The 69,847-nt window shown below is 36.4% G+C and overlaps 9 protein-coding genes and 1 pseudogene across 16 annotated transcripts in view; 2 read left to right on the top strand and 8 right to left on the bottom strand.

Annotated features, from left to right (window-relative positions):
* Positions 1-895: 895 nt before the first annotated feature.
* On the bottom strand, positions 896-2,837 carry LOC110751816 (NADPH HC-toxin reductase 1-like). Its single transcript, XM_021952339.2, has 5 exons — positions 2,658-2,837; positions 2,249-2,415; positions 1,951-2,163; positions 1,377-1,756; positions 896-1,281 (listed from the first exon to the last, which is right to left on the bottom strand). Exons 1-5 carry the CDS (start codon positions 2,779-2,781, stop codon positions 1,140-1,142), a joined length of 1,026 nt encoding a protein of 341 aa, XP_021808031.1. The 5' UTR covers positions 2,782-2,837; the 3' UTR covers positions 896-1,139.
* Positions 2,838-5,867: 3,030 nt separating this feature from the next.
* LOC110751802 (hydroquinone glucosyltransferase) lies at positions 5,868-7,781 on the bottom strand. The gene has a single exon (XM_021952322.2). The coding sequence runs from the start codon at positions 7,440-7,442 to the stop codon at positions 6,015-6,017; it is 1,428 nt and encodes a 475-aa protein (XP_021808014.1). The 5' UTR covers positions 7,443-7,781; the 3' UTR covers positions 5,868-6,014.
* Positions 7,782-10,804: 3,023 nt separating this feature from the next.
* On the bottom strand, positions 10,805-12,398 carry LOC110751848 (hydroquinone glucosyltransferase pseudogene; annotated as a pseudogene).
* A 2,280-nt stretch (positions 12,399-14,678) lies between these two features.
* TBL26 (TRICHOME BIREFRINGENCE-LIKE 26) lies at positions 14,679-18,216 on the bottom strand. The gene is made up of 3 exons (XM_088249468.1): positions 17,724-18,216; positions 17,006-17,289; positions 14,679-15,788 (listed from the first exon to the last, which is right to left on the bottom strand). Exons 1-3 carry the CDS (start codon positions 17,986-17,988, stop codon positions 15,003-15,005), a joined length of 1,335 nt encoding a protein of 444 aa, XP_088105594.1. The 5' UTR covers positions 17,989-18,216; the 3' UTR covers positions 14,679-15,002.
* Positions 18,217-18,747: 531 nt separating this feature from the next.
* Positions 18,748-20,188, bottom strand: LOC110751856 (uncharacterized). The gene is made up of 5 exons (XM_021952388.1): positions 20,055-20,188; positions 19,798-19,973; positions 19,630-19,686; positions 19,079-19,284; positions 18,748-18,936 (listed from the first exon to the last, which is right to left on the bottom strand). The coding sequence occupies exons 1-5, from the start codon at positions 20,186-20,188 to the stop codon at positions 18,748-18,750; spliced, it is 762 nt and encodes a 253-aa protein (XP_021808080.1).
* Positions 20,189-23,731: 3,543 nt separating this feature from the next.
* On the bottom strand, positions 23,732-28,906 carry LOC110751809 (uncharacterized). The gene is made up of 5 exons (XM_021952330.2): positions 28,262-28,906; positions 25,315-27,649; positions 24,872-24,932; positions 24,555-24,778; positions 23,732-24,101 (listed from the first exon to the last, which is right to left on the bottom strand). The coding sequence occupies exons 1-5, from the start codon at positions 28,374-28,376 to the stop codon at positions 24,047-24,049; spliced, it is 2,790 nt and encodes a 929-aa protein (XP_021808022.1). The 5' UTR covers positions 28,377-28,906; the 3' UTR covers positions 23,732-24,046.
* Positions 28,907-37,173: 8,267 nt separating this feature from the next.
* JAR1 (Auxin-responsive GH3 family protein) lies at positions 37,174-41,853 on the bottom strand. Of its 2 annotated transcripts, none has more exons than XM_021952287.2 (5): positions 41,712-41,853; positions 40,100-40,407; positions 39,909-40,010; positions 39,019-39,818; positions 37,174-37,782 (listed from the first exon to the last, which is right to left on the bottom strand). In XM_021952287.2, the coding sequence occupies exons 2-5, from the start codon at positions 40,390-40,392 to the stop codon at positions 37,238-37,240; spliced, it is 1,740 nt and encodes a 579-aa protein (XP_021807979.1). In that variant the 5' UTR covers positions 40,393-40,407; positions 41,712-41,853; the 3' UTR covers positions 37,174-37,237. The 2 variants fall into 2 exon arrangements, with proteins under 2 accessions (XP_021807979.1, XP_021807981.1); XM_021952289.2 differs by having other exon boundaries at positions 40,100-40,403; positions 41,712-41,846.
* Positions 41,854-59,811: 17,958 nt separating this feature from the next.
* LOC110751789 (mitochondrial adenine nucleotide transporter ADNT1-like) lies at positions 59,812-64,032 on the top strand. The gene is made up of 8 exons (XM_021952304.2): positions 59,812-60,268; positions 60,876-60,924; positions 61,042-61,205; positions 61,431-61,468; positions 61,831-61,943; positions 62,120-62,233; positions 62,526-62,870; positions 63,658-64,032. Exons 1-8 carry the CDS (start codon positions 60,108-60,110, stop codon positions 63,739-63,741), a joined length of 1,068 nt encoding a protein of 355 aa, XP_021807996.1. The 5' UTR covers positions 59,812-60,107; the 3' UTR covers positions 63,742-64,032.
* LOC110751790 (uncharacterized) lies at positions 63,797-65,239 on the bottom strand. The gene is made up of 3 exons (XM_088249175.1): positions 65,003-65,239; positions 64,547-64,893; positions 63,797-64,446 (listed from the first exon to the last, which is right to left on the bottom strand). The coding sequence occupies exons 2-3, from the start codon at positions 64,876-64,878 to the stop codon at positions 64,428-64,430; spliced, it is 351 nt and encodes a 116-aa protein (XP_088105301.1). The 5' UTR covers positions 64,879-64,893; positions 65,003-65,239; the 3' UTR covers positions 63,797-64,427.
* A 1,283-nt stretch (positions 65,240-66,522) lies between these two features.
* Positions 66,523-69,847, top strand: part of LOC110751782 (protein SUPPRESSOR OF PHYA-105 1) — a 9,430-nt gene continuing 6,105 nt past the window's right edge. For 3 of the 7 annotated variants that reach the window (XR_015833674.1, XM_088248390.1, XM_021952294.2), the window contains exons 1-3: positions 66,526-66,942; positions 67,504-68,906; positions 69,308-69,465. Coding sequence is in view for 6 of the 7 variants with exons in the window: in XM_088248390.1 (XP_088104516.1) it covers positions 67,548-68,906; positions 69,308-69,465 (1,517 nt within the window). In the remaining variant the exon portion in view is untranslated. Of the gene's footprint in view, positions 66,943-67,503; positions 68,907-69,307; positions 69,466-69,847 lie in introns of all 7 variants that reach the window. The other 4 variants (XM_088248389.1, XM_088248387.1, XM_088248388.1 and 1 more) reach the window with 4 other exon arrangements.

Here is a 69,847-nt window from a genome sequence, read left to right as displayed (position 1 = left end):
TAAAACAACCCATGAGCCTAGATGAACCCTACCACCACCACCTGAAGAAGTGCCGTCGCGACCACACCCACCACTGCATCCATAACAAATATGGGGAAAATATGATTTCCAACAATCTACATGCGCATAAGAGCGAACATATAAACGAAAACAACTTTGCCAAAGAACAATTGGGTGATTTGTAGCAACCTCCCTAAAAAACAATATAGAATCAAATTTAGAGAACATGAGCGACATCAGGGAGCAGGATTTGATTGAGAACATAGACTAAAATGGGTGATGAGAAACTTCAATCTAACCATGGCTCAAAAGAAACCACCACAAGGGGCTTTTTTTTCAAAACGCCCCAGTGGACTTATTTACTAACCTAAAAGGTAAAGACGAGAAGAGATGAAGGGAAGGAGGGGCAGTGACGCTTCTTCCACCTCCCTCCTCTATTGAGTTTTCCTTTAGGACTCACAGAAGGAGAGAGCAGCTAGGGTTTCTTAATCAAATCAATCTCATGCAAGCAACTTTGGTTAAATTAAAAAACAAACAAACAAACAAATATCGAGTATTAATTGAGTGATATAAGAGTGGGAACCCTATACGTCATGAAAGATAATAATTTTGGGTAACCATCACTGTTTGAGATCGCTTGTCAATGAAGGAATAACTCATTTATAAAGTATTGAAAGACAGGATATCAATCACCATATATGAGCAGACATCCTCTTTGTAGACTAACTCATCTTTGCAAGAAATTTTGGAAAAGAATGGAAATGAAAAGCAAGTCTGGTTTGGTTTATGGCAGGCATTAATCTTAATGAGTGGAGATGAAGACCCAACAAATTCATGTATTTCTCAAGAAAGTTCATGTATTGTTCTTTTGATAATGGATTTATGCATTTATGGAGGCAGATAAATGAACCCATTAATGGGTGGTTGTCCTGTTTTGAAAGGTCATAGATAGCTAAAATAATTTGTACCTACAAATAATGCAAACCACAGGTTCCAACTAGTTGAAAAACACAGCTGAGCAGAGCAGCAAAAACCAGGTAAGTTACAAAAACCAGGTAATTGAAATTTGAGATCCAATTCTAATAGCATACATTAAAAAAAAACTCATAAACTACATGGCCTTCTTGGACCAGTTGGTCTTAGAGGCCAGTGTCACCCCTTGTCCTTGCACACTTGATGCAATCTTCTAATATCATCTTGGTATCATATTTGTACACAAAACCCTTCTCAATAAGCTTTGTAGAACCCAAGCCAATTTCTCTTGTTGGTCCATCCAAATATCTGAAACCCAATTCCAGATTCTTGTTTAAACTTGAAATTTAATCTTAAAAAATTGAAATAGCTTAGAAAAAATGAAGTGAAGATCAGCTACTTACTCTGGCTTCACTTGAAATTTGGGGTAATGTTGCTGGTAGTAACTAGCAATTTCTGCAGATGAAACAAACGAGCTTGCACATAAAAATCTACCATTTATCGAAGGATTCTCGATGCAGAAGATATGAGCATCGCAAACATCATCGATGTGTATGATTGGAATTTTCCCAAGTAATTCCTCTAGAAATCTCAGTGATTGGTACTCAATTGCACTGCTTGTAAGCTGACAAATAAACACAGCAACACTCAAGGGTGTGAATGACAGAAGTGCATCCCCTCCCACAAGGCCGCAGGCCAGAGTCACAACTTCAAGTCCGGCATTTTTGCTGTTCCCATAGCTCAGAATTTCTCTCTCCGCCAATGTCTTTGAATCTACGTAGGCCTTCAATTATATACCACAAAGATTCAATTTATAAAACTTTTAAATAAAAAATTTGAGGGACTACTAGTAGGGAAATAATACTGATAATGATCATACAACTTTACCGATATAAGGAACAATTAAATTATCAGTTGGCATAACTTTTGAATTTAGAGGAGCAAATAGATATGATTAGGGCTAGGAGATTTGTATACCTTGAGATGAACATTAGAACAAGCAAATGAAAGATGGAGAGGGGTCCAGCATGTTTCATCCATGAAGTCTCCAAAACCACTCCCATCCTCTTTCAGTGGAGATGCAGCAACCACAGAAGCTGTGTAGATTAGCCTCTTAACTGTTCCTGATTTCAGACAAGACTCTGCAATGCTCTTTGCCCCAGCTATAGCAGCTTCAGTTGTGTTCTTGTACTGCTTTGTAATTTTGTCAGATATATATATGCGTGTGTGTGTGAGAAACTAAATAACAGTATAAGTGATCATGAAGGGGGCCAACCTGGGAGTTTTCAGTGTGTTGTAAGGGAGTTGCTACATGGAAAACAAACTCACAGCCTTCAATTGCACTCTCAAACTCAATTGGGTTGTAAATGTCAGCTTCAAACAGCACAAGCCTTGCGTCTGCATCAGGAAGGCTCTTCAGAAGGCTCACCTTGGACACATCATCTGTGAACATTTCACAAATATATTCAAAGCAATTTGGTTTTATGAGACACAGAAAAACAGAGAGAAAATAGAGAGGAAACACATATTGTGTTGTCAAACAGCGAATCAAGACCGCATCGTGATTGCACTTAATCAATAGTTCTAATTCACAGTCTGACAACCTAAAATACTCGCAGTCAAATCAGTTTAATCAACAACTGACAAAATATATATTTTTTTTCTGTGTAGCAATACAGACATACCCAAGTTTCTGAGTGTTGCATGGACAGTGTAGCCTTTCTGTAAAAGCTTCTTGACAAGCCAAGAACCAATGTAGCCTGCACCTCCTGTAACACATACCTTGCAGCCAAAACTACTCATCCCCATGGCAAAACCTGTGCGTTTACCAATTGCTGGTTTCTCTCATTCTCCGTCAAACACCACATTATATAATAACATACAAGGCCCCTCGCCGGCCCCGCAAATATATCAGATTACGATTTAAACAGTTTAATTAAATTAAATTGAAGCCCTGTCATGTACAGCCTAAGGTCAAGCATGTGCATACAAGTAAGAAATAAATAAAAAAACATATCTGCAGGAAAAGTCGCGTTTTTTTCAAGAAACTACAAAACATAGATGATGCTGCAACATGATCCTAAATTAATGCCTGAAATTAACATATCACGACAGAATTAAAACATGGGAGTTTCACTAAAATACCCAAAATGGGGGCTGAAATTATAAAAATACCCAACACCCAAAACACTTTATAAACATACCTAAAACTCATCATTACATACACTCAAAACCCATTTATAAACATACCCAAAACCCATCATTACACACATACCCAAAACCCATTTTGGGTATGTTTCTATGTTTAAATAGTGCTTGGGTATTTTTATAAATACATGTCTAGGATTGGGTATTTTTATAAATATCTATTAAAACATTATCTGACTTAAGCCACACTGTGTGCAGCCACTAAGCTTTCCATTGGATTTGCATTTCATTTGAAAATAAATACTTGAATTAATAATACTACAAGATCCATATGCACCTTCTCTCTCTCGCATCCATTAAAATTTAAAATATTGTTCCTGAAAATCTTTGCCAGCATTATAATAACAGAAGATGCAGACCGGTCCGTTGAACGGCTTTTTATAAGTCGAAAACAGGGAAGATCATCCCCCAATCCTTTTCCCTACGTTTTCCTAGGGATATGATTTGAGTTTTCTTTTTCTGAAATAAAATAAAAACAGATTTGGGGAACAGTATTTAACTGCTGCACTCGAACTTTTCCTCATATATTCTTGGAAGTTCCAACTTTATACTAACTATGAGTTAATAACACCTACATAATCTAAACCGCTAAACATTACATTAGTAGCATGTTCCGATTGTTAACTTATATTATAGAATAACTCTAGAAAGGATGCGTGCATTTTTTTCTTTAACCGGAATATCCTTACTATAAAAATACTCGTAAATACGAAACTAAGTTAGCTAGCAAGAATTTGTTAAAATTGCAACCATCCCCACCACCACCACCACCATCAAAGAAAATTAATATTGGAGTGGACTTGGAGATGTGGGGAAAAAATAAGATAAAGTGGAAAGAAGAAGTAGAAAAAAGGATAATGTGTCACCCAATTGGTAAAGAACACGAAGAGATAATTTAAAGTTAGAAAAAAAAATTTAAAAATTTTTGGCAATAAAAAAGGCAAAACCAATTATTCTAAACTTTTGACCCTCCAAAAAGCTTCATCATGATGGCATTTTAGTTACGGCCCTTTAATTCCTACCAATTTTCAATCTAAGGTGATGTGTAAATATCTTCTAGATGAAATCATGGTAACGGGCCTCAGCTATTTTGAATCATTTATCATTATGCTCTCTTTGACGGCTCCTCAATAATGAAGCAACTCATTCCATTTGCTAGAATTTCCACTTTGATGGGCATCTTGAAAGATTGAGAAACCTAAAAGTCAACATCATAACCTTTCGAAGGACTATTAGATTTGCAATACTATCTGCTTTTTTTTTATAAATATACAATTATTATAAGTTACCGATACGAGAATTGATCATCCATCCATGTGCGCTCAAGTGATTAACAAACATTATAGAATGATAGAATAGACCAATATCAATTTCAAAAATACACGTGAGTTGAAAAGCTGAATGCCGACGTCGGCATTTGAAGAATTTTGCAAATCAATAATCTTCAAAATAAGTAAAGAAGAGAAGCAATTGAAGTTGACCTTAATGAAATACGGGCGAGTGCAATACAAACAAAAAGGAGATGCATTGTACATAACGCAATCATGTATTTTCTATTACATGTGTGACGTGTCTTTCTAAGGTGAACCATATATCATCATCGTCACTTAATCGTCAGCCTGCACAAATCATAATTACTTTTTTTCGTATAATTACTTGATTGTACAATGGCTTGGCATTTTTCTAGGAGGTCATTTTCCTCTTTATACAATTACAATAATGCCATTGCTCTTGCCTTTCTCCTTCTCATTGCCTTTAAGCATTGCGTGACATAATGAATAGGAAAGTTATAAGTTAAAAAGCTCATCTTCTAGAATATATCACCTTTGAGTTGGAAGAGATTTAAATATCGTCATTGACTTTTGCTATGTCTCATTTATTTCTCGATATGATCACTCACAAATCGTTCGTATTTGTTTTTATTTATTTATTTTTTTTATGAAAGGAATTTCATTCAATAATCAGATAGCATAATACACTGAAAACAAGACAAAAATATGTGCAAAATCTTTAGAGCATCCACAGTGGGAGGGTGTATTCTCAGAGGTGTAAAACCACTTTTACATTCCTTTTACACCTTTGGGGGTTGTAAATGTGATTTTAACTCCAGTGGGGAAGATGTAAATCTAAAAATGTATAATTGATTTCTTTCACCTTTTCTGTTGTAGGTCCTATTTTTGTCCACTTTTTCTCACATTTTCTCATGTAGGTCCCACTTGCAAAAGATGTAAAAAAGGATATACATGTGCATCTAAATTTACATCTCATGGTAGTGATGCAAATGTACACTCGTTTACACCTCTCCATTGCAGGTGATTCTGATCACAAATGGTGTATATTTAACATACACCTCATTATACACCCTCCCACTGTGGATGCTCTTAGCTCGTGTTTTCAGTTTTTTCTAAGAATTCTTATATATTTAGTAGTAGCTACTAGCTAGACAACCACATGTGATGTGGGGATTCATACCTTTCCTCTTAATTATGTAATTTACCTCCCAAATATTAATTGCAAAGGACTTGCCCTGCCTTCAACGGCAGCCAGCCACCACCAACCCTCATCTCAACTTGAGTGCCATGACTTGATTGTGATGTAACAAATTTCTCCCAAATTGGGTCATCCCCTTGGCCCATTACTCTGTCTACCAATATTAGGGCTGCATTAATCTCACCAAATCCATAGACTAAACATGAAATGCTTGTTCTATATATGCACCATAATATCTCACAGTCAACCAACAAGTATTATACTAACATGAAAGGAAAGAGAAGGAAAAAGAAAAACACAGTGGGTAGGGGAATGCACGAAGAAACTAATTATAGACTAAATTTTCAATTGGAAAATTGGGTTTTCCACTTTGTCACCACATGATCGAGTGCCTTTGTGGAAGCCCCATCCTCACTCAGAGCTTTAGCGGCGGCATCTTTCAGGTCCTTCATTCGGTTTCTGAGCCGCTTACCGTCCTCGCCTTCCATGAGAGCCTGAACCACCAGAGCAATTTCCTCCCTACCCACCAGCCCATTTTCACTGGCTTTGGGCCTCAATGCCACTTTTATGTCCTCAGCGAACATCACAGCGTTCATTTTCTGCTCGGCGTACAGCGGCCAGGCCACAAGAGGCACACCATTTACAACGCTCTCCAAGGCCGAGTTCCAACCACAGTGGGTCAAGAACCCTCCTGTGGACATGTGGCCTAGAATCTGGGCCTGTGGGGCCCAATTGGGGACCACCAGGCCCCTCCCCTGGGTCCTACCCAAAAATCCTTTTGGCAAAAACTCCAACGGGTCGTTTTGGCTGTGGACACTGAAATAGGTGGCGTTGGCAGCCTTGTCGCTTGGGCTCCTCACCACCCACAAGAACCTCTGCTCACTCATTTCCAGCCCAAGAGCCAACTCATTGATCTGATCATACGAGAGGGTCCCGCCACTCCCGAAGGAGACGTATAGCACGGACCCACGTGGCTGCTCATCCAGCCACTTCAGACACTTGGAAGACTGCTCGTCCAAAGCGTTACTGAACACCATTTTCACGAGCGGTCCAACCGGGTAAACCGGCGGCTTACCCGGTTCGCTCTCTTGCAACGCTCTCAAAGCGCCGGGTTCCAACTCCGCGAAGCTATTCACCATGATACCGTCGGCCAAACGGTACCGTTTCGCGTGGTGAAGGGCCCATTTGTAGGCCTCGTCTTTACGATCCTGAACCGGGTCGAGCAAATCGCGACCGTGAATTGGGATGCACCCGGGGATTGTGACCGGGTCCGCAAGCTCCCTGTACTCGCACGACGTCGTTTCGTCGAGCTTCGGCAAGTAGAGGAAGAGAGACAGCGCCATGGCCGTGGAAGGGAAGAAAATGTACTTGGAGAGGTTGAATTCTTTGGCGACGTCGAAGGCGTCGGTGCCGAAGAGATCGACCACGAGCCCGACGAGGTTTGCGCGGGAAATCAAGGACTTGATGGCGTCGCGGAGGGAGGTCAGGGACCGGCTGACGGTGAGGGAAATTAGTGTTTCGATTTTGGAGCCCTGGGGAAGATCGTCGAAGCTGACCGGCGGGAGGAACACGTGGTCAATTGCGATTGGGAGGGCGTCGAGGACGGATTTCTGGGCCTTCGTCGGAGCGCCGTCGCATGGGACGATGAAGGTGACCGTGAAATTGTGGTGGTGGACGACTCGCTTGGCGAACTCGGCGAGTGGGATGAGGTGGCCCATGCCCGGACTGGGAAGAATTGCGATGTGAGGTGGCCGTGGTTGTGCTTGCGCCATGTTTGGCAAAGTGCTTTTTGGTGAAGCGCTTTTGGGAGGGAAAGGGGGTATATACTATATTTTGTGGGAGTGTGATGAGAAAGAATGATGTGGTGCTGCTGCTTTATATAGGTGGGATGAGGTGTTTTTGAAAAGGCTAATGCAATTTAATTATTTTCTTTTTAGTGGGAAAGAGAGAGATAGAGGGATTAATTGTTAATTGGGATTATTAGGGAGGCTGGAGTTTAGTGGTGGTTTGTTGTTGTTTGGTTGTGGCTTGTGGCTTGTGGCTTGTGGCAGTCGTTGTGGAATTCTATTATGGGGATGCTGAGAATATTTGTGTAATGGGTTGAGAGAGTGTGAGTAGGGTACGGCTGTTTCTAGAGAGGTAGAGCTTTCTTGGAATGGTCAGCCATGCACTCAAACACATGTGTGAGTGATGTCAATTCATACGTAAGGCTTATGTTATCAACTTTATTTCCTTTCTTTTAATGCATAATAATATAAGGGTGGTGATTTTCTCACTCCCATTTTATTCACATACATTCCATTTTATTTTTTTAATACTTTTTACTATAAGATAAAATAGAGCGTAAGTGAACAAAATACGAGTGAGAACATACAACTTTTAAAAAATGAAGTGTAAGTGGATAAAAAGAAAGTGAGAAAATCAATACCCTAATATAAAAAAAACTATGATATCCAAAACATAAAATACTTTTCTCTTTATTATGTAAGTTAGAGTTTCTACATTTTTGCAAATAGCAATGTGACGTGTGTGCATAAGTTTTTCTTTTCATATATATCAAATTGTGATTCGGCTCCTTACAAGAAATGAGACAAACAATATCATACTAAAAAATAATATCGAGTTCAGTCGTATGGCACCAATTTAAAGTATCACATACATTGTCAAGTAAAATTTGAACAATAAACCGATAAATATGACCAGATAGACAATCTACCGAATATTGTGGATTGGTCATGTAATTTGTATTGAAAACCGTTGATGCACAAAGCATATAATTTTTAATTTTGTTTCATGAAATTATCATTTATCTAAAGACCACATTTTTAATGTGGTCTTTTGGGGAGACTAATAATTGAGTCATCGTTGATATATTAAAGAAGTTAAGGACCCCATCCGTATTGATCAATGGTCATATTTGGCCTGCCAAATTAATGTTTTCTTTTTCTTTTTGTTTTTTTTCCAAAATGTTTTCTTTTTGATGAACAACCCAAATTAATATGTACCCATCATTTTTATGACATGCGGTTTTAAGAGAAGGCCCTTAGCATTTTAGTGAGCTATTAGTTTAGTCGTATTGTTTTTAACAATATTGAAAGAGATTTCAAATTCAATTCTTTAGTTTAAAAAAATAAAAAAGATTATAACAATAACAATACTTCTTCCACATAAAAACAAAAAAAATTCCGCATCCATGAGAAGGGTTAAATTCGTGCTTAAAATCTTCTCACTCCTCCAAATTATGAAGGCAATATATATATTTTTTTTTTAATGTTGACGTCTGAATGTTATTACTGCGGACAATATGTATTTTCTATTACCTTTTTTTTCCTACTTTTTTTTGACATCTGCACAATAATAACAACATACAAACATCCGAATAAGAAAATAACTATATATATTCATCATCCACTCCATTATCTCCATAAGTTATTAAAACACTTAATTTTCTCCTCTAATAGATATTTTGTTGACAAAGGAAAAGCACAATAATTGCACCACCAAGGAGAGATTCTTTAGTTATTTCGAGAAAAGCTTACAAACATATGATGAGGAAGGTTATGTGCCAATCAAACTTGGATAAGCTCAAATATATATGAGAAAAGTTGGGCCAATGAAAATGGAATAATACGTACCTTTTATCAAACACATGCTTAATGTGTCAAATTCCAGTGGGGTGCGTCTTCACGTTGGCATCAACTTTAATTACTTTTTAACACTACTTCTGGATGGTTTGTGAGGTGATATGGTGTGCGCATGATATGATGATATATAGTGTCACTTTTTTATGTTCTTGATCTATTGGATTTTAATGAGTTTGTGGGTTGTGAGATTCTTGTTGCGTTTGATCACCGAAGAAGATTTATCCATAATTAACACCATAGTGATTTTGTACTTATTTATGTTTCTCTTATCAATAAAATACTATTGCTCTTTATATATATATATAATATTTTATTGATACGAGAAATATAGGATGAAGTTTGGAAAATTGGTCTTTATCAATCAAATTGCGTATAATAGTGAACAAATAACCTAAATTGACAATAATGAAAACAACAACAAAAGGGCAGATTAGCAAAACTCCTTCAAATGTGTGGTAAACTTGATTTAGAGAAACTAAGAAATTTTAAAAGGAGAGTTTTGGAAGAATATGATTGGATTGACAAATTAGCAAAAAGAAGTACTTCTCCTTCCTCCTCCCCTTTCAGTCACCACAAGAGACTTTGTAAACAAAATTGACTTTTCACGATGTTACAGATCATCACATAGCTACATAATACTTTTTTTATTTTTTTTATTTTTTATAATTCAATAGAAATATCTTTTTGTGAGATGAAAAAGGCGAAAAAGAAATATTGAGATACTTCTTGGAAGCTAATCAAGTACACCTAAAAGTTCTACCATGTTTTGGAAGTCACCAAAGAAGACTTCAAATTGAGGAAAATAATTAGACCGCACTTAATAAATTAATATTAGAAATGAAATCGGGTTGACATAATCAAAGCAGTGATGACCTTATGATGATGAAAGTATGACGCTAAAAGAAGTTCCAAATTTGATGTTGGAGTCTTTTGCAGCAGCCCTTGGATCCATTGTTGTGGAGGCTGAGGATAATGATTAAGATATTGCTTACTCACCAACAAAACATTATTAAGATTATTGGATTAAGGTTAATTAGACGTGGGGTCATTATCATCATACATCGATTAGGTTCTAATTGAATGTTTAATGCCACTTTATTAAGAAATTTCTCCATCAGTTTTTTTTTTTTTTGAGTTTGAATGATGGGTACTAACTGCATAGGTGTCAAACAATTGTTGTGAGTTTTTCTTTTGGGTTTTTTTTGGGTGGGGGAAATCCAGAACCATCCCCCTCCTCCATATCTAAACATTATTTTATCCTGGATTGTGATGGATGAATAGGGGAGTTTACAAGTAAGAAGAGCACGAGATTCGAAAGATAACAAAATTGACAAAAAAACGGTACTATTTTGCTCTTACATTTAATAGAAAAGTTAACAAAATTGACGACAAGAATATTTGTCCTAATGAAATTGAAGTTAAAAGACCACGGGAACAATTTTGGAAATTGAAGTTGGAGGACCATTTGTCCAACATTGGGAACTGATAGAAATATCACTCGATCAAGAGTTAGCTAGCTACTAAGATAATTATATTTGAAATACAATCAGGTTGAGAATTACATTAAGCATGAGTACCACATTTCAAGCTCCCCTTAATATAAATTATGAAATGGAGAATGGAAATGGAAAATCAACAGCACCCTAATTACTTCTTGTGTTTCTTCCACTTGGTCACTAACTCAGATAGTGACTTTGTAGAAGAACCCTCTTCACTCTTTGCCTTCATAGCAGCTTCCTTCCAAGCATTCATTTGATCACGAACCCTAAACCCTTCTTCCCCTTCCATTAGTTCCTTCACAACCCTAGCAATCTCCTCCCTTCCCACAATGCCATTTTCATCAGCTTTAGGCCTCAATGCCACTTTTAAAACCTCACTCAACACAACTGCATTCATTTTCTGCTCTGCATACAAAGGCCAAGCAATCAGAGGCACACCATTCACAATGCTCTCAAGGATTGAATTCCATCCACAGTGACTTAAAAACCCACCAACTGAGCCGTGGCCAAGGACCTCAGTTTGTGGGGCCCATGATGGCACCAAAAGACCTTGCCTTTTGGTCCTCTCCACAAACCCATATGGTAGGCACCCCAAAGGGTCTGTTTGGCTATGGACACTAAAAAATGATGCATTTGAAGCTTTGTTATCTGGGCTTCTCACAACCCATAAAAATTTAGTCCCACTCATTTCAAGACCTAATGCCAATTCAGTGAGCTGTTCAGAAGAGAGAGTACCTCCACTCCCAAATGACACAAACAAAACAGACCCAGTTGGCTGATCATCCAACCATCTTAAACACTCTAACCCACCAGCCGGTTCCGCCCAACCACATGAACCGGTCTGTAAAAGCGGTCCAATTGGGTAAACCGGTGGTCTACAAAGCTCAATATCATCTTGCAAAGCCTTTATAGGATCTAGCTCCAATTCCACGAAGCTATTCACTATAATTCCCTCAGCCAAACCAACCCTTTTCCCATGGTGAAGAAACAATTTGTATGCTTCATCTTTTCGGTCCTGAAATGGCTCTGGAAAATCTCTACCACAAATTGGTGTGCACCCAGGTAACTTCACTGGTTCAGCCAAGTCTGTGTATTCAGAAGAGACCAAGCTGTCAAGCTTAGGCATATAAAGTAACAAAATTAACCCCATAGTCATAGAGGGCCAATATAAGTAAGGTGACACATTGAACTGATGTGCAACATCAAAAGCGTCCGTGCCAAAAATATCAACCACCAATGCTACCAAGTTGGCATTTTCAGCCAAGGACTCGAAAAAGTCACGAATCGAAGAAATCGAGCGTGTGACAGCTAGGGTTATTTTTGTTTCTGCTTTGGTTTCTGGTGGTAGGTAATCAAAGGAAATTGGAGGGAGAAAGAAATAGGTTGTGGATTGTGGAGGTAGGGTCTGAAGAATGGAAATTTGGGGTTTGGGTGGAGACGACCCAATTGTTGGGATTAAAAATGTGATGGTGAAGTTGTGGTGGTGGACAAAGAGCTTGGCTAGCTGAACTAGTGGGATAAGGTGACCCATGCCTGGACTTGGTACCATGACTACATGAGGTGTTGTGTATTTGTTTTCTTCCATTGTGGTTGTGAAGAATGATGGGGGAAGGTAGAAAGAACTATTATATAGTCTTTACTCTTTAGTGAAGTTTTCAGTCCTGGAAGTTCTGGAATTACAATGACTCAGGTAGTATTTGCTCAAGGGTTCCAGAGAGATTGACCATTTGGATTTTTTTTAGTTGATCAATCGCCTCTCTAACTTAATTTCTAGTCACTTCGTCTAGAGCCTACTCAAGCATAGGGCTCAATAATGTAGAGCTCATGTGTCAAAAGGCATCCAAATGGAAGAGATTTCGGGCCCTATATCATAAATCCCCATCAGAGCTGTCTCTAAATAAGCGGGTCCCACATTTTTAAAAGTTGAAGCATACATAAGGCTTTGTTTAATGTTTTACTACCCCTTTTGTTTTTTGTTTTCTATTTTCTTCTTTTTTGATTTGATATTCCTTCTCTTTTTTTTTTCTTTCTTTTGCTTTCAATTGTTATAATTTACTTTTAGAATTACCACTTCCATTTTTTTAATTATAAATGGGCTAGAAATGTTGATTTTTTATTTTTTATTTTAAATTATAATTTACCTTTAGAATTACTACTCTAAATTTTGATTTTTTTTTTTGGGTAGAAATGTTCATTAAAAAAAAACTAACATAACATAAACATACAATAAAACAAATTAAGTTAATAACAACAAAAATTAACACGTAAAACAAATTACATCATAAAAAATTCATAGAGAGCCTCGGATGTAGAGCCCCCCATTGTAGGAAAGATACTTTTAGAGCCTAGCATATTCTGATCGACGGAGCTCTAAATGGGTTTCTATCCATCATTTTTAGATCCCCATTTAAAGACTATGATTGGAAATGCCCTTAAAAAGAAGTATGGAAATCATAAGAACAAGAAAAAAGAAAAAGTTGAATGCACCAAGCAGATCATGGTGTTCAAACAAAGCCCCAAAAAATTGGGGCCTTTTTAGACTTTGAGAAGCCCAAGCTGAGCCCAAAAAAGCTGGGGCCTATTTGTACAATGGAACCAAATTAAGGAAGCGAAAACGCACCAGACGCCTGAGCCTCAGCGACAGAAGGGAAGAAGAAGAAAAAGAAGAAGATGATATACCGGAAATGGAGCCTGTTAACTGGACCAGTCGCGATCTTGGGAGGCATAGTAGGCACCGTAGTCGTCGGCCACTACCTTCTCATTGAGAACGTAATTTTCCCTTTTATTCATTTCGTTGTTCGTTTAATTTATTTTCAGATTCAGCAATTCGACTATTTCTTCGTTTAAAATCCGCGATTTTCTGCTAAACTATCAATTGATCCGAATTAGGGTATTGGGTTTCGATTGTTGAGTATAGATCTGGCTTCGTCGAGAAAAAAAAAATTCTAGGGTTTCACTGCTTCACTTTCTTAATTCAAGTTTTATGAATTTAGCTCTTTTTGTATTTTCCATCAATTTGAACTGTGTTTAATATGCCTAAATTCCTGCAAAATGATACTAAATCCAGTGTTTTAGCTTACCAAATTGAGGCTTACTGTGGTTTAATATGTTCAATTGCTGTTTGAAAAAATTGCAATTAAATGTATAAAACAGCTGCCACTTTCTTAGAACAACAGCTTGAATTTTTTGAAGCAAGAGCAGGGTTGTGTTGTATATTTGCTGAATTTGATTTGAGACATGAACATTGTATTTAGCATTATGTTTAATTACGCAGGATTGGATGAAGTCGGAGCCAAGGAAGGCAGAAGCGTCCACTTCAAGCAAATAAGAGGAGAAAGGTGAAGAGTTGCATTTTCAATGCGACCCAAGCTTTTTAGCTTTCTGTCTATATTTCTTGAACATGTTGTTCTGCAAACTTGTGGTGATGTTGCACTTTCAGATGTGACTTGTTAGTTAATAATCCAGAATTGAAATGTGAGTTCTGATTTGAAGGTTGTGGAGCAAGTTCCCTGCATTTGTGTTCTCTGTTGTCCTAACATTGCTTTGATTTTGAATCAAGCTAAGAATCCATGAAATTCGATTTGCTTTCATTATAAGAGCTTTCATTTCAAGAGTTGATGTGATCTGTTTTTACCCTTTGGTTTATTAGTTCATTGGATCCCAGCAATAGTACTTGGAGATAGAACTAGTGAGGCAGGGAGACTGGTAAATGGCTTCCTAAAGATGAACTTTTGGATTTCTACATAATGCTAGTAGTTCTTTTTTTGTGGCAGGACGACTGGTAAATAGTCAGGTAAATAGCTTCTTGAATATAAATATGCGTCCTTTTGCATGCTTTTCTGTTCAGTAAAGACAGATACTAGGCTTTTACAGAAATGAAGGGATTTTTATAGGATTTGTGATTTCATAGATAAGTTAAGTGTAATACAAAGGGTATAAGATTTTGCAGCTTGGCCAAAGAATCTGAAACAGCAAAAAAATAAAAAGTTCACACATCTTTGCGAGCTCGCAAGCCTTCTCTACGTTTCATGGCTTCCCTGTTCTTTAACGCACAGAATTGCTCACAGGATAAACAACCCCTGCAAATGCTTATGAAGTATTTCCGAACCTTAAATCCGAAAACACAAAACTTTGATTCCGGCCAAGAATTCTGAGAGGTCAATAAGCCAAGGTAAATAAAATGGTTTGGTCATCGATATTTGTCACCGTTGACCAACAATTCCATCACCAAATCATTCCAAGTATCTATTGGCCCAGGCAAGCACCAATGTAAGCAATCATTCTGAACTTTGGCATTTTTATCCTTGGCAAATGGCTGGAATTGCCTGTACGGACCTGGGTGCCCATCAGATCTCAACAATGAGAGATGGGTTGTGTCCAGTAGCTTCAAATTCACCCTCTCTTCGGATCCTTTGGCTGCAGCCTTCTCAAATTCTTCCAACTCAATGTTACGCATTACATTATCTTCATCTTTTAAATCAACCTCACCTTCTTTGAACGGCACCGATCTATTACAATGCCCACCACTGAACCACTCTCCATTCTCAAAGTGGTCTGGCGTGGTGGTTCTGAAGAATACAGACGCTTTATGATCCGAATGCGTGATGAAATTGAAAACCACACGGAGAGCACTGCGGTAGCTGTACTCAAATCCTAACTCAGTTAAGTTCTTTCCGGGGCAGGAATGGCAGCCGCTGACTGTGTTGTTCTCATGGTAAATTGATGTCTTAAGGAACCATTTGCCGACGCCAATCACCGCGTAATCAAAGCTGTTGTATTGATCAGTCCATGTCTTGTCGATCTTGTCAAGATAAAGCTGAATTTCGGAAGTAGAAACTCCATTCATGTCTTCGAAAATATCTGCTCCAATGAGGAACGGAGTCCAAATTACCGAAAGGGTGAAGTTGTAAGATGGGAAATGCCATCTTTTAGACCTGTATTCTTTGTCATGGTATACTTCAACAGCTTGCTCCACCTGTGGGGACATAACCACTGAAATGTGATCAACATTTTGGTACCAAATAATCGAAAGCCATCAAAGAATATATGCAACGCTATAAAACAAGTCACAAACAGATAACCAGTTGAGGCAGCAAGTTTAATCTACAACATGTCAGATCATGGTAGGTCCTGTATCTATACAGGAATTATATGGTTAAAAAATTATTATTATTATTATTATTATTTTATACAAGCGATATTGTGAGAGGGGGGTTGTCTCACACACATTATCAAGGTGTCGTGGGGGTTAGAACTTGAATGAAAATATAGATAGGGCTTAAATGAAAATATACCATATAAGGCGGTCCTTAGCTCAAAAATCAGGACCTCAATTATCCCATTTTTTGTGGCTAAAAGTTACTCAATTCATAACCACATCTCTTCTCTACAACTACAAGGCAGGTCCTTGGCTCAAATATCATATCCTCCAATTTCCTAAATGATCACACCCAAAAAGTTCTTCGATTTTTTATGTTTTTAACACAACTCTCAATAACTAAAAGCCATTTCACTATTGGCTTGTCTAAGACTCCCTTACCAACAAAGCTAGGAAAGCTGGGAAATTTTGACATTCTAGTGGGTAATAAGTGACAATTGTAGACTCTTTCGAACTCGGGGCCTTTTCCAACACATTGGAAAAAGAAGTACCACTAAATCAAGAACTAGTCGGTCAACAATTCTATATTCTTTCATGCTGATAATTACATATGAAAACCTATTGGAGCTATGCATACACCAGCAATCATTAAAGGTCCAAAAACGACGTTGAATCTGAACCAATTATGATCCCACATACATGGTAGGTAAACTTGCTATGAAAAAGACTCTATAACCAATTAGAAAGCAGTGGTCACCATGAAAGTGCAGCTGTAGTCCACAACTAAAATCAAAATTAATTGTTGGAATTAGGATCGCTAATTAAAGATCAAGAGTTAAGACAGACGTGCCAGAGAAGCGAAGTAAAAGTTTGAATGATTTTTGGAAGCAAAGCCAGTAAGACCTAAGCCCCGTGACTCATACACATAAACCACATGTCCCCACACAACATAGTTTAATCTAACTAGGTTTCCATTCAATCTCCAAAGAGAAAAAGTGGCTAAGGTTTCAACAATTGCAAGTAAAATGCCATTTTTCAACAAAATCAACAAATTTTAGTTTGATCTAAGCAATCTTGAATGCTTTAAAATGTACCTGAGAGAGGATGCAAATCAATGACTGCACATGGTTACGCGAGATCGAATCGCCGACGAAAGCCCACCATTTGTTCCTCATTAGAGCAAGAAACCTTTGTGGATTGAACTTGGGTAGCTCACAGTCTCTTGGCTTCCACCTCCAGTAAATGTAGCCTGAATCAGGGCGGCCATTCTTCATACAATTTTGATGAGATTCCATAACACGGCAGCTTTCATTAGTGTATCTTGGTCCTGATGAGTCTGGTACCCAATCTCCAGTAAAAATGTCACATTTTACTGCCACTACATTTGTAAAAAGTAAATAAATCAGAGGCTAGCAAAGGTTCAAAGAAGCATTATGAGAAAGGCTTTTTTAACTTTACAGTGCAGCGACCTTATTTTGTCTGAGTTTTTCATCAACAGTTACAGAAAACAGAATTCACTAACAAAATTGCAAAAATCAAGTAGAGAGAGAAATCAGATGAGAAATTTTGGTGAGTTTTCAAATGAAGAAATTGCTAATTCATCATTCATGCATGGAGGATGTGATAGGAAAGGAGATGGGAAAAATAAATTAGTGTCAAAAAGGAAACTTTCTCAAGCCTAGTACATTTACAGACACAGACTCATCCACTCTGTCCCCAGAAAAAAGAATGAACCACCATTTCTGAGATGTTTGGCTCCAACCAAACAAAAACACACACAGACACAGACAGAGGGAACAGAAAAGTACTTACCATTTTGAGATGTTTGGCTGCTGTTTCCAGGAAAATCGACAGGACCAGGAGGAGGAGTTTGAGAATGAAAAGATGGAACAGAGGAAGGCTCTGTTTCTTGGTCTGCAAGAGGAGGTGGCTCAACTGATAATCCAATAGAATCAGAATAGAAGAGTCGAAAAGCGAGACCCAACAAAAGAAAAGAGGCAGCAAACTTCACAAGTAGACGGTTGTGTTTGTGAAATGACAATACTGGCTTTGATTCAAACCTCATCTCCTTCAACATTTGGGGCCGGAGGAGGAGGCCAGAAAACTTTCTGAACCAGAATAAGTTAATTTTTTTGAAAAAAAACAAAAAGTGTTCAAGATGAGCTGTTTTTGGCAACAAACCACCAAACGAGGTTTTTTTATATATTTTAGGTGGCTAGTAATGTCTGAAAAACACTACAGTCTACAGAGACGTATTGTCTGCTGCACACTGCCACCGGCGTGCGTGAGTTTGTGTTCTGTGTTTTGGTTTTGGGATATACAGCTTGCAAGGCTCTGTTTGGTTCATGAAATGGACAATTAAACTTTTTTCTGTTTTTGAGTTGACAAAACAAAGGAGCTATAGCTAATAGGGTCAATAAATTAATTTATTGTCTAATTATGAAGCCAAAATAGTATTTAAATTTGTTATTAGTTGTTTTGGGTGTTAAGCCTTTGGTATGTTTCTGATATTTAATTGGTACAGTTATTTTGGCAATAAGTTTTGTTGTTTAAATTATGTGGACGTTGGGTAGTAATTGAATTGACGTTTATTTAATGGCGGATCCAGGAATTTTTATAGGACTAGGCTAAATAATTTTTTTTTATAGAGGAGATATATTATAAGCTTTTTTTCTCATGAAACAAAAATGTAAATAAAATTTTATAAATCAAATAAAGTCATATTACAAGCAAATATAACACAAAAAAGTACAAAATATAAATAAATATCAAATCAAACATATTGTCCAACTTCAAAAAAATATGTTTGATTGCAAAAAAATTTTAAAGAGCTTACCTAGTGAAGTGGAACCCTTCTCTCTTTGAGTGTATCAAAATCTTTGATTATTGAATCTGAATCAATATCCATATAAAGCTCTTTCTCAATGTAGACAATGAGGGAATCTGCGAGATACTCATCCTCCATTTTGTTGCGAAGTACAGTCTTAACATGTTTCATAGCTGAAAATGCTCGTTCCGTAGTTGCCTTAGAAACCAGAAGAGTTAACACTAAACGAATCAACCTATCAATCAAATAATATGCCTTTGCTTGTCTGTTTTAATTAATACTTGACATAGTTCTAAAAGAGTGGACATTTTTGAAAGATATCAAGATCATGTTGGTGTACTTCAAACTCAAAAAGTTCGAGTTGGCACCTCAATAAACGTAATTCGTTAACAGTGAAATCTTGAGGATAAAATTTCTCTGCAAACTTGCACATATCATCAATCTTAAATGATTTAAAACCATTGCTAGGGTCCAAAGCAGAGCTAAGACTAAGAAGTTCCATTGCTCCTTCTCTAAATCTACTGTTTAACTCTTCCCATTGATAATCTATTGTATTATTGAATAAATCAACCTGGTAATGATGTTCAATTGTAATATCATCATGTTGCTAACAAGAACGACGTGTACCAACTTTATAAGGAGCATTCATATCAGGCATATTGATGTCATGCTTTTTGCCAAATCATTCCACTTCCTCAAAGAAAGTATCCCAACCCTTCAATCTTAATTTCTAAAGAGCATCTTTTGTACTATGAACAAAATTCATAGCAGTCAGAATATCTTGAGATTTATTTTGCAATGCTCGACAAAGGCTATCAGTAAGTCCCATAATTTTTTCTAACAAATTCAAGATAAATATGAACTCATAAGATGTCATCGCTTTGAACGTACTAGTCGCTTCCCCACGTATAGAATTAGAGGCTCCATTCTTAATCAAGGTCTCAACAACTGTGCAAGATGCATTAAACATATTTAATAAATTCGAACAAGAATCATAATGAGAGCCCCAACGAGTAGCTCCAGGCCGATGCAAGGTACCAATTTGATTAAGCCATCTACCTGTCTCACGTTCACCAGTGTCAACCATATGTGCAATATCAATTTCTTGGGTAGATTGTAACTCACCATGGCACTTGGGAGAAGCAGTAATAAGATTGATAATGGAATTCAGTGTTGAAAAGAATAGCCAAATAGGAGCCACATCTTTTGATGCTGCAACTAATGCTAATTGTAGCCTGTGAGCAAAACAATGCACATAATATGCATATGGGCAATCTCTAAGAGATAATGCTTGTAGTCCGTTCCATGCACCTCACATGTTGCTAGCACCATCATATCCTTGACCTCGCATTTTATCAATTTGGAGATCATAATTCATAAGAACCCGAGATATCTCTTTTTTAAGTGTCAATGAACTAGTATATTCAACCCTCACAATCTCAAAAAACATTCTCGTACAAAACCATCCTTATCAACAAATCTTAAAACAATGGCCAGTTGCTCTCTATTAGATGCATCTTTTGCTTCATCAACAAGAATACAATAAGTTGATTCCCAAACTTCATTACGAATTTTGTTTCTCACTTTGTCAGCAAGAATATGTAAAACTTGCTTTTGAATCAATGGTGCAGTATATTTAACATTTCTCGGGGCATTCTATAAAACAACTTTTGCAACTTTATTATTCCATTGTACTGTATATTTTATCAATTCAATGAAATTTCCACGATTCATTGAGTCTATAGATTCATCATGACCTCTAAAAGCACATGCTTGAAATGTAAGCCACCGAACACTCTAAATTGTTGCCTTGAGTCGTAGTCGGTTATTCAAAATTTCATCTTTCGGTTGTTTATGAATAACTTTCTCAATATGCTCAGATCACTTTCTCAATTCTATTTAATTGATAAAAAATAAAACACATTCTATTTAAACCTTTTGAACTAAGTAAGAAGTAGGAGAACATTTTGAGCAATTTTCTCACTTCTCTCTCTCCCACATTGTGCTTTCAATTTTTAGTTTATCTCTCAAGGGAAAATTCAAGTTGTTCACCCAACTCAAGTATTGCGAGTGAAAATCTATAAAAATTGGGTTCTATATTCTAAAAGATAAGTATTTCGCTGTAATTTAATTGTTTTTTTTTAACTTACTAATATTTATATTGTGTGATGTTTTGCATCCACCAACCAAATTTTCCAACATAATGTTGATTAATAAATAAAACTTGGGTGGGTTTTTCTTTCCTTTTTTGGGTTGATAAATTTATACATGGGCATGTAACATGCGCACTAGGGGAAACGAAACAATGTATGTCCTAAGATATGCTCTAAATATAATATTTTTGTATATGAATCAAGGTCTTAAATATCGAGGGTTTCGGAAATATCGGTGGTTCAAAAACACGGAAATATCGATGGAAATATCGGGAAAATATCGATATCGATAAAAATTAGATAAAAACCACGGAAATTGTGATAAAAACATGGAAATTTTTAATGAAACTTTGTAAAAAGTTTATTTAGTCAATTATCTATTATTTTAACACAAAAAATTGGAAGGAAATGCATTGCATAGTAGGTTTGAGTGATTTAAGTTGATTATATTGTGAGCTGACAAACTCTGTGACTTAGAAAATCTAGAGTAATTAATGAAAGAAAATTAAACACCATGTAGTAATTTATTTATCATTTTTACTACAATATTTTACACTTTATAAATTGCATGGTAAGATACATGAGTAACTTTATTTTACATTTTTCACTGGACATCATGACATGGTACACGTTCTTATATTTATTATTTATCAAAAATTGAAAAATAATTAAAGATGTAAACCAACTTGATTTGTCATGAAAATTAAGTACTTTACCATGCTTAAAAAATAATAGTGAAGATTGAAAATTAACTAAGAACATAAATAAAGTTATCCAAGGAAGAATTAAATAGGAAATAAAGAAAATAATTATAGAAATTTAAGTAATTAAGCAACAATTTGAAGGGGAATTTAGTAATGTAAGTACTTATAATGAATAATAAAATAAGCAATAACATTAAATGGATTAAATAGGAAAGAAATAAATTATATTAAGTAATTAAATATTTGGTCAACAATATAGAACAATAAGTAATTATTTTCTATTTTGAGAAACAGCTTGGAAGAGTTATAAATACAAGATTCCAAAGGTACTAATCACAAAGTAAGGAGTAGCGTGGTGGTTAAGTGGCTCAGAACTTGGATAGGGGGAGGGGTTCAAACCCCAGTGTGCATGAATTATCGATATTTTGTTCATTGATCTGAATACATAGATCAATGCACATGCCCTACCCACCTCAAACCTTTTATCTGAATTTTAATAGTGGATAGATTATTAGATTATCTCAAAACAGCTGGCTTGAGCTTCTAGTGGAGCTTTAAAGTCTAATTTACATCAACACTGGACCAGCTTTCTAATTTATGTTTTTATTTTTATTTTCTTGGGAAGAAGAGAGAACTTTATTAGGTGGATCACCTGAACCCCAAACCCAGATTTTGTACACTAATCACTTGATTTTTGCCTTTTATGTATTTGGGATGTTACATGTTTTTTTTGGAAAAATTATGAGGGAGGATGGGGGTTTTCTCACATACATTGTCAATGTGTTATTGGAGTTTGAATTTGAGACCATTGATATACAAGTTAAGACCTTTTCCACAAGCCGTTGCATGTTTGCCAACCTTGATGATACTTTTGTTTTCTTTGCTGGATGATTAGTTCAATTTTTTTTTGGGGGGGTCAAATCACGTGTTTTCAAATTAATAGATACAATTTATGCATTTGAAATGATTAGGTCAATGAATTCATTATGGTTCATGCATTTCTTTGATATCTTTTTATAGAAATAAAAACTTTTGTGTTTTATTAACAAGATTCCGAATCCCTGTATTTAGCTTTCCGGAATCAATTGATAAGAAAGGGAAGAGAGAAAGAAATGAAATGAGACGGAGAAATAAGGAAAAACACATACAATGGTTTAACATAGAACTAAAATAGTTTAAAGTGGCATAGCGTTTATAGTTAAGTTTATTATATTTTATAAGCAAAACCCAAAGAAAAACCAATTTATGTCTGCATTTTTGTGGCAATTAGAAAAAACTTCCGAGGGTTTAATGTGAGGAGGGGGACCAGTTGGGGCTTGGCCCCTAGGGAAAGCGAAAGCTTTAAAGAGCTTTCATTTCAATCACATTTGTCAATTTCCATGAACTGCCTTTACTTTATGGGTTTATCATCTGCACTCTGCAGACTGCAATGTCTTCAGCTCACTTCTCTTGCTTCCACAATTCTCCCTTCTCAAGAAAAAAAAAGTATGAAGACTGAACCAATACAGAAAATGGTACTTAACCAATCCAAAACAAAAGACAAAATTGACAATTTTTTTTTTCTTTGCAACAATGGAAATAAGTCTATTATACAAGAATTCCAATTAGCCATTCTTAATCTTTCCTTCTTTCCTGTCAACGGAATCTAGTTTAGTTGAAAAAACTTTGATTTGTACAAGAGTAGTCTCAAGTTCGAATCCCCATAACACCTTTGTGTATGAGAAAATCTTCCCCGTTAAAAAAAAATAAAAAACTTTCCTTCTTTCTTTGGCATGGCCCTGGTCCTGGGCTCTGAGCACTAGGCTGAGATTGGGGCGAGCCCACTATTTGAGGTCAACTGAACGCCCTAACTCCATGCAGTGCAAGACTGCAAGTTGGGTAGCCATTGTGTCCTGAGGCCGCCATGCAAATTGCATGTCTTTGTGCATTTTTTGCACCAGACAAACCAATCATTGGCTTGGTCTGAATTTCACAACTCCGTTCAGTTTTTTTTTTTTGGTCCCAAGATTGCCTCAGCCCCTTCACAGGTAGTAGTTTATCACACACAAAAAAGAGGGAAATACTGACTAGTAGTAGCTGCTGAGGTCTGTTGCACATTCTTTGAATGGTTAAGCACCAATGGAACAAAAATCATAATAGCAAGATAACAAGAAAAAACCATATACATAATATTTGAAGTCAGCTCAAAGAAGCTTGCATGATCTACATACACAATAAAATATCAAACCAGAAACAGCTATACTAGATTTCAGATAAAACTAGACTACATACCATCCAACAGTTTATCATTCATTTCCAGTGTTCTGCAATGTTGTACAGAACAGTTCAAAGAATTTTCTCGGAGCGGTTTTCTTTCCCCTTGTTAACCCTTATAATTTTACTTTCCAATTCAGGATGGAAGACTTGAGGTTCTCCACATGTCAGATGCACCTAGTGATTTATACAAGTTGATTATGCAGCAGCTCTTGGAAGCTTCATGCCAAATCCCCTTTGTACCTTCTCAACCCTGTTCAAAGGGTCAAAGTACGGAACATTAGAAAATGCCCAAAGATGCTGGTGGGATGTTTAGATTTTAGACAAGTATAATATTCATGGAAAACCAAACAGGAAACAAGAAGATTGCTAAAACATACAATAGCATCAGTACAATTGTAAAGAGATGCTGACAACCAAGTGGCTAAAACATGCAGCATGTGAAGTGAAGTATAATATATGAACGAATGTTCACAGCATATTCTGTTAAAGGTATCTTCCTAGAGTATCTATGTCCAAAATATTCAACATGTCTTTCATTCTAAGTTCCAACCATAACAGAAACCAACATTTCCACGATAAACGACAATATAAAGATTTAAATACGCCTATCTGCTCATCATGATAATAGCAACACTTTACTATCTAGAATAATTGACAAGTAGAACGAACTAAAAGAAGCAGCCATCAAAGAATTAGTGCTTACGTTGGGGCAAGCTTGCCAAGACAATCAAGCTCTTCACCAGTGTCCCCATCTAGGACTCTCCCCGAGATCTCTATGATGTAAGATCTATCTCTGGTTGTGGGAAGTCCTCTACTGGACAGCAAATCTAAATCTTTTTGGTGAAGCTCTCTTCCATTCACAAAGATACCAGTATCTCCACCAGCACAATTCTGAGGCATGGGATAATTGAATTCTTCAATAAATGGCTGCAAAAGAAAAGAATTCTCCATCAACATTAAGCAGAAAACCAATATAACTAATAGCTTATGCATTGATAATAGTGTAAAAATTTCTCTTACAGGAATCATGCCAAGACCAGGCCCACCCATGACACCCCAGAATCCAGCTCGGAAATCATACCTGTTTTAAGAAATTGAAGGCAAAGACATAAGTACAATGGAGGAGGTGAGAGAGATTACAGATGGAACAGTAAGCTATCCTTGAAGTATACTGTTAGCCCTCACATGTGGGCTCTCCCAACTCTAGTGAGCCCAACATATGGAATTCAACATACATTACAGAGATTTTAATTCGGGATCTATTCCGCTGCTACCATGATTAGTAGTATTGGTTATTCACTTTTCCAAAAACCTTAAGCTATTAGAATATAGGCCAACAAATGTTTTATCTTCCAACAACGCACATATCTTCACTCATTATGAGTTCGAAAAGATTATAAAGCATAGTTCCAAAAAGCAAACATGCTAAGAAATTCACTATGTGTTAGTGAGTGCTCACTTACCAATATTGTCCAGGATGGACTGTTCCTGCCATCTTTTCAGCCTTCTTAAGCACACGATCCGGTATTAATTGCCCATTAACTGAAACATTGCTTCTCCCATGCTCATTTGTTTGATTTGATTTGGAAAAATCCCTAAAGCTTTTCTTAATAAAGTTGGTAATAAATGATTCACTCCCTTTGTTGGTTCTTGGCTGATCTTCTTCTTTGTTTGCGTCCCAAGAATCTTGGGAAACCCCAGTGTTAGAGTACTCATTAAATGATACCTCCATCTCAGTTGCTAGTGATGTCTCTTTCAACGAATTTTGTCGCGAGGTAACCTTATTTGGTTTTACCTTCTCTTGATCTGAGCGACTACTTCGGTTTCCCTTCCCAAGTCGGTTTATCACGTGACTGTTAGATGAGAATTCAAAATGCTCCTGTAGAGGTGAACCAGGAGGTGGAGGAGAAAAAGTGGCTTTGGTTGGCTGCTGAATAGAATTTGTGAATTCTTTTGGAGCAATTGGAGCTTCCGGATTGCAGTCATCCTCAGAGGTACTTGGAGATGAAGAATGAAAGCTTTGCATCTCATGAGGCTTGCTTCTTGTTGAACTTGGGGCTGTGGACGGTAAAACAGGTTCTCTATCTATTGAATGAAAATCATAACCAGAATTATCATAATCATCAGAAGAGAAATGAGCATAGACCCCGGTGACACGTCCATGGGAAAGTGAAGTACTATCTTTGACCACCTCATTCAAGCTATTATTAACCTCTGATGGATTCTGCTGTGCTTCTGCATGATGGGAAAGGACAAGTTTCTTATTGGAAACAGAAAAATCAATTACTGTAGAACAAGCCCCACATCGCATTTTCTGTTGATTCTTTTCCCCAATAAGTACTCTCTTGGGCAGCTGCAGAAGTTCAAAGCAATTATTGCATGTTACAAATGGAGCACCACCAGAAAATGGAAGACATCGGCGGCCACCACTGGCTAGCACCACCCTCTCTGGACGGGAATGAGCAAAACTGTCCATGTGGGAGTTAAGGTCACTTGGCCATCTTGTATGGGGTTGGTCACTTGGCCATCTTGTATGGGCTTGTGACACATGAAAGGGTGGAGGAATTGCAGTCCTAGGTTTGTTGTGATCATATGGACCAATCATCCCAGGATTTTCAGGCTGGGCCAACATGGGATTGCTAGGGAAATCAGGGAACCTTTTATTGTGAAAAGCAGTGGATGGAACTGGCACTGAAGCTCTTCTGTGTTTGTCATAGCAATAGAAACAAGGGCAAGTAGGATGGTGAAATGTTGCATTATGTGGGTAAAGCTCATATGGATCAGGATTGTTTTCAGCATACTGTCCAGAAAAGTATGGATGAGATGGTTGCTGGTATTGCCTGGGAAAGGGATGAGGAGGTCCACTGAGCATTTGGGATCCAAAAGGATCCCCATATCCAGGAAAATGGTTCGAATTATGCATGGAAGGACAAAAGCTAGGCATAGGCATTTCACGCCCATTGGTGTAGGGAAATGCCTCAGGAAAGTGATTGAAATGAGAGTGTCCTGTGACATGTTTACCAGGTCCAAAGTACTGCATTGAAGCCCTATTTGCCCCTGAAGAAGCTCCTGGGTATGAAGCGTCAGAACTACCATAAGGATCTGGAGGAACCATCCCCGCTTCAAGGGGAGCTTTCTCTTTCGGCTTATCAACCAAATCACAAGACCGGCTAAGTTGATCCCTCAGCTCATCCAGCTTCTTTAGAAGCTCAGCTCGGTCTTGTTCGAGGTACAGAACTCTGTTTGCCCCATTTGGGTCATTAGTATTCCTCAATGGTTCCCCACCCCTATGAGAAGAACCCAAATGGTAATTTGATGTACCCTCATCTGGATAATTTGAAGTTGAAGACCTCATACCTTCAACATCAATTCTTGGATGTCTTCGATACCGCTCCCTTTCACCATTCTCCCAAGTTTGCCAATCTGCCATCCATCCTGATCTTCGGCTTTCACTCATGGAACTCAATTCCGCATTCAAATCTCCATGCTCTCTTCCCAATGCATTGCTCAATTCATCTCTTTCCACGCTCATACCTACGCCATCCTCGACAGCTCCGTTATCAGTCGTCTCTTTGGCTTGCTTCCTACAGATTTCAGCAGTTTTAACATCTTGCTTCTCTAAATCCCCGAGATCAAACCTCAAAGAGCCATCACTTGACTTAACATCAGTATCAGAGGCATCAGTCAAAACAACTATTCCTTTATCATCTGAATCATCTGATTTAGCAGAAACTCCTCCAACCCTTTCTTCATCCGACTTCATGGACAAAGTATCCCCCTCTTGCCTTTTCTTGTTTGCTGTAAACGAGAGAAATGAATATTTGATCCTCAATTTTAGAGACACACAAAATAAACTCAAACATAAGAAATTTGCTTTATGTAATGACGTTCATATTAGGATCCTTGAGTAGGAAATGTGTTGATGGTAATGCTACTGTTAAGTTCGATATCTGGTTTTCCAGGTTTAAAAAACTTAACCTCTCAAATCCAAATGATTGTGTGTTTGTGTTAGTGTGGAATTTGGTTTTGCATTGGGAATATACCACGCCTAATTTCAAGGCCGGAAATCGTGATTTCATTCCATTTTCCAAGGTTTCTCATACATGAATCAAGCAGAAACTTCAACAGAATTAAAAAACAAGAATCACGACTATAACCATAAAGATTTGAAACAAACAGTAAGGTAGCCGTTGGTTACCAAGAAGTCACAGAAATTGACATTTTGGTCAGAAACTTGGAGGTAAAGAGTTTCCAGCCAACATGAATCATATGATTCAAAACGTAAAGTTTCTCTCTTTTTTCTCAAATTTCTCACTAACCATACCAAATAATCCTCACATTGTGCAAAAACATGAAGCAAAGAATGAAACTAAAAATAAAAAGGCAAAGAAAGAAGAAGAAGAAGCATACCTCTTAGAACAGCACCACAACCACCACACTGATAAACAGAGTAATCAGCAAGCTCGGGGAGAAGATTCTCACATTTTGGGCACCGAACCAACCTCACTTTAGCTGAGTCCCCCATTTGCTCATAACCCAAGTCACCAAACAACCCCAAAGACAAAACGACCAAAAAACACGCGACAAATTAACAACTGTTTCCAGTCAAAGTTTGCCTGCGGAGAAACCAAAAGGAAAACGAAGTAAAGAAAATGAGGTGAAAGGAGAAAGCTTTGGTTTGTTGCTAGAATGAGCTGAGCTGGGTTCCTGTTTTAAGGAGCTGAAACTGAGTGAGTGGGGAAGAAAGACAGGAAGTCTCTTTTTCTTTTGGGTTTTCTTTTTCAGTTTTCTGAGGAATCAAACAGAGAAGGGATGGCGTTGATGATGATGATGTGGAACTAGAGAAGTAGACGTGAGAGAGAAGAGAGCTTTTGTGGGGACAATTAATTTCTCGGAAAACTATGGGCTGGAAAAAAGAAAAAAAACAAGTGCTTTGAGAAATTCTATTTCCAGTAGATGTATGTGTTTTTGTGTTTCTGAGAAAATCTCTGCATTTATGCTCTGCTTTGTGTTTTTTTGTGTGTTTTTCGTGTGTTTTTTTTCCTGCTAAATTTATATTTTCAGACACAAACCAAATGTGTGAGTCTTGGACCGTTTTCCAACGTTAAAGCAAATTGATATTTCCAAGGAACATGCCCCAAAACGACGACGTTTGGTCTTGAGACGGTGTCGTTTCTTGTGCACAAGCGGAGTGACTTTCGTTGGAATCGCCGTTTGTCTGGTGTCGTTTAACACTGACGCTTTCCTGTTTTTACTATTCGCACCCCAACTTTACCCTTACGAAGGAGTGGAAGAAGCAAAAATGATCTGGGTACGGGGTAGTAGCAAAACCAACTTTTTTTCTCTTTATATTTTTAGCTTTTGCTTTATTCGATTCTTCTTTGATTTTGGGTATTATTTTTCTGTTTTTCTAATAAGCGCTTTTTCTTGGTTGCGACTGGAGAGAGAAAAGCACTGTTTTGGCCGATGTGAAAGGTGAAAGAAGAAAAAAGAGAGAGAGAAAAAACTACGAAGTTGCGTTTTTTTTTTAATAAGTCTGACGACTAGTCTGTATACGAATCTAAATAAACCCCACCGGCCCCACCCCACACCCTGACTATTAGTGGGCCCTACGGACCCAAACCATTTTGTCCATTGTGGCATTGTCGTCCTATCAACTACTACTTATTACCATTCACATCTCTTTCACTGCCAGATTTTGACTTTTAAGAAGATTTTGATGAGAAGACGATGATGAAAAGATGAGTCAAAAAAAACCTAAAAAAAAAAGAAGATGAAGAAGAGAAAAAAGATTGGGTCTTGTTTGTTTTAATGAATTTGAATGATTTTTGGCTCAACTGCAAATCATGTTTGCAAGCTGGAATTTCAATGGCACAACCAAAGCTAGGGGTCCCAATATATAAAGTTGCTGCTTGGACATGTTACATGTATTAGAGCCTATGGGGTTTTGGACCATTTATGAGATGGTCTATCTAATCTAGCTATAAAGATTGTAGCACATTGGTTTTGGGACTGGGAGTTTCATCTTTTGTACCTTTCTCTTTTGCAAGCTTTGGGCTTCTATATTTGTTTTGAAGATGTTGGATGGAACTATATATGGGAGTCACATATTTTTCTGCAGTGTATTTATTATATAATTAGAAATTTGAAGATGTTGGATGAAACTATATATGGGAGTTACATCTTTCTTTACGGTGTACTCCAAATTGGAAATTTTCTTTGTCGTTTGAAAATAGTAGCGATAATGACACTTTCCCTACACTTTCTAATTATGAGTAGAAAAAACTATAAAAATACTCAGTTTGGAAGTGGGTGAAACTAAAATTGGAGTGGTATTATCTCTACCCTTTGAAAATGCACAAATGTATGCAAAAACATTATATGGGTTGTTGATTTTATGTAAGAAAGTAACAAATTGTCAATAAAATTGCATCCATAATTGCGCATGGTAAAGACATGAAGGCACCAACATTTACTCATGAGAGTAAATATTGATGGTGCACTGCCTAGTGTCCAGCAGGGAAGCAAAAACAGGGTTGGTGTTGGTAGCAGAAATGAACAAGATCATTAATTTTGAATGGAAGCTGAGGTGGTTGAACTGTTGGCCACAATTGTTGATTTACAACTGGCTTCGGAGGTTTGCCTTTCATTAGTGATAATTGCTATGAAAATCTGCCACTAGACCCAAAAGAGAGGCAAATGTTATGGCACACTCATTGGCTAAACATGCTTCAGACACAAGCAAAGCTTTAGAGGGAAAAGGCCCCTTCTTGATTTGGTCCTCCTTTTTGCTTGCTGATACAAAACAAACCATATTGATTGCATTTGAATGCATAACAACTACTCTCTACGTTTCAAGCATTCAACACTAATAATTTCCAACTCAAATATATAGTTTATTTCAAATTGGGTTTTTTTTTAAAATTAAAAAAGAGAGGATGTTATCTGGTCCAGTTGCTTACTTGGTAAGAAGGCAAAGAATGGAACAACTTGAGTTGGAGTAAAACCAAAATTGTATTATAATTTGCATTATGTATAAATAAAGCAGCAAGATTCTAGGATACAACTTTTCTATGAAAGGCAATATTTTCTAGTGCTTTTTTGTTTTTTGTTTTTTTTGTTTACATTAGAGTAAAGAAACTCTACTAGAATTCGATTCTGGATGCCATAGAGGTAGGGGGAATCCAACACCACTGTAGATGTTCAATGGTCCTCAGTCAGCAAGTTGTGTAATCTTTAAAACTTAGAGCAGTCAACAGAACTCTCAAATGTATGGAATGTTCTTTTCTTTTTGAAACAAAGATAACAATTACACATAACCCATATCCATGGGAGACTAATACCCAAACCCATATAGTTCAATGGGTAAACTGGCGAAATGCTCCATGAACTTGTACCTAATTATTAATTTACTCTCTGACCCTTTTTAAAAAAAAAATTAAGGACTCGAATTAAATTTTATTCTCAATTTCCCTCATGCCGTCCAAATTCTCAACATTTCATCCAATTTTCAGTTAAATGATTAAAAATAATTTTTTTTTGGGCGAAAAAAAAAACCTCCCTACAACCATCACCTTTCTTCCCCATCATCACCACAACCAGCCCCTCATCTCACCAACCCAAAACAACTCCTCCCCATCCCCCAAGCTTAGCCACTCCAATCCTAGATTGAATTACAGCAGCCAGTGACCCAGCCTCTTCCCCACTCGCAACCCACCTTGCATCCAAAAAACATAAAATAAAACCCTATCCCTACACACAAACCCAAACCTATTTGCGTCCTTTCCCCTATGATTTTTTCCCCCATAGCCTTACGGGTCCAAACCTCTTCACCTCACAAGTTCATTGCCCCTTCATCCAAAATCTCGACCCCAAATCACACAACTCATCAATGGATTCAAGATTTGAATAAAATGGGGCTGTTTGGAGGGTGGGGGCTGATGGGTTTGGTCGCATGGAGAGAGAAAGAGAAAGAGGGCAGAGAGATAGAGAGAGAGGGGCAGAGTCGCAGAGAGAGGGAGTCGTAGAGAGAGAGAGGGAAGAAGGGGTTTGGTCACAGAGAGAGGCAATAGTTGCAGAGAGAGAAGAAAGGGTGGGTGGGTCCCACCCCTCTGTGTATTAAAATGATTTTTTTTTCATTTTATATGTCATACTATTTTATTTTACAATATTTAATTATTTTTAACATATGAAATGACCAATTTGCCCTCATATTTAACGGCAAATTGGATGAAATGTTGAGAATTTGTACGACAGGGGGGAAATTGAGAATAAAATTTAGTTCGAGTCCTTAATTTTGTGAAAAAAAAAAAGTCAAGGAATAAATTGATAATTAGGTACAAGTTCAAGGGGCATTTCGACAATTTACCCTAGTTTAACATGTGAACTTTGGGCAGGATATATGATTTGCCAAGTTGAAGAGGATGAGTTTGGGTATATAGAAGAGTTTGAGCAGATAGAGTCCCTAGGCTATATCATCTCCTCCAATTTATCTTTTTGTTCTTATTCAAAATAATATTAACTTTTCCAAAACCAACTTGGTTACATAGCTTGGTTTTCAATTTAGTTTTCTCTAATATCTCAAATGATTTGCATGTTTAAAATAATCAAATTAAACCCATATGTGGACTTTCTCTCTTGGAACTTTATCAAATTCTTATAGTTTTCTCTTGACATGTCAAGAAAAATACTTTTCCCAATTGTAAAACTATACACTAATTTGTTACTGAAAAGGATAATTTTCATGTCAAAATCATACTGACATTCACAGGAGGAAGATGAAAAATAAATTCACTCAATTTACGTGCACACATGATTCAAGAGTCTGAGTTTGCTCACTTTCCTTTTCTCCTTTCCCCTTTTGATTATGCAACATGTTAAAAAAATTAACCATAGTTAATCTTATTATTTTAATATTTTGTAATGGGAGTCATGCATATAGAGGTTTTTTTTGAGGGCATCTCATCGGCCTCCAAACATAAAACATCAATGAAATAAAATAAAAGTATACCAAGGAAAATAAACTAAACAATCAAATTCATACTTCTTCCTTGAAAGCAGTATATAGAATTCATATTATCATTGCTGATCCTAGATTTGGAGCTTCGACAAGGCCAAGAAAAGTTAGAGAAGAGTTTTGGCTGTGTTTTGGGCCGGCCTAAAACAAATATAGTGCCTCACCAAGCTGCCTAGCAAGTAGCAGAGTCATTCTATAGTGAGGGTTTTATATATGACCCTTAGGTGAGGTTCTATTTCTTAATTGTTGAATCAGGCTAAACAATTTGATTCAATGGTTAAGAGATAAGGCCTCACCTAAGAGTAATATATAAAGTCCTCACTATAGAATTCTTGCGTATTATTTTAAGTCTCACACATCGGGCTTAATTCAAAGCCCATTCCAATTTTGTTCATTTTCATTTTCATTTTCATTTTCTTGGGCCAGTGATAAATAAGGCTCAATGGCTGACCTTAGAGACAAAATAGACCACCATGGTAAAGAATGCACAAAAACACCATAGAGAGGGGCAAAACCAAAATCAAGGAGGGAGAGACATAGAGAAAGGAAGAGGGCGGGGAGGAGGGGCAGACCACCTCCCCCAAGATGAGGCTCAGGCGCTGAAGGGCTTGAGGGGCAAAAAAAATAAATTTATCTGCTAGAGTTTTCGCTTTTTCTTCTTCTTTATAACAAGTTTATCCTTTTTTTGGGTTGCAAACAACGCATTTACATCCCAATCACAAATGTGTCGATGATGGTCGTGAATGCAAGTGGAACGACCAGTGCATCGTTTATCATCATTATAGAAGCTACCTAAAACACTAGTGTGCTATTTATTGAGGTCTTAAAAGAAATGTTCTTCTTGAAGATTTGATTTCCTTTATGAACTTATCTAGTGTGAACTAGGAGTGGTGTAACTTTTAATGCTATCCAACTTTTATTATCCGTCTTCAACACTCTGGTAAAAAAAAAGGAGGAGAAAATTTCAACACTTAGGTTATTTAGAGGTGGTGCAAACCCACTAAGTCCCTGCCGTGTAGGGTATAGTAGTGAGTGCCATCCATTTTGGAAATTCACAAACAATTGCAGCAAAACAGTTCAACAAGTTGTGAGAGCTCGACATGATGGTGATGAAACATGCATTTTTGCTATTTAATCGAATTTCGTTGACTCTCAACCCCACCACTTGAGACTCAAGTGGGGAGAAGAAAAAAGCCAAACACCAATTACACCAGTGTAATTTGCTCAAGGTTTTCGTGGTTGTTTGTATGACCAATTGAACTCAAGATTTCAATTCCATCATACTTCATGCCACTAGAATTTCATCCTATTTTCTACAATATGCGTGATACATTGCAGGCATTGGACTTTAAGAAAGACAAGAAAAAAGATAAGGTTTCCAACTTCTGTATTATGCCCTGCCTAGTTGTTATTGTTAGAGTTTGACGTAATGCGCGGGACAATTGAAAAAGACTGCACGGACTGCCTTGCTTTATTCATATAGAGCTCACGAACAGCTTTATGATCTAGAAATAAGATTGAATCACAAAAGAAAACCAGAAATATACATTTTGTTTTTCTTTTGGTATCTTCATTCATCAACGCAAATGAAGAAAGCAAGAATGAGGAAAATAAAATATACATGTATGTATATATAAACTTGTGCTTTTCAAACACTGGAACTTCATCTGTGATCCTTTTGCCTCCATAGATCAATCAAATTGCAAAAGCCAGACAACCCTGTTTTCATTTTCTTGGCCTTGTCTTTTCTTCCTCCAAACACAACCCTCCTCTTCCAAATCTTCCTAATCCCCATAAATTCACTCAAGCCACCCACCGTGGAAGAAGAAGATGACCCTTTGCCCTCCCTTGATGATATGGTAGTGGCACTCAAGGAGGCCATCTCTGATGATGGATGATGAGAGAGATTAGTGATGAACCGCCTTGATCCTCCTAGAGATGGCAATGCCATTAGATGCCGTTCGATCAGATGACTGACTGTGACCAACTCATAGGAGTCATATAAGGGGCTGCCACAATCCCATATGCCCAATTCTGCCTCTTCTTTCTGATGATCATCTTCTCTGCGTTTCAATGTTTGCTGCATATTTTTTGGTCTGAAATTTTTCTTGGCACCAAGATTGTTTTAATAGACTGATTAAAAGTATATGAGAGTTAGGCTGACAAGTGACAAGCATGCAATATTCTGTGTGTCCCAATTACATAAAGATTCTCTCGTATATATTTTATAATGGGCACACCATGTTTTGCTGGATGCACCCCTGATTCAATACCTTTGGAATTACTGTCGTGCCCTTTATAGGGAGATTTTTTTTCCTTCTTATTCATCAATATCATGGGAAAATTTGATGAGGATAACATTGTCTGTTACCAGAAGCATGACAGATCCTGCTCATTATTCATATTGGGATAAGACAGTAAGCAAAGCAAATCATGTGGTGCTCCAGCTTTTAATCACAGGTGCTCTTCACCAATCTACATTTAGAAGTTTGTATGGTTTTGAACACACTACTGAAAAGAAAGAAATTAACAATGGTATCAAATGTGGTGCTATCTACCACAGAAGGCAACAAAATCCATATTAACTTTCATCAAACAGGTACGAAATCCATATTATATGGCTTGTAAAACTTTTCAATGAATTGATAGAGGAGCTTCTGTATATAGTCCAAGGACCATTCAATTTTTGTTCTTAATTCAATGTACTGCTTTAAATCATGTACTGCTTAAGCACGATTTTGTGATATTTCTCTTCAGAATACTGAATGACGTACTAAGTTCAAATTTTCATCCCCGTTAATACGAAGAAGTATGCTTTAATTAAAAGACCGAAATAAAAGAATATTAAACGTACAATCTTCTTCTTATTTGGGCTAGCTGGACTAATATGTGACAGTCTTTTACCATGTGTAACCTATACAACAACGCAATGCATGTTTCTGATATTTGTCTTCTTCTTTTTTCTTTAGTTTGCCTCGGTTATATGTTTGTGGAAAATGCATGAACTTGATTTTTTATATTATAAAATAATAAACTTACAACTCCTTTTTTTTATTTTTAATACAAGCGATATTGAGCAAGGGGGAATCGAACCTTCAGGTGCAAGGGTAAATGCTCTTAAGAACATCTGCAATGGTGAGAGTCATTTCCATTTTATTTCAATAAATTGAACTTTTGACTTGTAGTGATAAAGAAGTTTTATTTTTAACGGTATTTTTTTTATTACCGTAAAATAGAATCGAAATCCTCGATCAAACCCAATTCCAACCCATTTTTCAACCCACTTTCACTAATTCTAAACGCCAACGAGATCAATTGAAAATTAATAGAACTAATAATTGAAATTTTATTCGATGTTGACAACAATTATTGTTGTAAGAAATGTTTCATAAATCCATCTGGTCGTGGTGGAGTTTGATTAATTAGTGTGAAAATAAGAATACCACAACAGAAGTCGTTTTTAGGTGACATACGTACTCCATTAAAAATACTTTTTCTATAGGGAAAAATATGTGTTAACTTGTAAAGCTCAAGTAGCAATCTAATATCTCACCACAAGTCGTTTTTAGGTGACATATATACTCCATTAAAAATATTTTCTATAGGGCAAAATCTATGTTAACTTGTAAAGGTGAAGTAACTATCTAATATTAGATTGTTTTGGGGCTTTTCATGAAAGAAAACAATCTCCACCCACCTAGTATTTGTTTATGCATGTCAAATTAGACAAGTAAGAATGCTATTATTTTATCAAGGAATGCATTGTCAGATACCTACTTAAATTAGGTTTAAATTTTGTCTGTGGTGGAAGAGACTCATGTGGCCCTGCTTCACCATACCAAATAAACAAAGAACGGAGATGGCGCTTGGCTCAAGTCTGTGTGTTAAGACCAAAAGATACCTAATACCACGACATTACACGTGAATGGGGGTTTCCATTGTCAACATCTTCCATGAAAGTTATACTTTGACCTGTAAAGTTGTTTTTCTTCATCATCGACGCTACATTTATTGCACATGAATAGATGAAAAGTGAGGAAATTATTCGGATTTAATATCAATAAATAAGTATCGCTTGTGAAGTGGATTAGGATAAGTTAAGAGTTCGATTTATGTTCTCTGCCAACGTTACCAAACTGTCACAAAATATTAGAGACTTGAACATATAAGGAAGTCCTCAACTAATTTCATGAGACATGCTTTTGTTTTCAAGACATTCGAACATTTGATCTACCATCTTCCCGCACCATTTGAGCTAAGGCGAGCGATATTTTTACTTTGAAAGGTGAGAGAAACAAAATAATGCTTTAACAAAGCTAAAACAGAATGTATTCATATATCAACACTCAATTTGAACAGTGTGCATACACTTAATTATTATAGGCGGTACTAAAGAAACTCCTAACCACATTGCCACAAAGGATTTGCAAAACCATGTTGTTGTGAGGTCCTACACATCTTGGGGCTTTGAACTGACTAACAGCAGCTCCCTGTGCTAGGTAATGGTTCAGAATCTTCTGGAAGGTTCCCTTCCGAAGAATTCGAAGCTCAAGCGGACCTATGGTATTGACCTTGCGCGAGCTAAGGTACCCTGCATCAAGAAAAGATTTATCCAAACAGTTGCAGCATTCACTAAGAACCTCTTGGCTTGGTTCACCATTCAATTCCCAGAAGATGACATAGTGACCAGGATCTGCGGACAAGTCTACATGGCTTGAGAAGTCAACAACTTCCAATTTTTCTGCAGCTAACAGCTTGGCAGCTTCTTCAACAGCTAGCTGCAGATCATTCTCAGTGTTCTTGTCAATGTTGATGCTAAGGAGAAGATTGCTCCGGCACATGAATTTAATCTCCGGGGTTGAGTTATGGAAGCCCACAACTTTCACTACATCTCCTAGCCTATATCGGTAGAGACCTGCACATTGAATTTGATCAGATTTTAAAGCACAAGTTTGGATAAATTTGCACATAAGATGGCAGCTCATATTTCATATAAAAGAGCAAGACTTGTATGACGACTTGTGGATTCGAGATTCCATGACCAAGAACTAAAATACAAAATCTACCTCTTTTTAAGCATATTTAAATCATGTTAATCTGATTAAGATGTACTTTTAACTTTAGATTACTATTAATTTGACTAACTGACCAAACATATTTCTGCTGCTGCATTATTCATGCATCATATAATATAAAGATAGTAATGGAAAAACTTGAACAGGCCTACCCAGATCAAATGAGAGTTGGAAAACTTTGAGAACAAAAACACGGATACTATAAAATACTTGCAAGTTGACAGAGAATACAAGGCTATATGATAAATTATATAAATTGCCACGCATGCTGAACAAGAAAACAAATCTGTTTCCTCTCAGAAGATTGTGTCTGTATCTGCATAGAGCAAGACTAGCATAGGACCTTGACGTTCAGACCAATGAGATTAACAACGCAGTATTCAAATCGAGCATTTCTGATGTTGATATATTATGGGGGACATCAAATATGCCAACTACAACTATAGAAGGATCATATGCTAGAGGATTGTATAATGCTTTTTCACTGTGTTTAAAGATTATTCTGTGATTGAATCAAAACAATAATGGATGCATATGTCTAAGCCAGCTGGCTGAGTCACGTCAACTAGTGAGACTTCAGAATCTCATTAGGGACAATACAGAGAAACAAAATAATAATTGTAAAGAACAACGTACAGCATGGAGAGGAGGGATATGGCACAAGGATAGAAGCAGTTGCCCTCTGGCTCTAGGGTCACATGGTCAGCATTTAAGGCCAAATCTGGGTTTCTAGAAGCCCATTTAATGGGACTGGCAAGAAAAAGGCAAGTTATACTGTAAAGGATGAATTCATGGATTAATAATAGATTTTTCAGAAGCACAGTTCTTGAGAAAACAAGGCTTGGCACAGTAAGCATATTGAATTTCAAATCACTCTGCATATTGTAGACTCATAGGAAGCAAACCTTATTGCTAATTATAATTTAAATAGAGGAGCAGACATGGGCTTAGCCAAGTTAGCTAGAGCGGATGTGCTCCCCACTCTGCACCTGAGTTGGAATCCCCCTCCCCGTAGTTTAGATTAGATTAAAGTAGATTATCGCTTGTATAAATAAATAAATAAATAGAGGAATTACCTGCAACATTAGTGATAACAACCTCATACTCTTCACCAACCTTGACTTCAGTCAGACCTACTGGCTTGGGCTCCACACAGAGCTCCTGGTCACCAATGTTGTTCCTCAGAGGGATGAATTCAAAATATCCAATATTAGGGAGCACAGCATAAGAGGTGAACTCAGTGGGTACTTTTGGGTTGATATTTGCTCCAATCCACCCTTCAGAAGCGCCATAATCAGCACTCAACAAAGGCAAGCCCGCAGCATAGTGCCTCAACTTCTTCTGATAAGGCTCCATTGACCCTGTCATAATACCATAAATGTACTTGACATTTGGAAAAAGTGCTGGTATCAATCCATACCAGTTACTCAATCCTGAACATTTTTCATAAATGAGTTCAGCCAATTCAGGGTCTGGCTTGAGCAATTTTGACAAAGCTGATCGGATTGACGGGGCTGTGATTCGGCTGCTGAGGACCCCGTCTTGAATGTTAGCACAGAGTTCTTCCCACAGTAATTCAAAGGTTCTGAATGCAAGGACTATGCTATGAGCAAATGCTGAAGATATCGACTGAACCTCATCCCTGAATATTAGCCCACATAAGAGATGGCAATATAAGGACTGGTGGAAATCAGGACCAAATATTACTTCATCAGGGCTGCAGCATTGGGATTGCATTGCTTTCATCGTGTTCTTGAACTGTGAACGACTATACACATTGGTGGTGGCAGTTCCAGCTGCCAAACCACCTTTTGTTTTGAACTGCTTGCTGGAATAGATGAACTGCAAGGCCTTTCCATTCACAATAGGAAACTCCCTGAACAATAGGCCTCATTTTAGATCATCAGAAAAAGTAAAGGAGGAAAATTGAAAGATAGGTGAGTGCTAAACTCAAATGCATCATTACCTGTTTCTAAAGGCAAAAGACGTTTGAAATATCTGCATGGTAGTTTCCATCAGCTCATCAGTGAAAGGTACGAACTTTGGCCTTCCCTGAGAAGTACCAGAACTGCATATCGTGCAACATATCAGAAAACAAAACTTCTCCAACAGAAATTCTAAGTGACGAAGTAGTAAAATAGAAGATTTCATAAGTACCTTAATGAGATGGTTGTGATTGGTTTCCCAGTGAGAATGGGAGAGGAATCACCATCTGCAATTCTCTGAATATAAGGGTCCAAATCCTTGTGAGTAACAAGGGGAACAATAGCCTTGAAACTCTCTGGGTCAGTTCTTCCATCTAGTCCTAGATTCTGCAAGTACTCCGCTGATGCATTTTCTTCCAAGATCTTCTTAAGGGTCTGTCTCTGAACCCTCTCGGCGTCCTTTGTCATTGCTTCAAAGTCCTCTATGACTTTCTCCATGTTGAACTCTTCCATCTTCTCCAACATCCTCACAAATTCTGACTTTACCAGGAACAAAAATCAGCACCAAATACAACTCTAAGGATTAAAAAATACAAGAAGTTTTATATTGAACCTTTAAAGGACTAACAAATGAAACTATGATCATTTAATTGAAACAATCAATTCACTTGAGATTCTAATACACCCCATTCTCACTCAGCCAAAAAGAAAAAGAGCAAAAACGCTGGCAGGGTGGAAGAAAGCGACAAATAGCTATGAGCCATTCAAAATTAAAAAAATCATTCAGATGCTCAGGCACCTTGTAACAAACTGTTGACTTTCTAGCAACTAAGAGCACCTCCAACTGGTTGCAGATTAGAGCTTATCACAACCAGCAGGCAGAGGGGCAGTTGGATACCTGATAATTTTATTTAAAAAGCCGGTGAAAGTAAAGTTTCTGAAAACTCAGAGCACCTTTCTTTTCCTCAGCTTTCTGAGCAACCAAACAGACTTCAACGAGCATTCCAGAAAAAGGTTGCAATCATTTTTCAAGGATAAAACAGGAAAAAAGACTTGATTAATGAAAAATGAAAGAAAATAGCTAATCTTCTCATAAATAAAAACAAAACTAGCTAATCTATGCAACACAAGGTAAAGTCAAATCTCCAAAAGCAGGTTGAACACACGGTGCAAAAAGGATGACTAAAATCTCTTATCAGAAGAGTCCTCCTCCAACTTGAGAACCAGAACGCGAAGCTTCTAAGCTTTCGTCTTTAACTGAGTGCAGTCAACGCAGTCAACTCTGAACAGCTTTCCAGGAAACTTATCTAATTCGAAGATAAAAGGCTTAAAAGATCGAAAATTCAATAAGATAAAGAAAGAAATTAAGCAAATTTAAAGCTCCAAGGGGTTGAAGTTCATCCAATTAGTGCTTCAAACACCCAACTATAGCCTGTACTCAATAGGAATTCGAAATCCAAATAAGTAAAATTGATCATTATCAAAAGCAGTAACATATTAAAATCGAAACCATGTGGAAAACGAGCTTCAAAAGTTGGCCTTGTCCACAAGGCGAAAATTAAAAAAAACAGAGAATTTCCAAAATAGAAAATAGAAAAACCTTTTCTGAAAAAAGAAACGACTTTCCAAAATCAAAGAAAAAGAAATGGAAAAATCAACAACCAGAGAGAGTGGGAGACAAAATCAGACTTGTACAGCTTGTAACAGAAAACTCAATTGCCCAAGAGTCTACTCTGACCCAAAGAGAAAACAAAAGAAAGAGACTTGAGCTCGTTTGTTATGTCAAAACCTCAAAACCCACCAGAATTCCAAGACTAACAGTGAACAGCCAGGAAGAACAATACCTGTAAATCGAAGTCTGAGAGAGACAGAGGAAAACAGAGTGCTCTGTTTTTGACGTTGACAGAAGAAACCAGGATTTAGAAGCCAACTGATAGAGGATGATGGCAGGCACAGAGACCAAAGCACTGTGGAAGAAGAAAAGGTTACAAAAGTCACCGAATTTGATGCAATTTTTCTGCTGCGGAAGCAAACAGAAGATAGTTTTCTAGAGAGAGAAAGTAAGAAATGTGGCTTTGGGGGTTGAGACCAAAGGCCAGAGTGTCGAGCTTGGCTTGGGTAATTTAGACTGGGAGTGAGTGAAGATTCTTTGTGTAGGTGCAATATTTATATAGGCAAATATTACCCAGTTGGCTTTTTCTTTTTCATTTTTGGATGACGATTTGCGTGTGCTTTGGGCTGTGTAATTTCCTTTTATTTTATTTTTATTTTGTTAAATTTCACATCATCAATGACTTTAGTTAATTATTCTAAAAATGGTTTTTAAGACCTTCTAAAAATGATGGAAAATACTAAAAGAATCACAATATTGAGCTCAAACGGCACTGAATGTGGTAATCTGTTTTAATATATCACCATTCTTTTATTTTCTTTTTGGTAAATAAAAGATATTCAAATATGACGTAAAACAGATAGTTGAAGCGATAGAAGAGGAGTTAGAGCATCATGCATGCAAAGGCAAAACCAGCAAGTTACAAGTATGGGCCCCGAGCTCCGATTTGGGGCCATGACCCACTGTTTTGAAGGGAACAGTGCAACGAGTAAAACTCATTGTTTTGTCATGATGTATATATTTTTTTGGGCATTCAAAATCGTTTAACAGCCCAAAACAGGCCTTTTAATACTTTGCTAGTTTTTAGAAACTTTTGTTTATTTCCACTTTTATTTTCCTTTGGATTCCTAGAATTTCTAGGAATATTTAAACCAACTTTAGCCCATAACTAGGGCATTATGTGATCATTCTGAAATTAATAAAATTGAGTTAATATGTTATCACAATGGGTAAAAATAATAAAACACTACACAAGCCAATTACATTGGTCACAATGACCACAAACACCCCAATGTCATCACCACCACCATCACAAATATATAGACTAGTTGGTAATATTAGCATTCATTGATATGTTTTTTTTAAAATCCAAAACGTTCATTAATCTTTTTTTTTTTGTTCAAACGTTCATTAATCTTTAAGAAGGCCAAAGCAATAATTATTTTTTGTTTTCTTTTTACATATTTACTCTTAATATTGTTAACATTTTAGTGAAACAACTTATACAATTATATTGGCTTTTTTTTTTCTATTTTATTTTGTTTAAACATCCAAGGGTTCATATTGAATAAGTCTTTTTTTAAAAAAAAAAAATCAAACAGTAGGGGATTCTATTCATAAATTACGTCACAAGAGCAATACAAATACAATAACCACGAGGACTACTACAACTACCAGGGCCGGCCTTTGGAGTGGGCGGGAAGGGCCATGGCCATGAGCCTTCAATTAAAGGGGCCTCAAATTTTTAATATATATTAGAGCAAGTCCAACCATAGCCCCCAGCCTTGGCAGGACAGGACTCGAGCCCATGCAATAGCTTTCAGCAATCCAAGCTTGCCCAGGCGAGTCGTGGGCCCCACGAGACAGGGCCAGCCCACAGGCGAAACCAGCCTGACCTCTAGCCTGGGTTTGCTGACGTCAGCAACAACAACAACAAAAATTTTAAATCTAAAAATTTCAGAATTTTTTTAAAATAAATACTTAGTCATATTCTTCACTTCCCACACCAAAACTCTATACAAATTCATCTCATCATATCTCATGTGAATAGTGGTTGCCATGGCAATGGGTGGAAATACCACAACCTTTTGCAATGGTTGCCACTATTCAAGTGAATAGTAACAGCCCTTGCCTTGCCCTTGCTCTTTGCCATGGCAAATGGGTGGAAGTGCTCTTATATACCAGCGTCTAGCTTAAAAAAAAAACACACGATAAAATTAAATGAGGAAGCACGATTACTCTTCCCAGAAGAAACCCCAACAAGCTTCATCTTTTTCCATGGAAGAACATACTCTCTATTTAATCCACCGAGCTCTTAATCCACCACTTTATTATTCTATGTTTTCCCAATCTCTCTTCAATCTGTCCATTATTTTCAGTTTCTTTCATCCCTCTTTTCTCATATTGTAACCCTAAGAATCGATGTCTCACTGAAATGCTGACAATTTTTCATTTTTTTATCTTCGTCTTTGAGATTGATGGTGACCCAAGAGGAGAGGAGCATGAGAATTTGAAAAGGTAATCAGATTTATGAATTTTTCTTTATATTTGTTCCTAACTAGCAAACTATTTTTTCAATTTCCAATAGGAACAAAACACTGAGAGACCCATTATAGAAGCAAACAACAAACTCTTTCCTTGGGCTATTGGTTGCTGGAACATCGGTTTGTAAATTTGTAATTTTGTAATTTCCTTCATGATATTAAATATCTAATCCGAATTTTTTTTTTAATGGAGATATGTCCTACAATAATGCATACTACCTTTTTTATTTGCATGTAGCACGCAAAGTAAAATCATTTTATTTATTGTTTTCTTTGCAATTGTATACTAAGGAAGGAGCCTCATTTAATTTATCGCCTGGGGCCGGCCCTGACAACTATCCACAAAGGTGTTAAAACCACTACTCACAAATGGATTACAACTTACAACAAATACGGAGAGATGAATAGGCACATTTGCTACTGTATTTTTGTTGTTGATACATTATTTTCTTTGTTTCGCAATAAGTTATTATTTAAGAAGCTTCCAGTATAATAAGCCTGTGTGACATGCAGGATGTCTAAATTACCTATTTATAAATAGTAAATAATTGAATTAATAGATTTTGGTGATATGATACGCATATATCTATAACAAAATGAATATTTGACCGTACGTAGTCCAGGCAACCACTCTCACATCCCATCCCATCCCATTCACATACTCACATGATCCTAATATATACATGTTGAACTTGAGAATATCATCCAATTTTTTTCGATAATTTTTGAAGATATAAACTTTTACTAGGTGGCCCATGGGGTTATATACTTTCTTCCTGTCTCTTTTTCTTTTTTGTCTTTTTTTCGTGCAAAATGCTTCCTCAAAAAAATTGATCAACTGATAATGTGTGAGTTTGGGTTTAAACATTTTTATCAACGAAAGATGAGAGAGATACGAACATATTCCAAGTAAAAGCTAGTAGAGATTCAAGAACAAGCGCAATTTGTGAGTGATGTGATGATTTGTCTATGACTATGAGCAGTACTTGTGTTGAGTTCATGTATGTGGTACGCATTGGCGCCTGCCGTATGCTTGAAAATCCATTGGATCTTTTGGGTGGTTTCCCATTTAAATTTGATCATCCCACTATAAACAAGACTACTAAAAGAAACTATCTCAATCATGACTATCAACATATGACAACGTATCAAACATTGCATTAACTAGGGTTATTTGTAGTAATGGTCCCTCAACTATACTCGGAGTTACATTTTTGTCACTCTCAACTCAAATATTAGTTGCAGAGGTCACTTAATTGAGTGACCTCTTTAACTATTTTTTGGAGTTGAGTGACCAAAATGTAACTTCGACCCATATTGAATGTTTAGTACGTTAACAAGTTTAATGACTTAACCTATTAAATTAGTCTACTAAAAATGTTACTTTGTAATACTATTATCGACTCAAATATAGCAAGAATTTCTTCGGTGTGATCTATCATCACGTGGTGTTATACATTCATTTATTTTCATAACACAGTGTGTGTATTTATATATTAATACTATATTTTGAGTCCATGAAATATGAACTATGTTGCCCACCACTCATATCATAATGTTTGAATCAATAACACTACGTGGTGATATGATATTCACACCCAAAAAACTTATGGTAAAATTCATGAACTTTCCTCTCACTTAAGGAATGCAATTTAGTTATTATCCATTTATTCATTTTCTAGGGCATATATGCCTGCATATTAATGACCACCTCATACCAGTGTATGTGGAGTCCACTTGTATTAGAGAGTTGGTCAACAATGTAATCCAAATAGTTGCGGTTGCAATCCAAATGGCTATATATTATTGTATATTTACTCAAATAACGCAAATGTGGCATCTGGGAGCGGCCATCGGGTCATGCATGACATATATATTTTATTGGACTTGTCCTAAAAGTTCGCAAGTGAAAATACTTTGTCGTAGTTGACAAAGAACGTTGTCCTCTTAATTGCATCGTAATATAACCAAATTATCCTGTTGTCAATGCCCACAAAATGTGTAGTTTGTAAATGCCTAGAAATTCATATGGTATTTATGTAAATTTTTTAATAATATATGAACAATACTTAATTCCATATGGTACCCGTTTTATATTTTGAGCTGCTCCTAGAAACAAATTTTAAAAAAGTACATGAACTTGTGTACTATTTGAGCTGCAAGGGCTAATCCGCAAAAACAAACAAACTATAAGTTTTTCAATTGTGTAAAAAACATGGTGGTCATTGTAACCACCAATTTCTCACCTCAATGATATCCCGTTGATAACTACATCAATTTATTTTCTATTAGCAATTGATTTGACAAATTTGTGTATATTCATGTGAAAATGAGTGGAACTAGATATAAACAAGTAGAGCATGGTCCTACTCGTACTACTTTGAATCAAAATTAGATTCATGGCGGTTTATACACAAACAATCAAAAACTCACGGTCACAGAAGTTTTATCTAGCGACCCCCTAACTTTATTGTTATCAGGAACGGACCTAAAATTTCAAAATAAGATGAGCTAGTTTACCTTACTAGACTGTTAGAGTTTAGACTCGGCTAAACCCTTATAAGGAGGCTAATGTAATTGATCATAAATATAAAAATTTAATTTAAGAATATATCATTTTTATTTTATTCGTTAGGTTTATTCGACACCAATAATGCCAGCAATTATAAATGCTTAGCATTAACACTACCTATAAGAAAAGAATAAAACTCACCTGGTTGTTATGATGACAATGTGTTATATTCAAGTTGGGATTGCGTGAGAACATCTCCTTTTAACAAGATGGATTTGGCTAACACGTAACAAATCCAACACAAATGTCTTAATTAGGCTCCGATGAATACAAGGGTAGTTTTCTCCCATTTAGCAGCCTAACATATTATATTGCCACATCATGATATCTCGCATCTAAAATTTTCTTAAAATAAATAAGAGGGTTTTTAATCACAAATATTTTTTGAACCTATATCCGAGTTTTGTTTTGGTCATGCAACTTGGTTTTGAGTCATTTTGATCCTCCAATTCTTACACATGTTTCAATTTAGTCTCTCCGTCAAATTTCGTAAAATTTTCCATCAATTTGAGGGGTAAAACCATCAATTTGGATACACTTATCCTCTAACAACTAGCAAAAAAATTACAGTTAAATTGGAACACAAACGAAAGTTGTAGAACCAAAATGAAATTTTGGACCATTACAGTTAGAAGTATGATATATATTGTTAAACTATGAATTAAGATCTATTTTTGTTATAAAAAAAATATTCAAAGAGGTTTTAAGTTTGAATATTTTATCTTCATTGATTTAAAAATAAATAAATAATAAAGTGATTAAAACGCAATGTAAGAATATTTTATAATAGAATATACATGGCCCACATGATATGGCCGGATTTATTTAATATTAAAGAGAGAAATCTATTTTCTTTTATACTGATCAAGATAAATATCTTGATATGCTAAAAGACTAATAATCATCAAGGTATGTATGCCATTTATGTTGGAAAATTGGCTCGCATAAAGGATACAAGATTTCGGACTAGCGACCGGTCGCCTGTTATTTGCGACCGGTCGTTTCGAAGCAGAGTCGAAGTCTGGAGCAAAACCTTCTTGCGACCGGTCGCAAGCTACCAGCAACCGGTCGCAAGCTACCAGCGACCGGTCGCCCAGCACGTGCTATTTCTGATTCCTCGAGTTTTGGACTCCATTTTCAAGGGCTATCTCCTCCTACCTACTTGCAAGGACTCTAGGGGTCACTTCTAAGTCAGAAGAACGTTGGCAATCAGTTGGGAGGTTGGAGGTAGCATTGAAGGACATTGGAAGACTTGTTTTCAAGGTGTAGCCACCCTATGGTTCTATATAGGGTGGCTACACAAGTAACCATCAATACATAGCTTGTGGCTGGCCTAAACTGTGGTCTATGTCAGGCATTCAAGGGCAGAACGTAGGAGATAAAGCAAGGGTCTTCTCTCAAGTCTAGAGGCTCATGTATTAAAGGAAAGAGTGAGCAAGTCTGAAATTTGAAGAGAGTTAGAGAGAGTTGGAAGAAAAGTAGCTGGGAACTAGTGAGTCAAGAAGAGGAGAGAATTCTCAAGTGTATCAAGGTGTTGAGCAAGGGTGTGAGAGAAACAGATTGTGAGGGTAATGTTCTAAGGGGGTTTCCATTTGTAAACCAAAGTTGTAACCTATCTTCACTAGTGAAATTTCTCAAGGGGATCACCAAAGAGGATGTAGGCAAATTGCTGAACCTCTATAAACACTTGTGTCTTTTGTGCTTGATTATTTTCTGTGTGTGTGTGTAAGATTCATCCATCATTGAGTCTTGTCCAAAGTCCATCAACAACAAGGTCTAAAGGGAGTGAGTTGGTTGTTAATTCACAACAATTTATACTTATTAAATTTCCGCATTAAGATCTTGAATCATGAATTGATTCTTATAATTTCAGCCAATCAATTGGTTCTTATAATTTCAGCCAATATTAAGTTTACACGCAAATCTTATTATTTAAGCCCCGAAAAGAAAATCTTGCCCACAATGATTGTTCACATTCGCTGCGATTGGGCAGTGCTTGAATGGCAGCTTTCTTCATATAAGGTCGTCATTTTGATATGTCATCTGACTCAGCTTCGTAACCAAGCTAAGCCATACGTAGTAATTCACGACTTGGCCATTCTCCATATTTATTTTTCTTATTTTAAAGGGAAAAAGTCAAATTTCTCAAAATTAACTAAGCGATTCGATTCCCAACAAAAAACAAAAGAAAAAAAAATAAATATATATATATATATATATTAAGCGATTTGATGTTGATTGGTTTTCTAGAAAAGTAAACTCTCTACATTTTTTTTTTTTGGACGAAAGTAAACTCTCTACATTGTATTAAGACTTTGTAAGTTTCGTTATGTATATTTAAATGTCAACAATGTAAAAAAAAACAAAAAACAAAATCGTATCTGAATATTTTGCAAAATATAAATAAAGTTCATGGATATAAAGAACGTTTCCAGAAGGATGCCTTATAAAGGTGGTTGTGCTTGTATTAATTCGGAATTATAGTAGTTTTGTATTATTTTTTTGGAAATAATTTTCAATGCTTATTAACCCATAATAGATTTGTTAAAGTAATAAATGATAAAGCAAATTTCTCAGCTTTAAAATCAAAGATCGTGCAAATGATTTGTAGTTCAGGCAGTTACTTCTACACTCGAAATACTGTATTTGAATCAGAAGGTCTAAGAACTTATGCTCAGACTCAGAGATTGTGAGGCCCTTTATCAAGGGGACTCAATCATGCATATATGGAAGATCCTTTTCCTTTGTAGATTTTGTCTGCCGACTAAATAAAGCAAATTCTTCACTCTCGAAAATATTTACCTTTCTTTTATGTATCAAAAAGAAAATTTAAAACCTTTTTGGGATCTAAAAAATACTGAAGCAGTAATGTACCAGAAAAAGCTGGTTTATATTCATGAAAGCAATTTCTAAAAGCTTGAAATCTAAAGTGAAGTGATAGCGTAGCATTTTGTTTGTTCAATTTTTTTTATTTTTTTTTTGTCTGAACCACGAGGTGGTCCTGGATGGGCCCCAACTATGAGTGGCACCTTTAAGCCTTAACCACAACCCAGACTAATCCCCGCTCGCACCGGGTCGGCCCGTAAGAGCACCTCCAGCGTAGGAGCCCTGTCTGGGCAAAAGGCCCCCCGCCAGCCCATTTCCCCCTCCAGCGCAGGAAATCCAGCCCGGGCAAGAGCTGGGTCCCACGAGCCCAAGCAAGCCCACAGGCAAATTCAACCCGAGTTGCTGCCTGGGCAGGATGATGCAATGCTGACGTCATAATGACGTCAGCAACCAAAAAAATTTGAAAAAAAAAGGAAAAAAAAAACCAAAAATTCCAGAATTTTTTTAAATAAATACCTAGGCATATTCTTTATTTCCCACACAAAAAACTCTATACAAATTCATCTATTCATATATCATATAAATAGTATTTTCCCTTGCCCTAGCCTTCCAAGGGTGGAACCAACAAAGGCAAGGCTGCCACTATTCACGTGAATAGTGGCAGCCCTTGCCTTGCCTTAGCCTTGCCTTAGCCTTCATGGGTGGACATGCTCTAAGGGGTAAAGTGTTGGCCAAAGTAGTGACTTCATACGAGAGCGGGGATCGAATCTCTGACCTCTCTTAAGGAATGAGAGTGCTGAACCACTCAGTTTGTTCATTTTTGGACTCACTATGAGCCGTTCTTTTTTCTTTCTATAATTAAGATATTGTCATGTGTTATGCAAAAAATAACTTTTGTTTCTCGAAAACTAAGGGGCTGTTCGGTAACGTTTTCAAGGCTTCGTTTTCATTTTCTACCAAAAACGTGTTTGTTATGTCGTTTTCATTTTCACTAGAATTGTTTTCTGAAAACAAATTCAAACTCATGTACAAAAATTGAAAACACCAAATTATTGTTTTCATTTTCTACCCAATGTATTGGTCTGATTGCTTTTTTCAGTTTTTTCGTTCCACTTCATTATTTTATTTTGCTACACCAGTGTATATTAATTTTATGATAAAATCATCATATATTATTCAATTTCATATTTATTTTAAATTAGAGATAATATTATTTTATTATCTAGATTTTTCTAAAAATTAGAATTTATTATTATTTTAATTATGCATTATTATTATCAAAGTATACATTTTTCATTGTTTGTAATAATTTTAGCCTTTAAAATATCATAATTTAAAAATATTTTTTTAGGACATAAATTAGCAATAAATTTACTTAAAAAATAACCCACAAATTATTATTCTCAAATTGTCCCACCAAACATGTTTTCACTATTTTTATTTTCTAAATCTGGTTTCCAATTAATCAACTAGACGCATTTTCGAATCTTGAAAATGCAAATTCGTTTTCTCGTTTTCATTCTCATAAAATATTCTCAAAAAACATTCTTCAAAAACTTTACCGAACGAGCCCTAACATTTTTGCCAATGGTGTCTAGCCTAGTGGACAAGGGTATTGATTTCCAAATGAGTAGTCTTAGGTTTGAACCTCCACAACACCTTAGCAGTGTATGTGTGAGAAAATTGCCCCTCCTCTAATTTCGCTTGTATCCAAAAATAAAAAACAAAACAAACATTTTTAGTATAGTGGTCGTTTCTTCACGCAAAAGGAGTTGGTTTTCTAAATTCCAAATTGATAATTATTATTGCATACTAATTTTCATATTACTTGATTTCATCATAGAACCATTTTTCTAGTAAGAAATCAAATAAAAAAGGGGGAATCTTTTAGTATTGTTTTTTGTGGCCTAAAAAGTGACGAGAGACTGAGAGAGGTGGGTCTTTTACTAGTTCTCTTTGATAAGAAGGGAAAGTCCTTGTCCCTTGGCTGGCCCATGCTGATTGGAAGAAGAACCACACATAAATTCAAACCAGTAGTAATTCTTCAACCCCACAAATACCATGCGCAATGCCCTTAGAATATGTATTGTCCACTACCAAATTCGGCGTGACAAGAGTTTGAGGCAATTTCCTTTTTTTTTTTTTTTTTTTTTTTTTGCAACGTATATAAACATACAAAAAATTAATAAAATATACTAAATTTTTATGTACATATTGTCATAGTTGTTTAACTGCACTTCGCTTGAGTTTAAAATTTGTACAAATTATAATAAATATAGTTTTTAATTAAAAAATATATAGAAAAGTTGAAGTGATTTTCCCAAAAGTAGGGAACCACTTTTTCTGAAATACAACAAATTTTACATGAATTTGACGCATCCATGCACGCCCACAGGAATTCAATTGAGTATGTCTTAAGAGAGAGATGGAGATATCTAAACTAGGTTGAAAGCGATAGTTTAACTTTAAATAAAAACGAAAATGATGAAAGGGGAAATTTTTGAAGGACGATAAAGATATATTAAGACAAGACAGCGTAGTGTAAGAAGTCTGAAGCCCACCCACTTTCCTGCCGCAATATCAAAAGCCAAACGAAACTTTTGTTCCCAATCCCAATCCCAATCCCAATCAGTCTCATCTCCAGCTGCTAAAAAGCTTCAAAGTTGAAGAGAAGAGAGCCCCGCAGATTGTGCGACCTACTGCTTTCTATTTTCCTTGTGGAAATCCATATCACAAAAACAGTAACACTCTACGTGTCAAAATTACATAGAGGCATCAAAACTCCAAATTCAACACTCAAATATCAGCTAAGACATATCCAGATCAACATTATCCAAAAAAAGGAGAAGAAGATGATGAGAAGAAATAGATATTCCGATGATAAAAGAATGCTGAAAATATGTTGTCCGTGAGTGATTACAGTACGTGTCTTTTGTACTTCTTTTTTCTATTGATGTAATAAAATTCAATCGTTTGCTTCATTAGAAACGACAAATTTATATTTGACATAAAAGTAAGATAAGATCATTTTTACGTTACCCGAAAAATGTGGAAGTAAAAGAGAGAGAAGAAACATGTTACGAAGCCTTTGTCTTGTAAGGCTAGCATTCACGAAGGGAAAAAAATAGAAACGCTAAAATGATGGTCTAAATAGGACCAAGCTAATCATGAAGACAATTTCTCAGTTGTAATCCAAAATATAATCAAATCGCCTTATATGTGGTTTGTTGTTATTTGGATCCACTAACCCACTTTTAAAGTCTTACCTTCTTTTTCTGTCAGTTGTTAACTTCACTTAGCTTCACATACAGTGTTGGAGCTACGTACACTGGTACATACGGAATGCCAATTAGCATAATTTTTTAAAATTTTCTTATATATTAAATTTTGAATAATTGAGAATTTTAGTCATTTTGTGGGTTGCATGCGATTCTCTTTAAATTAGTTCAATTTGATGTTGCGTTTGGTTGATCACATGAGAAGATTTACCCATATTCGGCATCTTAGTTGTTTGAGCCTTGTAATTTTTTTCATCAATAATTAATACCACTTTTTCTCAACAGAGAAAAATTGATGAGAAGTACTATATGGAGGTTGGGAGGACTATGAACAAAAACCATACCATTTCATAAAGTCTTACTAAAAAAGCATATTAAATTTCGTTATTGGTATATTCTCATGTGCCTCATTATATTACAAGGATTAAATCCGATTGTCACATTCATTATTCACTCCCATTCCCAAAGCACAAGAAGCTCATCCCCAGCTAAGACATATCCAGATGAGCATTATAAAAGAAAAAAAAAACCAAGAAGAAGATGATGAAAAGAAGTAGATATTCCAATGATAAAAGAGTGCTGAAAATATGTAGTTTGTGAGTGATTATAGTACGTATCTTTTCTTTTGTACTCTTTTTTCCTGTTGATCTAATAAAATTCTATCATCTGTTTTATTAAAAGAAATAATTGTATTTAACGTGAAAGTAAGATAAGATAGTTTTCACGCGAAAGATATAGAAGTAAAAGAGAGAGAAAAGAAACATGTTACGAAGCCTTTTCTTATTTACCCAGCTTTTGTCTTGTAAGGCTAGCATTCACGAAGGGGAAAAAAAAAAAGAAACGCTAATGATGGTCCAAATAGGACCAAGCTAATCATTAAGAAAATTTCTCTGTTGTAATTCATAATATAATCAAATCGCCTTATATGTAGTCTGTTGTTATTTGGTACATATGAAATGCCAATTAGCATAATTTTTTTCAATTTTCTTATATATTAAATTTTGAATTATTGAGAATTTTAGTCATTTTAACCTTAGTTGCTTGAGTTTTGTAATTTTTTTCATCAATATTTAATATCGATTTTTCTCATCAAAGAAAAAATGATGAGAGGTACTATATGGAGGTTGGGAGGACTATGGAAACTTGCCCATCATGTTGTGGTTAATAAATCTTCACTATATATGTGTCATAATAAAAATTGTTCGTTTTCATGAGGATCTTAATTGTTGCTACAATTATCGATTTGTTCAATGCATATGGATTGCTAAACGATATCTAATTTCATTGAGTTTTTTGCAAAGACGATACTGCCTAACATTCATTATTTCTCTTTCTAATATAAAATCTAAATACTAGACTCTAGGCACTTAGAAATTTTTAAACTCTTACTATAAAATTATCTCACTAAAAAAGCATATTAAATTTTGTGATTATTATATTCTCATGTGCCTCATTATATTTAGAGTCACATTCATGATTCACTCCCATTCCCAAAGCACAAGAAGCTCATCCCCAAATGAATTGAATTGAGTGAAAGATCCATCACCAATTATCCATCTTTTATTTATTTTCGTTTTCATTTCTTTAAGAACCTGACCACAAAAAATAAAATAAAAAATAAAAACTTTAAATCTTTGACTAGAATGAGCTCTATCCATGTGAAAAGGAATAGCGGACCGGCCGTATAATTTTATTAATGAATTAAGCGCGTGGAGAAACTTTATGGTCTGTGTATTTGGACCGTAGTACAATACTTTGTGAGAAAAGTGACCGATAACGAAACTTACTCACATGGTCACATGAAAAGCGTGTTTTTTTTTTGTGCAAATACTGCCGACCAAAATGGCTGCAAGTGAACCCAAAGCTATACGTGTATAGCGTTTGGCTAAAATTCAATTTCAGTCTTCGTTTTTTTATTTTTTATTTTAACAGAGTAGAATCATTAATATGAAAAACAATTACAAGATTATACAAAAAGAACACTGTTTAAGAAGAGAGTTCTTGTAAACAAGAAAGCAAAACACATCCTTGACCAAAAAAATAAAATAAAAAAGAAAGCAAAACACATAAACAATAAAATACAACCGGTACGGGAACAATTTGAGTCTTTCATTTGGTGGTCACATTTTTTTCCCCCAATTCACTCAAAATCAAAGTTTTCGTGGAAAATTCAGCCCGCTATTGGCAATGAGAATCGAAAGCCAATACCAAGTTGTATTGGTGATTTTTCTGGCTAAATTCCAATTGGTTTGGGTTTTTGGATAGATATTATTTCGGGTGCTCAAATTGATAACCCACTACGAAATGAATGCCTTTTCTTCTGAAATGAAAATGAAAGTAATTGATTTTGAATGTAATATCAAACTAACCCAAGTTTAATTGGTCAGCTTTTGGACCATAAACACACTTTATGAAGTGGGGTAGGGTCACGAATTAATCCAAATAATTGACTTTTTTTCCCCTTAATTTGTATTCGATTTTGCATAAGACAAGTAATTGCCTTTTTTGGTCTATAGCGTATATAATTTCGTGTTGTACCCTCTATTAAGGCAAAAGCCAAAGGACCCAATAGCCAAAATTATTTACTAACATGTTTTTCTTTTTCTAATTACGATATAGGTTTTCTATTATTTTTTATTTTTAACAAACGATATTTTACTTTAATCTAATCTAATACATGAGAAGAGGAATTCAAACTCAAATTTAGAGTGGAAAATACATCTGCTCTAGGCTAGATTACGATACTTGTTTTAATTATCTACTAAAAGTAATAAAAGAACTTCCATGTGGACGGGCACAATGTATCTACTTGGCATTGAAATTCTTCGAGACAACGTACTCCTTCCGCAACAAATTTTTCTCCACTAACTTCGCTTATGTCATAGTTAGAAGTACTAAACCACAAGCTTATTGGTTGGGTTCAAATCCGCAAAGGATCTTGAATTGTATCCCACTTTGTCCTAATCACCCTCCCATGGTTCCCACCAATAATTCCTCTACAGAAAAGTTTTCTTCTCGGCAGTTGCTCTCTCCAATGACTAACTGCCGACACAAGTATTTTTTATTTACATTTGATATTATTTAAGCATACTTAATTTAGTGCGTTGATCATTTCTACTTATCCAAATTTTGGCTTACTATGTATCATTTTTGTATTATTTGTAGAATAACATATAAATTAACACCAAAACTCTCTCTTGGCTTCATCTAATTTTTTTTTATTGTTTTCAGTTTTCTTTGTACAATTGTCATGATTTGGAGGTCTCATCTAACATATATATATGTTCTTTTATGCCTAATCATTGAATCCAGAATTGGGTGCAACTCTCCTAGGTTGTTAACTTGTTAGGCACAAGGCCAATTACCAAATACTCGTTATTCTGAAAGGGTAGGTGGTATGATATTTAAAATAATAATAATAATAAATTAACAAAGTAGACATGTACTCGTGGTTTAAGAAGAACTGTATCTTGCCCATGACATAATTTTGTTGTTACTATTCACATGAGATATGAGAATTTGATATTTAAATTGGTTGCTGATGTTAGCTTGCTCAAGCAAGTCTTGCCTTTGGGCTCACCCGAGCTTAGTGGAGCCCACCACCTCTTGCCATGGCTGGATTTCATTGTTGGAACGGGTTTTGGTAGCCTAGAGGGCTTTTTGTCTGGACTAGGCTTGTTTTTTTGGATAGGATAGGCTAGAAGTGCTCTTATGTCAAGTTTTCGTATATTTTATAAGTAAAGGGTCACTTCATGTTTATTTTGACAAAATTGGTTGATTGTGGTTTGATTTGTTGCTTACATTAACTTATTAAGACTAGTACATTGAGTGATTAGGATTCGAATACGGGGAATATTGGTCAGTGGCCGGAAAACAGTAACTATTTTTGGAGTGAAGCTTATGGTCATACCGTTTGAAGGTGTAAAGGGCACTCAATTAACTTTTTTACCCTATAATTTGACTAAAGTAATGGAAAATGACCAAAATGCCACGTTTGACAGAGTATACGGACTAGATAATTTAAAAACCAAATTCATAGACTAAAATGCAAGTCGAGGCATAAAATCATTGCTATAATTAACTGGTCATAAACACTTCAAATGTTGAATTTGACCTAACAAGTAAAGTGTGCATGCACCTTGCAATATCATTCACATGACAAAGCGGAACGCCATGATTGATACACTGTTATGGAAAAAAGAAACTTTTTGTCACTTATAGATGACAAAATTTCCAATTTGCCATCAATCTTAATCACCCGTAAGACTAATTAATTATTTGAGTCGACGAAAATCATTTGTTAATTAATCTTGTTTTCGGTTAATCACTCCTAGCCAGGACCCAGCAATTTTGTCTTCGGCATCATTGAAATTTGAATCCATTGAATTTGGAGTAGCAGCGGAGTCAAGGCATTGGGTGATAGGAGAGACAAGCCCTTTTGCCAAAGGGCCCAACCCATCACTCACTGCATGCCAGATTAGGGAACTTGGGCTATAATTTTTAGTGTTTGCCTTTGATTTCTTTTGAGGGGAATAGAACTCGAGTACAACCGTTGCATTCAATCAAATGTCCCATAATCTCACAATAACTGTTCAACATGAATAAATTAATCGATTGTAAGCAACGGTTATGAATTAATATTAGTAAATAAATGGTGATTGAATGACCCATATCAAAATTCAACGTATCTTTATTGTAAATGCGATAATATTTTAAACTACAGTAGAGATATGTTGAATTTTGATATAGTTCATTCAATTATGTCATTCAATGTATCTCAATTGTACTTTTCTTGAGTAGGGGATTGAAAACTATTATGGAACATGTCGAATCATGTTTTCATTAGACGATAATAATAGCTTCGATTTTGTTCTTGAAGTCTTTACACACCTGCGGGGCCAGTTAATCATACCCAAACCAAGAGTTTCATCTTGATTTACGTCAAAAAAAACACTTCGGTTGAAAACTTAAATCAAACCCCTTGGGTCCCAAAAGGCTATGTCAATGTGTAGAATGATTGTGCTGTTTTATCAGCTCAATGATCATAAGCTATACTTCAAATTTCAATGTTATGTCTTCAGTATTTCATGTCTTTTTAGACAGTTGGTAAGCATTTGCGTACATGTCATTGTCCATCAAATTATTCAACTTTGATCGGCTCTTTTTTCTGTTTGAATAAAAACCATATTCCCTAACACAGTTTTCTTCCACATTCATATTTCTAGAAATGCATTTCTAGCCAAGTATTCTTGCAAGTTGCATATGGTGTTATATGTCAGCTCATTATAAATTTAAGGGGTCCCGATCGTTTATACGATGCATTCATATTCATGTATTATTAAGCAATGACGAGAGTGAATATCAAACTAATTACGACTCACTTGTCAACGAGACAATAAGTGATACATCAGTTAGTTTTCAAACGCTGGATTCAATTATAGTTTCATTCCATTATGTTATGATTTAAAAAAGAACTGCTTATGCTTAAAATATAAAAGATGATAAATGAGCTTTTTTTATATTATAAATATTTTTATTTAAACAATGACGATATTCTAAACTATTCTAATGTACGAGGAGGGAGTTAAAACGCAGGTGCAAGGGGCGGACACCATCGATCAACTGGGCTAATCCACATATGCGATAAATTAGTTAATTTTAATATAAAAAAACTTAATTATTTAAATGAATTATAAATAAAAAAACAACAAAACAAGTGCCTATTTTCTAGGCCCAGTTTGATGTCTAGCTTTTTTGGGCTCAATAGCATTTCTCGTAGTCGATCCAAGAGAATCTAGGTCTTATCAAAAGTTGGTATGTTGGAAGAAGTGCAAACAAGTGTGATGCTCTCATTTCGCACGTGATAAGATTATTCTAGGTGGGGCCCAGTGTCAATCAGCCAATGATGGTGTGCTACGTCTGGTACCGAGCCCAGACCAGAGCGACGTCGTCAGATGGTTAGGTTTCCGTTAAGTAACAAAGGACGCACGGGAAGAAAGATACTCTGCTGCTCTGCTCTCCTGCGCGGAATTTGCTGTACTTTGGTGCTGCCAATCTTACATCCCTATCTGCAACTGATGAAACCTTTCCAATTACCTATTTTTGTAAATTCAGTTATTTCTATGATCGAGTGTTTCAGATACCAACATATCCACACTTGATCATCTTTCTTTGTCCAAAAAACCTAAATGAAACCCGAATCTTGTTTCTTCTTTACTCTAAATGCAATTCAACCTTTTGTTTTAGTAAAATCACAATACACTTTATTCATTTAAACTTTCGTGTCACACATGAATCAACAACAATAATAAGAGAAAGTCAGTTTGACTCTCTCACTATATCAAATTATTATATGAATAAAATGTAAAGCAAAAGTTTGAAATTCATCATTTTAACAAATAACGTGAAGGAAAACTAAGCCCATAACTTTCATCCAAAGAACAAGAAGACAAAGAGAGGAATTAGTACCACAGACGGGCTACTAAGGCAGAGAGAAGCCCTTGAAGAATTGGCCTGATGGTTGATCGTCGAACGCGATTAAGCTCAGAATGACCCAAGTTTCCCATTTAGTGAATAGAAAGAAGAGAACCTTTTTACCTAACCACCGGTTCGGGGCCTCTTAGGGTATGGAGCCACCAACGCATCAATATAGCTATCGAGTGGAAAAGGCCCATCCTATCTTTATTTGGTTTCCTATACATTTTTTTTAATGATGAAAAATACTATTTAACCTAATTAGATTATGTCTTCCCTAATTGGATAAAACCTTTTTTTTTTTTTTTGGTAAATACCACGAGGTGTCCCCACACTTGAAGGGTGAGATTAATCCTCGCTCAGAATTTGGCTTGTACCTAGTCACAAAGTGCTTCAAACGGGTTTTGAACCCTTGCTATTGAGGCACTAGGTAGCTCACCAACTGGAGGTGACAATTTGCCAACCGCACCACACCTTGTGGTTGATAAAACCATTCTTTTAAAAAGGACAAACGCATCTATTTTTGGTGGTCCATGCACCACCCGAACCCCGCTCACCTACCACGTGGAAACCTATCACAGCGACTACAACTTCCTCATTTCACTACCCAACACTCTGCTCCTCTATCTCTCTCTAACTGTAGATATAAATTTGAGCTAATAAACAAACGCCGTCACATAACCTTCGTAGTATAGCAAAGCCCTTCACTTTCAGCTCCCGAAAGCCGTCACGAGTCACGACCCACTCTCGGAGAAAGACAACACTCCCCACACACAACAATGAAGCAGGGGCTCCCTTTCCCATAAAACGACCACGAAGAGCTTCAAAAACCGTACCGATCGATTGGCGCCGGGAAAATAGCTCAGATCAACGTCTCCGACGATCTAGGGTTCCTGCGGGACGGTAGCGTCGTTCGTCGATTGCTCTTTGTTGAAATGGCTTCGGAGGATGTGAAACCGAGCGAATCGGCGGTCTCCACGATCGTCAATCTGGCTGAGGAGGCTAAGATGGCGAGAGAGGGCGTGGTCAAGGCTCCGAGCCTTGCGGTTCTCAGTGTCTGCAAGTCTCTGGTTGCTGGCGGAGTCGCTGGTGGAGTGTGAGTTCTCGATTTCTTGAGTTTTCGTGTGTTTGTTTCCCTGGAATGAAGTTCCTCGGAGAAAAAAATTTCCCGCAAAAATTGGATTTTGTTTTTTAAAAACTCGTTTGATTAGAAATCAATGTGATTTTGTGAAGCCAAGGTATAATGACTGTATAAATTTGATCGTTTTGTGAGGTTAGGCACGAAAAAATTGAATCTTTTTCTGTGACGGCTTAGAATACTGAAATTGGAAAAAGTAGGCGAAGAAACGGATTCAGTACTATTTAATTGGTTAATGAAAATGAAGAAGGAGAAGCAATTGGAATATTAATTCTCGTCAATCGATTAAATTATTTTGAGCGTCTGCAATGTGTAGTATATAATTGGTCATGGTTTGATTTAAAGTCTTGTGTGAATTTCTAATTCTCATGCGGGTATCTGAAATTTGAAATTTATGCAGGCAATGGCATTAGGTCCATTAGATTCTAGTAATGTGAAAGAAATTGTTGTCTTGTCATTGCTTATTGATTTTTGCAGTATCATATTGTGCATTGTTTATTTCTATCTCCATGCTTTTTACATGTTGACCTTTTTCCAGTAACGAAATATTTTAATATCCATACAGGTCTCGCACAGCTGTTGCTCCATTGGAACGACTGAAAATATTGCTCCAGGTACATTTTTTCAATTAATTGTGCACAATGTCTTTCATTTGTTTCTATGTGCACTCAACGTACACAAACTAACACATAAAAATATATCACATTCATGACTGGTTACAATGTCTGCAGGTCCAGAATCCACATAACATAAAATACAACGGAACAATACAAGGCTTGAAATATATCTGGAGAACTGAGGGTTTCCGTGGATTGTTTAAAGGAAATGGTACGAATTGTGCTCGTATTGTCCCCAACTCAGCAGTCAAGTTCTTCAGCTATGAGCAAGCTTCTAAGTATGTTACTAACAAGATTTAATGTTAATTTATTTTTTTGATTTTGCTTCCAGTATGTTATAAATTCGTCTTTGATTTTTGTTCCATTCATACCATCAATCTTGTATTGTTTGTATGATTGTATATTCTTTTGCAACTTGTGAATGCATCGTATTGTAATGTAACTTCATATTACATTCTCCTACTTTCCCTTCCGCTGAATGCTCCTTGTTATCTGCATGACAGGGGAATATTGTTACTGTATCGGGATCAAACTGGCAATGGTATGTCCATACGTACCATCATTTTTTTGCCTTTAGTTGTAATAATTTGACAAGACTCTTTGGAGACCTTACATTCCATCTCAACATTTCATTAACTTTCTGCATTGGGCCAGTTCACATTTTGACTCAGGTTGGGTTGCTGTTTAATGATGTTGTGCCTCGTAAAATGTCTAACAGAGGCCATGTAACATCCACATAATCACATTATAAACCATCAAAAGAAACTATGTGACTAGTATGATGTCATTGTTGGGAAAATAACATGATCTTTATCACTCCTTGGAAATCAAACATCGACAGGTTGGTAGAAGTCAATGGATAACGTAGATTATCTAAATCTCCTTTTCTTTTCATACCTGCAGAAGATGCTCAGCTCACTCCTCTTCTACGTCTTGGAGCTGGAGCATGTGCTGGAATTATTGCCATGTCTGCAACTTACCCGATGGACATGGTACGAGGAAGGCTAACTGTACAGGTAATTATTTCAGTCCCTGTTCTCCTTTTGTTTCATAGGATAACTGTTTTAAAGACCCTTATATTTCCCCCTGCCATTTCAGTCTTCAATCTCAATGCTTGAAACTGAAAGAGAATGATTACTTTCTATATATGTGCACTGGAAGGATTTATGTTTTGTTGGTCTTAAATTTGCAGACAGAGAACTCTCCCTTTCAGTACAGAGGAATGTTCCATGCTCTATCGACTGTGCTCCGCGAGGAGGGCCCACGGGCTTTGTACAAGGGATGGCTTCCTTCTGTAATTGGAGTTGTAAGTTTTCGTTATCTAAAAACTCTGCTTTCACTTATTCATTATTGCCACCCTTTTGATATATGAGCTCCAAAGTATAAAGAAACAAAGTCTGTTGATTGAGTAGCTCATATGTTTTATTAAACAACTTGTTGCTCTTGCTTTTTGCTGTTCCTGTGCAGTTGGATTGGAAGTTTCTTCATATGGACAATTAATGTCACCTGTTTGTATATTATACTTCTTTTACCTATTTATGTTTAGGCATACCACAGTAGAAATATGTGGACCTTATATTGTTGATTTTTGTTTGCAGGTTCCCTATGTTGGTCTCAACTTTGCTGTGTATGAATCCCTGAAGGATTGGTTAATCAAAAGTAGACCATTTGGACTTGTTGAAGATACAGACTTAAGTGTCACAACAAGGTTGGCATGCGGGGCTGCTGCTGGAACTGTGGGGCAAACTGTTGCTTACCCCCTTGATGTCATTCGTCGAAGGATGCAGATGGGGGGATGGAGCAATGCTGCTTCTGTTATCACTGGTGATGGGAGAAGCAAGGCCCCACTTGAATATACTGGCATGATTGATGCATTCAGGAAAACTGTTCGACATGAGGGCTTCGGAGCGTTGTACAAGGGTTTGGTTCCCAATTCCGTTAAGGTCAGTCCTAATCGTCTGTTTGTTTTTTAATTTGCTTGTAGACAATTGCAGGCTGGGTAGTTATTAGTTTGTGAAAACAATTTTGTCAGGCTGGGCAAAGGGCTTAAATGAGATGAATCTTACACATGGAATTGCCATAATATCTTAGGGTGACAGGTTGCATGGTTGTGGCAAATTCGTCCATCATTAAAAAGTCTCACTAGGATTAACAAAAGAGAGGTCTAGGACTTTGGCCCACAAAGTCCTTTGTTTTAATTCTTATGTGGCTTACAAGCTATGAATCATGCATGACTTGTGGTGTATGGGTACTGGATATCAAGAGGGTTTTGAATCCTTAGTATTAACTATGAACGCTAATTTTTTTTTTTGGTAATATAGGGGCCAAAGCCCAAACCAAAGCTATAAACACTGATTTTAAACTGTTATAGAAGAGTATATGAAAGCTAGGATCCAATACTTTGTTTTATCATCTATGTTCGCTTAACATCAGTGGTTGGTTCCTGTATTGTACTGTTCTTTTGAACTTGGCCCCTAGGAAACTTTGAAACTCCTTTATTAATCAACTTGTGATGGAACTATTGCACATAGTTTTTTTTTTTTTTTTTTTTTGTAAAAAAAAATGTAGGGGCTGCATTCAACTTGTACTGCCTCCAGTTTTCTTCCCTTGGTGTATGCTTCGATGTGTGCATGGAATTTTTCAGTTTTTCAGTTTTAGTAATGAGTTCTAATCAGTTTTTGCAAACTTGTCTTTGCGAACGGTATAATTTCATTTGCATCAATTTTTCAGGTAGTGCCATCCATTGCAATTGCATTTGTGACGTATGAGATGGTGAAGGACGTTTTAGGAGTCGAGATCAGGATATCGGACTGAAATTGCAGGAGCTCCATGATATTTATATTTGCGTGTGCTATTTTTGTAGGCCGGGAAATAGAGGTCTGATAAACTAGGGGTAATTTCTTCCTTTTCTCTCTGAAGCTAGAAGCGAGTCTGAGCCTGTGTTCATAAATTGCTTTCCCCCCTGTTTTCCTTTTTGTATTTCCTTATGAACACGATGTAGCTTTGAAGCTTCTCATTCATATGATGTGCCAATAAGTGTTTCGACAATGTAAAACATGCTTTTGCATGCCTTCTTCCATAAGCGTTGACAAAGCATTTTCTACACTTCCTGGATCAAACTTGTTGGGTGCGTTTGCTTATTTTGCCTCTTTCAAACACACAAACTTCTTTGATTTGATATCATGCACTCTAAATATATTTCTTGCAGAAAAAAGAAGAAAAAAACATGCATTATATATCAATAATCTAATATAATGTGTTTGTCAATCATTTTCGTTACAGAATGATGCATGATAAATAGGACAAATATGATTATAATATTATTTGAAAGAATTCCAAGCATGCTCCTTTCCTTTGTTTGCTTTCTTTTTGACTAATTGTGGGGGATAAGTGTAGAGGAAAATTGGATTAAACATAGTTATGAGAAATTGGAAACTTTTGTATGACATCTTTTGCCATCTCTTTCCCTGCTGAGCTGTTTCCTCCATCGACATAATTCTTTATACTCGCCGGCCATGCCTGGACATACATAGGAGAAGCAATATTTTATCAAACTTCTGAGGATAAAAAATAATAGAATTTCCTAAAGCCATATAATTTATGTTAGGAGACTACTAACCTAGAATCCCTTATTCTTGTTTGAAACCTTTGAGTTCGTCGCCGGACCGGCTTGACCTCGTCTATCTCCTGTCTTTTCTTTTGTAATCTCTTGATAGCTTTAGCTCCATCTTTTCTTCTTTCTGGTTCTCTCTCCACAGAGTTTAAGCTTTCTTCGGTTGATAAAGAAAACAATGAGAGAAACACAATAAGGAGGTCCAACTCAGCTGTAAACACAGAGTTTGGCAATTCTTGCGATGCTAGCAATTCTAGCGATTCTTCATTCTGCTCCATTTCTCTGTCTTCCTGCACCTCATCAACCTTGTTGTCTAGAACTCTAGCAGGCTCTGCCATTTTACTAATCCAAACCTTCAACAACAAAATGGAAGAAATAAAAAATCATCTCTCAGAAGAAAAAACAATTAAAACAAATGTAAATTTCGGGCACAAAACAAGAACGAAAGCGATCGCGGCTTACCAGATAATAACAGCGAGACTTGTGGTTGACGAAGGCCAGGATCAAAGAGTAATTTTTTGTTCTTCATAAAAGTTAAGAGGTCTCAGGTGCTTTGATAATTGTTATAGTGATGTTGTTTGTTCATAATGAATGAGTAAGTTGACTTCTTGTATTGATTCATGAAAATCAGTCACGTAATTAGATTGTAAAATTAAGGCTTACCGCCAATCTAGGCTTGCATTATGTTTACAGAGTCGGAGACAGAAAACTTTCATTGGAAGGACAAATAAATTTTACTAAAATTGTATAAACTATATTTATTTTTACCATGTAAACTATAAACCATAGCAATCACCCAATTGTAGAATTATTTCGTAAAAACAAAGAATTATCGTGTAACAGTAACACCATGTAACATAAATCGAGTTCACTCAATTAAAAACACGTATCAAAGCTTAATTTAACAACAAAAGTTAATAATATATATATATATATATATCCGTAAAGAGTTGTGCTACAGTCAGTTGCATATCCGTAATTTTAAAATAGGAGGGCAATCCGTACCCTCAAGAAAAATGGTTGTTGATTGAAGGTTGGCAGGTGGCATGAAAATTGACCTGCGAAAGATCTAGTACAAATTGGGATAGTGCTCACATCAACATCGACGTGCGACCAGCCTCATTATGAGCCACTCATTCATTGGCTACGTGGTTCGCTTAAACCCCTCCAATTAAATCATTCCCAAACACGTGCCATGCTCCGTACCGCCACCACAGTTGCATTGAATTACATCAAATGCCCCTGAAGACAGTGAGAATAACTACGAAATTGGATTTTTTTTCCTTCTTCTTCTTTATGTGATGGGGACTGTGATTGAATCTGGTTCACTAATTTCATCGCAACCGATCCCACACCACATATTTTGCGGTTACCGAAGTTTGGCAGACTGAGTCGGTGACTGCATTTACAACTGGCTGAGCCACAGAGCCGATTATCTTTGGACATGATAAGCCCGCTCCGATTTAGATTGATGTTATCCTATAATCATGCGTTGGCGAACTTCGACAAAGGAATCAAATAATTGAAATTGGATCAACTACTCATTCTTAATTTTGAAAGTATTTAATTTCAAATTTTAACTCGAAACAAATATAATTTTGAATTCTTTATGTGTAAGTAAATAAACATGCTAATTATATGGTTTAGTTCGGTTAAGATATTTTTCGAATGCTAAACTGAATATGGGCCTAATTACGATATTTTTTAGTGTAAAAAGTTCAATCAAACAATGAGATTGATTTTATTTGACCAGTTTGTATGGTTTGGATTCATTTTATGAACAGATGTTACAGAATGTGCGCAATCACAACCAGAGCTCAATTCTTATCTCATGTTCTTGGACCTCACTTAGCAAAAACCAAAAACTAAAAATCAATCTTACATTATCATCCACTAATTAAATCCATGAGCACAAAAAATCTAAACATGGCAGAATCAGTAATAAAGAAAAAATATATGCCCATTTTTGTGTAAACAACTCCACCGAAAGCAACCAACTACACTAATCAATCAGTCTCGTTCACAAATTCTCTGAGAGAGAAAAAATATCGTGGCTGCTTCTCTTTGCCGGACTTGCAAAAACCTCTGAATTTTGAAAACAAGCACCAGCAAATGCAAAATATACAAACAGAGTATAAACCACAATTGTTATTATAATCATATATAGAAAGGATACCAGTCAACTTGAGAAAATTTAATCATGTTCATATCACCACGTAAAAAGTTTTAGACACTGTTGGAGATAGATATATATATATATTAATATTCCACTTTTGGTAGTTTTTAGGAAGAAGAAGCTTTCTATTTCAGCCAAGTTTTTTGGTGGCTCTCTGTTCCGAGCTTGCAGGGGATTTGGTGGGCTTGCTTGCTATTGTTACTCTGCCTGGTGCTTTGATTCAATGGTAAATGCTTTTTCTTTTGGGTTTGAAATTTGATTCAGATTAATGGGTTTTTGTTTTTCTGTAAGTTGTGTTCTTGTTTAGTTGGTGGTGATATAAGAACTTGTTGCTCTCCGGTGATGATTGGATTCTGTAGATTGTTAAGAATGATGCATTTGTGTTGTACTGTTGCAAGAAAATGATGATGTTGGATAACTAGTTTCTTTCTTTTTCTTTTGTCTGTGCTTGTTTACTTTCACCTTTTTTTTTTTTTTTTTTTCTGTTGGATTACATTCTACATTTGAGTGGATGGGGTTTCCTAGATGGTAATCTTTGTTTCTCTAGACTTTGTTGTTCCATTTATTTTTCCGAATTTACGTAAATGGAAATGTGGTTTATGTTCTGTTGATGTAAAAGATGAGTCCTTGAAACCAGAAGTTGGTGTTGCTTGATGCTGATTTTGATACTTTTAGATTTAATTAATTTTCCTACTCATTGATTATGAATTCTTGAGTTTGTGAGATATTGATTATGAATTCATCTATCTTCCTTATTAGCGATTCTTTTTCATTTTGACATGAGCAGGTCACTTCACCAGAAGTTATATATATCCATTGAGTGAAGTGCAAATGGATGGTTTTGAGAGTTTGGTAGATAAAATGGCTGCAAAGGGTGTGGTGAGGAATGAAAAACTTAAGCAACTGGAGGGTCCAAATTTATTGGAGTCACCAGTGTGCACATTGGGAATGGGAAGGAGCAATTGGCCCGAGAGCTCGCCTAGCAATTGCAGTGTTACAATGGAGGGAAAGGATTTGAGTCGATGCGTAACTTCCTCATCTGTATTTGAGCCGCCCTGTAAGAGCTCTGGTTCCATAAATGGCACGGGGCTTGTGGTTGAGGATATGACGTTGAAACATCATAGGAAACCAAATTCAGCTTTACTTAGTCCTAGTCAGGAATGTTGGCAAGATCCCGATCCGGCAGCAAGTGGATTTAGAAGTAAGAATTTTCATGGTGATACTATGTCACAGGACAACGATCAGACACAGTTGAGAGTAAGAGGTCAGCTTTTAGAAATGCCTTCTCGCATACGAAGTCTGAAGCCTTTGTTAAGCAATCACTCAGAGCAGGAACCAGACAAACTGTCTGCATATTTAGGGGTTGAGGACAGCAAGATCATGTCAAACAATATGCTAAGTATCGCCAAAAAGCAACTGAAGACCCAATCTACTAATAGCCATTCTCAATTACTTGTAAAGGAAACCTTGAAGGGAAAGAGTGTCAGTAAATTTCAAGAACCTTGCAGTGGCTTTGGTAGTTCAGCTACGGACCAGAAGGAAAAAAACCTGGGTTATGGTTCTGAGGTAGCTTGTGATGCACAGTTGAAATCAATTGTTAACAGTGATCAGATTTCTTCACATGTGCTTGATAGGTCTGGCCCAAAATCTACCAGTAATGGGATTTGCTTGAGGGAGTGGCTTAAACCTGGGGGTCACAAAGTAGATATAGTTGAAAGCCTGCTCATATTTAGACAGATTGTGGAGTTAGTGGATTTTGCACACTCTCAAGGTGTCGTCTTGCAAGACTTACGACCATCGCGCTTCATTTTATTTCCATCGAATAAGGTTAAATACACAGGTTCATCAGCCATCCGAGAATCAAATAGTCTTATGAACCGAGATTTGATTATCAAAAGGCCATCAGAGCAGGATGCATGTGCTGAACGTATTTTACGTGGAAAACAGCTAAAACTGAGTGAGGGTAATGAGGAAAAGTTTTGCATAGCTGGTCCACAAAATTCTGGCTATGGTGAACTCCAGTTTCAAATGAATTCGAGCTACCAAAAAGCATTGGTTGCCGTACAGCAAAGATCCATTTCAGTAATTGTTCAGTTAGAAGAGAAGTGGTATACCAGTCCAGAGGAGCTCAATGAGAGAGCTTCCACACTTTCATCAAATGTCTATTGCCTTGGGGTTCTTCTTTTCGAGGTGAGAAGTTATTTTGAAGTGTTTCCACAAGTTCTTATTATTTGAAAGTTAACTTAAACAACTTGTACTTCTTGGCAGATGATTTTATTATATAATTTGGTTTGAACTAACATAACTTAAGACTTGTTGTTCGCTTGTTATGACACTGTAAGTTAATTTTGAAGTGATGAATAGGTAAAATTCCTTGTACTAAGTTCTGCTATCAAATTAATGTAAGAAATAGTTTGCTCCCAAAACTGGAAAAGTAACAGGGACTCAGTAGTGCCACTGAATGGCTCTTTATCCTTGTAATCAATCTTCGTTTGTCTTTCTTTTATTTTATTTTTTGAGTTCTAAAGTTCTATCCTTGGGGTTGGAGTAGAAAATCTGTACATTTGACTTGTTTAGCTCTTTTATGTCAGTTGCTGTGCCGTTGTGAATCATGGGAGGTACATTGCGCGGTGATGTTGGATTTGCACCATCGAATTCTGCCACCAGAGTTTCTTTCACAAAATCCGCTGGAAGCTGGCTTTTGTTTTTGGCTTCTCCATCCTGAACCTTTGGCTCGTCCAACAACAAGGTACCACCATCTGCATTTCTTTAATTTACTGCCTACTATATTTATTAACCTTTTCAGGAGTACGAAAAATCAAGACAATGGTACAATATGATCTATATTGTAATGCTACCAATTATGAGTTCCTACACTACCATCCTTTACTTGGTTAACCTATCCAAATCCAACTTAAAGCCTTAAACTGCTCACTTTTCAGCATTGTTGTCAGTAAACTCAATTATCTATGTTGCACTGACAATTGTCAGCCTGCAAGCTTGTTGTTCCATTACCATGTAAATGTGCACAATCAATAGCTCTAGTGCATGTTGATGTGAAGGTATATCCTTTATTTGTTATCCAATGAAGTATGTCTAAACTGGCCACATTTTGAAGTTTTTATTTTCTG

The sequence above is a fragment of the Prunus avium genome, chromosome 2 (assembly GCF_965620075.1).
Source record: "Prunus avium chromosome 2, drPruAviu1.hap1.1, whole genome shotgun sequence".
Lineage (NCBI taxonomy): Eukaryota > Viridiplantae > Streptophyta > Magnoliopsida > Rosales > Rosaceae > Prunus > Prunus avium.
This window is presented reverse-complemented; position numbering and strand designations above follow the sequence as displayed.

Excerpts from the sequence above, each read along its gene's own strand:
- LOC110751790 (XM_088249175.1), bottom strand. The coding sequence starts at position 64,878 with ATGGCAGAGCCTGCTAGAGTTCTAGACAACAAGGTTGATGAGGTGCAG.
- LOC110751809 (XM_021952330.2), bottom strand. The coding sequence starts at position 28,376 with ATGGGGGACTCAGCTAAAGTGAGGTTGGTTCGGTGCCCAAAATGTGAG. Across the intron at positions 27,650-28,261 it reads TTGTGGTGCTGTTCTAAGAG|CAAACAAGAAAAGGCAAGAG; the intron begins GTATGCTTCTTC and ends TCTCGTTTACAG. Across the intron at positions 24,779-24,871 it reads CTGGTCTTGGCATGATTCCT|CCATTTATTGAAGAATTCAA; the intron begins GTAAGAGAAATT and ends TTTCTTTTGCAG.
- LOC110751789 (XM_021952304.2), top strand. The coding sequence starts at position 60,108 with ATGGCTTCGGAGGATGTGAAACCGAGCGAATCGGCGGTCTCCACGATC. Across the intron at positions 60,269-60,875 it reads GGCGGAGTCGCTGGTGGAGT|GTCTCGCACAGCTGTTGCTC; the intron begins GTGAGTTCTCGA and ends ATATCCATACAG. Across the intron at positions 62,871-63,657 it reads TGGTTCCCAATTCCGTTAAG|GTAGTGCCATCCATTGCAAT; the intron begins GTCAGTCCTAAT and ends TCAATTTTTCAG.
- JAR1 (XM_021952287.2), bottom strand. The coding sequence starts at position 40,392 with ATGTTGGAGAAGATGGAAGAGTTCAACATGGAGAAAGTCATAGAGGAC. Across the intron at positions 40,011-40,099 it reads ATCACAACCATCTCATTAAG|TTCTGGTACTTCTCAGGGAA; the intron begins GTACTTATGAAA and ends CACGATATGCAG. Across the intron at positions 39,819-39,908 it reads TCTTTTGCCTTTAGAAACAG|GGAGTTTCCTATTGTGAATG; the intron begins GTAATGATGCAT and ends CCTATTGTTCAG.
- LOC110751856 (XM_021952388.1), bottom strand. The coding sequence starts at position 20,188 with ATGTTTTTTGAGATTGTGAGGGTTGAATATACTAGTTCATTGACACTT. Across the intron at positions 19,687-19,797 it reads CACTGGTGAACGTGAGACAG|TTGTTGAGACCTTGATTAAG; the intron begins GTAGATGGCTTA and ends CATCTTGCACAG. Across the intron at positions 19,285-19,629 it reads TATACGTGGGGAAGCGACTA|ATTATCAATGGGAAGAGTTA; the intron begins GTACGTTCAAAG and ends ATAATACAATAG.
- LOC110751816 (XM_021952339.2), bottom strand. The coding sequence starts at position 2,781 with ATGGGGATGAGTAGTTTTGGCTGCAAGGTATGTGTTACAGGAGGTGCA. Across the intron at positions 2,164-2,248 it reads AACACACTGAAAACTCCCAG|TACAAGAACACAACTGAAGC; the intron begins GTTGGCCCCCTT and ends ATTACAAAGCAG. Across the intron at positions 1,757-1,950 it reads GTTCTAATGTTCATCTCAAG|GCCTACGTAGATTCAAAGAC; the intron begins GTATACAAATCT and ends ATATAATTGAAG.
- TBL26 (XM_088249468.1), bottom strand. The coding sequence starts at position 17,988 with ATGTTGAAGGAGATGAGGTTTGAATCAAAGCCAGTATTGTCATTTCAC. Across the intron at positions 17,290-17,723 it reads CAGCCAAACATCTCAAAATG|TGGCAGTAAAATGTGACATT; the intron begins GTAAGTACTTTT and ends TTACAAATGTAG. Across the intron at positions 15,789-17,005 it reads TGATTTGCATCCTCTCTCAG|GTGGAGCAAGCTGTTGAAGT; the intron begins GTACATTTTAAA and ends ATGTCCCCACAG.
- LOC110751802 (XM_021952322.2), bottom strand. The coding sequence starts at position 7,442 with ATGGCGCAAGCACAACCACGGCCACCTCACATCGCAATTCTTCCCAGT.